The following is a 71,458-nucleotide window of genomic DNA, read 5'->3' as shown; positions in this document are numbered from 1 at the left end:
CAAGGCTGATGACCAGGGGGATGGTTGCCCTTCCAGAAAGTTTGGGGTGAGGCACCCACTCCATCCCAGCCCGTGAGCCACCCAGACTCAGAAAAATCTCATACCTGCTTATATATTTGAATGCTTACTAAGTCATGATATCAAAAGCTTCCTTCAACCTGATTGATTTTTTTTTCTGAAATAGGTCTTTTCAATGAGGGGTTGTCTCACTGAGACTTTGGTGTTGAGAGGTGGGGCAGAGAAAAGGGTGGCCGGCTTATTCAAGGGAAGTCATTTGAATGTGGGGCTGCGTCCCACACTCTGCAAGGTTTAAGAAAGACAATGAAAGAGTCAGAAGACTCTGTGAACTCGGAAGGAGCCATCACTACAGTTCTGAGCTCCTACCTTGCTCTCGATCCCCTCTTATTCCTCAGCTATCAAGCTGTAATTTTTTTTTCCTTACGGGCTTTTATGAGCAGAGTTTCAATTAATCCCCCCCCCCCTTTGAGGTTCCTCTGGGCAGTACGTGCTGACCCAGCCGCCCTCCGCCTCTGTGTCTCTGGAACAAAATGGCCAAATCTCTTGTTCAAAAACCAACATTGAGTGCAAGAGCGTGGAGTGGTACCAGCAGAAACCTGGCAAGGCTCCAGTCCTCATCATATACCGAGACAACAGGAGCCCCGATGAGATCTCCAACTGATCCCCTGGCACCAACTCTGGCAACACGGGCAGGCTAAGCATTGCCATATCCCGAGCAGGAGACGATGGAGATTATTACTGCCAGGTGCGGGACTGCAGCTCAGATCAGCTCTCAGTGATACAAGCGGAGGGGAAACAGGGCCAAAACTCTCCTGCTAGAAAAGCGGTGCAGAAAGGCACGCTGGTTGCCTGCTCCCACTGTCTTCCCAGCCCTGCTGAGATACATTTAAATCTTCTGGCCATGGGTGGAAATCCCTCTTCTTCCTCCTGACTGAGGCTGTGATCATTGACAAAGCAGGTGGGGAATAAGGTTCCTGAAACCTGACCGACTCTTCACCATCCCCGGAGCTTTGGGGCCCCTCTGCAGAGCTCAAGAGCGCCACTCGAAGGAGGGAGAGGGGAATTGCTAGGGAGTTCTTTGTGCTGAGAAAACTCCGGGAACGAACTAAACTGCAGTGGTCCCCAACCTTGGGCCACCAGATGTTCTTGCACTTCCGCTCCCAGAAATCCTGGCCAGCAGAGGTGCTGGTGAAGGCTTCTGGGAGTTGTAGTCCAAGAACATCTGGTGGCCCAAGGTTGGGGACCACTAAACTAAAGGACCTATCATTCCATTGGGCTTGATGCACCTGGGGCTATGCACCAGATCTGGGGGGAATGGCAAAATGCTAATCAAATCAGGGCTCTTTCTGCCAACTCCTGGCTTCCACAGAGAGGAGCAAAGGGAGAAGGGAAAAGGGGAGTGTGACGGACAGCTCTCAGATCCCTCCTGTCAGTCAGGTCGGAGCTCTGGTGTGGGAGCCTATGGCATGACAGGAGGGGCGGAACCAAGAGAATAAAAGGAGACAAAAATGACAGTTAATGACAGTTTTTAGGCAGTTAGGGCCCTTGATGTGTTAGAGAGAAGATAGTCATAGATATACAGAGGGACTGAAAGAGTTAATAATAGGACAAAATCTTGGGGAGTTGGTTTGGTTAAGAATTGAATGAATTAATAGTGATAAAAATAAAAGGCACTGTTTGAATATGGTAACACTGTGATTAAAGTAAATCTAAACAAGTAAACATCTCAAGTCATAAGAACTATTAATGAATGAATAAAATAAGACCATCCTTGATTTGCATATGTGATTGAACTATTATGAATAAATATTGTCACACTTTACAACAGAGAGTTATTATTCCTATTCGATACATACAGGGGTGGCAGCGTATAAAAGGTGAAAATTGTAAGTAGCACCGAAAGGCAAATCTGGGAGTGAAGGAAAACAAACAGAGGAGCTGGAGGGTTGCTATAGGATGATGCCAGTAATGGTCAAAGGGTGGGAGGTGACAAATCCCCAACACAAAGAAACCTTCTTGCAAAAGCCTATGGCTGTGCCAAAGGGGGGGGGTGTTTCTGAGCGAGGCCATTGCTGTTGTGGGTCAGGCAGCCATCACCAGCCGGCATCATCCTTGTCATCTTGTTTATCAAAGGTTGCAGGAATCTGGGTAACGTGACATGGAAGAGAAGGCAAAAGTTCAACTTCCAAGCTGTCTCTCAACTGGAGCACAAACTTAAGAGAAACCTTCAAATACCTATCATCACAACTGGGAAAATGGCCCCAGTTTCCTGGGAAACACATTTCCTTCTCACCACTATGTTCCTGCGGTTTTGGTTTCAACTTATATTCTACCCTGTAGGGCTAAAGCACCCTCTAGGCAGCTTGCAACATAATTAGGGAAGAAATGCTTCCCCCTCCCCCAGGAGGGGCCAAAGGATAATTCTTTTACTAATCTTAGAAAGGTGGAAGATGGGACAACCTTAAGCCACTGGGGTGGTGTAAGGAGTGTAGAGGAATGGTAAATGGCACCATCTTCCTGCTATTCAAAACGTCCCAGGGCTTTGACTCTCTGGGAACTTGGACTCCACGACACGGCTCCGAACCCTTGGCAAGTGCTCCTCCAATGCATGTCCGTGGCCGAAAGACAGGAAACACAGCAGGAGTAGCTGATGAAAGAGATCATTCTCGGGGCAAAGGTTTTACAGCCAGGGTTGACATCCTGGGTGGGCCACTGGTAATAGTATTTCCCAAACTGCTCTTTCTCACTTTGGTGGGTCCCAGGCATTCCATGTAAAACTGTGGAATCGAAGGAATCATCCTTGCTTAAACGGAAAGAGCACCCTTGATTAAGAGGTTTCTTCCCCTCCACTCAAACTGTTCCCTCTTCACCCTTGCTATTGCTGCTTTGACTTCTGAACTCCATAAATGTTGTTCCACCAAGAAAGGACACCTCCATCGGGTTCTCGGTGAAGAGAGGAAGCTCTGGGAAGGAGCTCTCGGGAGGCAATCAGTTGGGTCTCTCTTTCCAGCAGCGTCCCTTAGGAGACAGACTTTCAGCCAGGGACCCTGAGACTCTGAGTTTGTGTAGGAATGGATGCTCATCTCTCCTTCGAATGTGCTTTCAATGGGAGCCCTTTCCTTCCAAGCTTAGAGTGGGAGCCCCAAAAGGGGCCATGGAGGGAACCTGTGACTCGGCTGTGGGAAGAAGGTTCCCCAGGTCAGAAGTGGAAGCCATCTGAGCCCCACAGGATGAACCTGGGGCTCCAGCCACTGGTAGCCCCATTCCCTGATCCTCCCCCCCTGTCCCCGCCCTTGACCTGGCTCTTAGCTTGACCGGAGACTCTCGGGGTTGCCTGTCGGGCACATGGGCTAAACCAGGGCACCCCTTCCCATCCCATCGCATGCAGGAGAGTACCTTTCTGCATTGCTTTGCATCACCAGAGTCCAATTGCTCAGGAAGCTCCGAGGCTCAAGAAGGTTGGCATCATGGGAATCCTAGAAATAAAAGAGTAGTATGAACGTTCAGACCCTCCCACAGAAGCCCGCTTCCCTCTGGAGTTGGGGAGGTCCCCCCTTGTCCTCTTCCCTCAGGAGTCACCTTTCCCAGGTGAAAGCCACCCACCGCCCTTTCCTTCTTACCTTCTATGCATGTCATTGCGGTGAGGAAAGGGCTGCTGGCTGGCTCTTCTGTCTGGTCTGTTTGGTCTGGCTGGCTGGTCTGGTCTGGCTGGCTGGGTGGTTTTATAGGTCTGGCTGGCTGGCTAGTGGGTCTGGCTGGCTAGTCTGTGTGTCTGGTCTGGATGGCTGGGCTGGCTGGCTGGCTTCCATAAAGGGCTGCATGCTCCTTTGGCGGGGGCCACCCCCGTGCCCAAAACCGAGCCACCGAGAGAGGATCCCCAGGAGAGACCTCCCTTGGTGACCCTGCTTTGAGCACCACTGACCGGTTGCCCCGGGCCGGCTTGGAACCCTGTCGCCAAGGCAACCCCATAATCAGCCCCAGCTATGGAACCCAGCAATAAACCTCCATATTTGGCTGGTCCGGCTGGCTGGTCTAGCTGGTCTGGCTGGCTTTCTGGCCAGCTAGGCTATCTGGGCTGTCTGGATGTCTGGGCTGTTTTGCTTGCTGGCCGGGTGGGCTGTCTGGACCGGGTCTCTGGGCTGTGTGTGTGGACTGTCCAGCTCGCTGGCTGCTTGGTTGGCTCGCAGGCTCGTTGCCAGTCCTGGCTGGCTTGTACCAGAGGCAGAGATGTTCTGGCTCCTGAAGGTTCTCGGGCATGATTGATGGGGCACTTTTAATTCCCCTGAAATGAGCACATCATGGCTTCACCAGGGTTGCACAGAGTAACTTGCACAACAGGATTCCAGCTGGTCTGTTTCTGTTTGTGAGAGAAAGAGAGAGAGAGAGAGAGAGAGAGAGAGAGAGAGAGAGAGAGAGAGAGAGAGAGATTGTTTCACAGAAGAAAAAGCATGTGAGCCCTTGACCTGAGCCCTTGGTCAAAATTCAGCCCCACTTTTCAGTATTACCCTCCCTTTCCTTTCTTTGTAACTCTTTCTAAATGCCCCTATTGTGATTATTTCTCCAATCAGTCAGTCATTCATATGTCGACTAGCAGAGAGGAGAGGCAACAGACCAACCACCAAGGGGGAATGGGAGTGTGTTTTCCACAAACACCTTATTCATTCAGGTCAGCTAGCAAAAAAACCCAAAACAACAACAACAAACAAAAAAAAAAAAACAGGTGGGCCACACTGTCAGATTTCTACTTACTTATTTTAACCTTCATTTTTCCCATTCTTGCATTTATTGGCATGATATTCGCACCAATGGAGTGAAGTACAGCCTCACCGTCTGCACCAGCTACATTTGACAAGTGCCAAGGGTTTAGCCTGAATCACTCACCCAAAGGGACAAAGGGCTTGTGTAGATGTGCTTGTCAAGAAGGTGTTGGTGTCGTCAGGCGCCATCAAGTTGAAAATGACTGACAGAGACCCTAACAGGTCCTAGGAATAATTTTACCAGTTTCACTCCCCCCGGTGAGCTTCCATGGTTGATTGAGGGTCTCCCTGAGAGTTAGAGATCCACCTGGAGTCTCCCCAGAAGAGTCTCTCTCAGGCTTTCTGCTTGGCACTTTGCCGTCCTTGGTGGGCAGCTTAGACTGAACTGCCAACTCCAGCAAAACCTCTTTCTTGCTCTTACCTGGTTTTTCTTTCTTCTCCCTTCAATTCTCTGTATTTTCGGCAATGTCCTGTGTCTCCTGTGTGAAAACATAATATCAGGATATTAGGAGGCCACGGGCAAAGAAACACAGACTCAGGTGTCAAGGAAAGTACTTTTAAAACACACCTTGTCTTGTACAGAAGGGGCCCCTTCTGATGGGTGGGTGGGCAAGGGCTGTGGCCCCTCGAACCCCCAACATGCCCTGAACCCTCTTTCCCTCCCTTTCCTCGACTGGCAGCACTTGCTGCTTTGCTCTTGATCTGGTTCATTGGATGATCATTACCTGGAGCAGTTGATCTAACGTCTCCATCACGAAATCCTCCTCGCTGCTCAAGTTGTTCTCCGAGGACACCAATGAAAAAGAAGGATTTGTGAAAGGAGAACCAGGACTCAAGCCAAAGATTGTTTCATACTCCTAGATTAACGAGCCGTTGTGTGTAGCAGGAGGAGAGAGGCAGCTGGCCCCGTCCACGCAGGGCTTTCCGGTGGGGAAAGGCCTGCTGTAAATCTACAAACTACAATAAAATACACTATAAAAATAAAAAATGCCCCCTCCCCCCTTTTGAGGACAGAGATTCCAACCTCATTTAAGTCCCGAATTTACCAAGATTCCAGAGAGCATTGAAAAAAAAACATATAAATCATGTTGCATTGATCTGTCCCTGGGCCCAAACATATATCAAGTTCCAGCTTTGTGTTTGCATCGTCCCTTGGTTGTTCTCGTCGTGCTTCTGAGAATGTGTCTAGTTCTGCGATATCCATCAGCTTCTTCAGGGACTCTTCCCTTGTAGGTGTATCTTCGCTTTTCCTTTTTTGGGTCCAGAGTAACCTAGCCAGACCGGTGGGCAGGTGTGGCTGGTCTTGTTGGTCTGGATGGCAGGTCTGGTGGGCTGGTCTAGCTAGTCTTGGTGGTCTGGCTGGCTGGTCTGGCTGGCAGGTCTGGGTGGCTGGACTGACCGGTTGGACTGGTCAGCTGGTCTGGCTGGCAGGTCTGGCTGGCAGGTCTGGCTGGCAGGTCTGGGTGGCTGGACTGGCTGTTTGGACTGACTCACTGGTCTTGCTGGTTTGGCTGGCTAGTCCGGCTGGCAAGTTTGGCTGATCCGGCTGCCTGTCTCGCTGTCTGGTCCGGTTGGCAGGTCTGGCTGGTCTCGTTGGTCTGTCCTGGACTTTTTCACCAGTTCCTTCTCTGGTGACACTGGCTTTTTAACAATCCCTAACATCCAGGCTGGAGATGAGGCTGATTATTACTGTTGTGACGACTCTCATGGCAGTAGCGTGTTTCACAATGGGACCCTCTGATGAGGAACGGAGACAAAAACCTTCTCCGGAGACAAGACAGTTTAAAACATGAAGTTGAAAACATCGGCTCTTAATGTGATGCTTCTATTTCTAACAAAAGGCAACGTTCTCAAGCAGTTAAGACTTGCTGTTGGCCACAAATTGTTCCATGATATCGTGGCAAGATGGAGGCTTCCACTCATGGCGGAGATCTTTCTTCCTTCACAATTAGAAGCCAGTTTCCTTGGGAGTCTCGATGTGTTTCACTAGAAACAGGGCAGACTCTGCTTCTGTTCTGCTTGTGGGCTCCCTCAGAATTGCAACAGGTTGTCCACTGTGGCAACTGAGTACTGGACGGGATGACCCTTTGGACCACCCCAGCAGGCCCTTCATGCGTTCTCTTGCCCCAATAATTATGGGGGAAATGACCTCCCTCGTTCACCACACGTTCGGTGGTTCCCGGACCAGCCTCCTCTGAAAGGCGCCCTCTCAGAGGCAGTGCCCTGGCATCACATCACTTTTAAAATCCTCTCTCCCTATTTTTTAATACAGTAATCAGGCTCCCTATTACGCCAGAGGGAGGTGTGAGGTTGCTCACACACCCCGACACTAGACCAGAGGGCTGCTTTGCTCCTCTCTGCGGAAGCCCTTGTTCTTCAAGGCCGATTGAGCTCTTCAGACAGGGCGAGGCTTCAGACGGAGAACCTTCCCCTGAAAAGTAGAAGAGGCTGCTTTCCTCCACGTTTCATGCACATTCAACCCCAGGGGAAGAGCAGCAGTTTCAATAGAAAGCACATGTCTTTTCTAGCAGGAGGTTTTTGTCCCAGTTCCCCCTTTGTTTGTATCACTGTGAGCTGCGTTGCCATCCCCCACCTGGCAGTAATAAACTGCCTCGTCTCCTGCTTGGGCCCTGGCAATGCTTAGCCTAGCCGTGTTGCCAGAGTTGGTGCCAGAGAATCGGTCGGACATCCCATCGGGTCTGCTGTCGTCATAGTATATGATGAGGACTGGAGCCTTCCCCGGTTTCTGCTGGTACCAGTGCACATACGTACCCCCAATGCGGTTTCCTGAACAGGAGATTTGGGCATTTTGTCCCAGCGGCACAGAGGCGGAGGGCGGCTGGGTCAGCACGTACTGCCCAGAGGAACCTGGAAGGGAAAAGGAACGCCTTAGGATGACCTGACCTTGTGCTAAGGGAAGTGAGCAAGCAAAAAACCCCTTTCTACTTAATACCTGAGGAATAGGTGAGGAGTGTGAGGAAGATGGAAGCCCAGAGCATGATGGGAAGTGAGGCGATCTCCCTTTCCTTCTTTGCAAAGGTTTCCGATACGGGACCTTCGAGGTCCTTCTTAAGCCTCGCAGAGGGTGTGACGTGGCCTCTCATTCAAATGATTTCCCCTCACAAACTGCCTGCCTTCTTCCTCGCCCCACCTAGATATACTTGATGGAGAAGGTCCAATATGCTGCTTTTACTCCTTCTCTCAGCTTCTGACCCACAAGCACAGATGGCACAGATGCTGGACTTTTTCATCCTTCTCCAAACAGGAGGGAGATCCAGAAATGGAAGGAGCCGGGCAGGTTCTCCAGTCACAAGGGAGAACTTGTTGGAGCAGGAATGAGACGCGGGTCTACGATACTCCAAGCTTCTAAACCAGTAGATCTGCCCCCACCTTGGTTAAAGCCAGGGCTCAGTCCCAAGGAAAGGGAACCCCCCCCACGGGCTAATCCCTAATCTATGCTAATGGTGGGATTCCTTAAGAGTGCAGGAACCCAAGGCTCCAGACTCTGGGTCAGTCCCTTGGTAGCTTGGCTAAGCAACTAGGACTGGAGTTAGCTGCTATCACGTTCCTTATCCCTTAAGACCAACACTGGTCTATAAAATATATTACCTTTCTTAAAATTAAAGTTTTGATTACATAAAATACAAAGAAGGCAACAGATATAGATAAAAAGCAAATACAGTGGTGCCTCGCTTGACAACATTAATCCGTTCCAGTGAAATCGCTGTAGAATGAAATCGTCCTGAAGTGAAAGTAAAAAGCCCATTAGAATGCATTAGAAACTGATTAATGCGTTCTAATGGGCAAAATACCTCATCGTAAAGCGAAGATCCTCCACAGGGTGGCCATTTTCTGCTCCCTGTAGAGCGAAGAATCCGTCCCTAACACAGCAAGGAGCCATTTTGCACAGCAGACGACCATTTTGGAAACCCGGTGATCAGCTGTTTTGATTGTCGTAAAGCAAAAAATCAGTTCCCAAAACAGGGAACTGATCATTGTAAAACAGTTTTTTGCTATCTAAACATCATTTTGCAATCGCAAAAGCGATTGCAAAAACCTAATCATTAAGTGGATTCGTCGTGGGGCGGGGTAATCGTTAAGCGGGGCACCATTGTACAATAATTTTTAAAAAAACTTATGAGAGACAAAACGTAAAAGCAACACCACTCAAAAATATCTCCAGCTTCTTACTCAAAGTAACCCCATCTCTCCCCTTGTCCTTGGGACTCAAATGGGAACATCAACAGCAGCCCACCGTCTGCCTGCAAGCCAATGGACAATCCCTGAATAAAAAGCCGCCCCCTTCTTATTATCCAGGAGGAGATTATGATCCAATTCAAATTGTGGAGCGAAGGAACGTTCGGGAAAGCTATCTCACCCTCCGGCTTCTTACAATCCCTTACTCCCAACCCCTCCCAACTGGAGAAGACCAGCTGTGCCAGAGGGCCATTCCATGCCCTTGAAGCTCTTCTGCCTTGTTTAGCCATTGCAGGCAAGGTAACGTAGGAGCTTTCCCAACTTCCACGCGGCTTCTGACCCTTGAATAGCACGGGTGTAGTTCAGTCAAGTTCGTCAGAGGCTGGGAGGTGACGGGTGGGTGAGACAAACACCTAGCGCAGCCGAACACCAAAGAAATACGGATGCCACCAGGAAGCAGAAGCTTCGGACTGTCATATCACATTGGTGTGTGTGTGTGTGTGTGTGGACAGACAGAGGCACCCACTCTGGATTTCAGACCAGACCTCAGAAGATGTGTCCAGGGGAAACTGTATGGGAAACTGCTCCTCCTCCGAGCTTCACTCCAAGTCAGAGATGATCCGCTACTGCAGAGCTGGTGGCCATTTGTCAGAGTGGCTGGAAGCATGAAGCCCAATCCACCAGCCGACTATCCCCCTTTCTATAACTTAAATTAAAATCTCTGCTCCGTGATGGCTTCCAATCAGCATATAGGCCTTTGTCTGCAACTCTACGCCCAAATTGTGACTTCCCAGAGCTCCCGTCACTTCTTCCCAGTTTGGTCTGCTGGTACACCATTAGCAAGGAATATCAGTCCTGAGAGATGGCTCTTCTTCACAGGGACAGATAGATCTAAGGGAAGACAAAACACCTGCAAATCCTTGGAAACAAGCACAGCAAACCCATACCCTTTGATTAGCATTCCTGGCCTAAGAAGCCCCTTCCCCCTTCATGATTCTAGGATTCTGGGACACCTCCAGGGTTCTCTGCTCTGCCCACTCAACTGCTGGTGCAGAATTCAGAATTAGCTCTTATACTATTCAGCAAAATCATGGAGAATTCTTTCCTGGTCCTTCCTAGTCCTTCCTCTGGAATACATCTGCCACTTTGTCAATAAATATGCCCTCCAGAGAGCTCTCACTCTAAGGCCAGTCTACAGTTTCTTTTCAAGATCTGGAAACATTTGTGAATTCACAAATCTAGAAAATAGGAAGTCACGTCCTCCATTCTGGCAAACTTTCTTTTTTTAAGAGGAAACGTGTTACTTGTTTTCTCATCTAGAATAAAGCCTGGATCGGTTAGGGTTAGAGATGGGGATGAATCACCATTTGGGCCAGTCGTTGTGCTTTGTGATCTGTCAAAGCTGACGAAGCACAAAGCAGAAATCTCCTCTCCATGAACCAATGAAGCACAAATTTATTCGTTAGTATGTGTGTGTTTGACAGCCAGAAGCTGTCTTTAAAAAATGTTGACCCCTCCACCCCTAGAGCCTGCCCCCCCACTTCTACCCCCACTACCCTCAGCACCTCCCTACCTTGGGTGCCACAGTCTGTGCCGCCTCCACCGTCATCCACGGCGTCCTGTGCCACGGCAGCCTCCGCAGCCACTATCCAGCATCACTTTCTGCGATGGCCTTTGCCACCATGGCCTGCATTAAGGGAATCCAGGCTGCCCTTTGCAAAGATGGCAGCTGCAACTTCCCTGCCCGAAAAGAAGCTGGCACCAAAAACTTTGCAAAGGGCAGCCAGTGTCCCTTACGGCAGACTGAGGCTGCGGAGTCCACTGAAGAGGGTGATGATGGATGACGTTGGCAGTGGGCAGCAGTAGATGATGGCAGCGCTGGGCGGTGGTGGATGGCGTCATTGGCTCAGGTAGGCAAGGTAATGGGGCAAAGGATAGGCTGTGGGGCTGGCTGGCTGCATATCAGCCCCCTGATCAGTTGGCCTAGAATCATAATGGGAAAGCCATATGGGAGAGGAATAAAAATGGGGGAAATAGTCATCCTTTCATATTCTTCGGGGTCTCTGGAACTGACGAATAAGAACAGACAAATATTTAACAGATCGGCCATTTTTCACGAATATCGCAATCTGTTTTTTAATTTGTCCTCATGTCTACTTAGGACCTAGCAAATGGAAATGTTTCTCTTACTGTCTCGCTTTCATTTTAGAGATACCCCAATGATTCTCCCCAAACTGAACTCATGTTTGGCATTAACACACTTTTCTGTACCTCCTTCATTTTCTCTGTACGAAGTTCTCCCCGTTGTGAAGACTCTTACAAGGATCGAGGAAATTTCTTCTCTGTTGTCATCCCCAGGGAGGAGAGCAATATTGCTGCCCTCACTCCTGCCTGGAAGGGTGCCACAGAACAACCATTTACATCCTATATTTGTTCCCCTTGTGGGTCCCTGTTCTTCTACCCTTGGCCTTCAGGGAGAGCTTCTGGCCTACAGTTGGAGCCACGTTCTGGCTCTTCCGCTCGACATCCTGGGAACCCTGTCGATGAAAGAGAGTCATGGAAGACATTCGGACCCTCCCCCATAATCCCACCGGCCTCTCAGGTCCCGAAGGGGTTCCCTCGAGAGCCCTATGTCCAGTGCGTGGCTCTTATCTCTTCTCGATGACGAGACAGTGTCTCATCCATACTGAGGCAACGGGGACAGGCTCCAATTGAGTCTGTTCCTCTTCCTCCTCTTCCCCCTCCTCCTCCAGGTGACTGCCTTCGCTGACTGGGCTGTGGGAAGAAGGTTCCCCAGGTCAGAAGTGGAAGCCATCTGAGCCCCACAGGATGAACCTGGGGCTCCAGCCACTGGTAGCCCCTTTCCCTGATCCTCCCCCCCTGTCCCTGCCCTTGACCTGGCTCTCAGCTTGACCGGAGACTCTCAGGGTTGCCTGTCGGGCCCGTGGGCCAAACCAGGGCACCCCTTCCCATCCGATCGCATGCAGGAGAGGACCTTTCTGCACTGCTTTGCATCACCAGAGTCCAATTGCTCAGGAAGCCCCGAGGCTCGAGAAGGTCCATATCATGGGAATCCTAGAAATAAAAAGAGTAGTATTGGACGTTCAGACTGTCCCACAGAAGCCCGCTTCCCTCTGGAGTTGGGGAGGTCCCCCCTTGTCCTCTTCCCTCAGGAGCCACCTTTCCCAGGTGAAAGCCACCCACCGCCCTTTCCTTCTTACCTTCTCTGCATGTCATTGCGGTGAGGAAAGGGCTGCTGGCTGGCTCTTCTGTCTGTCTGGTCTGTCTGGCTTTTCTGGCTGGCTGGGCTGGCTGGCTGATCTCTCTGGTCTGGCTGGTCACTCTGTTTGTTCTGGCTGGGTGGTCTGGCTGGGTGGTTTGATAGGTCTGGCTGGCTGGCTAGTGGGTCTGGCTGGCTGGTCTGGTGGGTCTGGTTGGCTAGTCTGTGTGTCTGGTCTGGATGGCTGGTCTGGCTGGCTGGTTTCCATAAAGGGCTGCATGCTCCTTTGGCGGGGGCCACCCCCCGTGCCGAAAAGCGAGCCACCGAGACAGGATCCCCAGGAGAGACCTCCCTTGGTGACCCTGCTTTGAGCATCACTGACCATTTGCCCCGGGCTGGCTCAGAACCCTATCGCCAAGGCAACCCCATAATCAGCCCCGGCTATGGAACCCAGCAAAGAACCTCCATATTTGGCTGGTCCGGCTGGCTGGTCTAGCTGGTCTGGCCGGCTTTCTGGCCAGCTGAGCTATCTGGGCTGTCTGGATGTCTGGGCTGTTTTGCTTGCTGGCCGGGTGGGCTGTCTGGACCGGGTCTCTGGGCTGTGTGCATGGACTGTCCAGCTCGCTGGCTGCTTGGTTGGCTCGCAGGCTCGCTGGCAGTCCTGGCTGGCTTGTACCAGAGGCAGAGATGTTCTGGCTCCTGAAGGTTCTCGGGCATGATTGATGGGGCACTTTTAATTCCCCTGAAATGAGCACATCATGGCTTCACCAGGGTTGCACAGAGTAACTTGCACAGCAGGATTCCAGCTGGTCTGTTCCTGTTTGTGAGAGAAAGAGAGAGAGAGAGAGAGAGATTGTTTCACAGAAGAAAAAGCATGTGAGCCCTTGGTCAAAATTCACCCCCCCTTTTCAGTATTACCCTCCCTTTCCTTTCTTTGTAACTCTTTCTAAATGCCCCTATTGTGATTATTTCTCCAATCGGCCAGTCATTCATATATCGACTAGCAGAGAGGAGAGGCAACAGACCAACCACCAAGGGGGGAATGGGAGTGTTTTCCACAAACACCTTATTCATTCAGGTCAGCTAGCAAAAAAACCCCCAAAACAACAACAACAACAAAACAGGTGGGCCACACTGTCAGATTTCTACTTACTTATTTTAACCTTCATTTTTCCCATTCTTGCATTTATTGGCATGATATTCGCACCAATGGAGTGAAGTGCAGCTTCACTGTCTGCACCAGCTAGATTTGACAAGTGCCAAGGGTTTTGCCTGAATCACTCACCCCAAGGCACAAAGGGCTTGTGTAGATGTGCTTGTCAAGAAGGTGTTGGTGTCGTCAGGCGCCATCAAGTTGAAAATGACTGACAGAGACTCTTAACAGGTCGTAGGAATAATTTTGCCAGTTTCCCTCCCCCAGTGAGTTTCCATGGTTGATTGAGCGTCTCCCTGGAGTCTCCCCAGAAGAGTCTCTCTCAGGCTTTCTGCTTCTCACTTTGCTGTCCTTGGTGGGCAGCTTAGACTGAACTGCCAACTCTAGCAAAACCTCTTTCTTGTTCTTACTTGGTTTTTCTTTCTCCTCCCCTTCAATTTTCTGGATTTTCGGCGATGTCCTGTGTCTCCTGTGTGAAAACACAATATAAGGATATTAGGAGGCCACGGGCAAAGAAACACAGACTCAGGTGTCAAGGAAAGTACTTTTAGAATACATCTCTTCTTGTACAGAAAGGCCCCCTTCTGATGGGTGGGTGGGCAAGGGCTGCGGCCCCTCGAACCTCTGATACGGCCGGCACAGCTCCTGAACCTCTTTCCCTCCCTCTCCTCGGCTGGCAGCACTTGCTGCTTTGCTCTTGATCTGGTTCATTGGATGATCATTACCTGGAGCAGTTGATCCAACGTCTCCATCACGAAATCCTCCTCGCTGCTCAAGTTGTTCTCCGAGGACACCTATGAAAAAGAAGGATTTGTGAAAGGAGAACCAGGACTCAAGCCAAAGATTGTTTCATACTCCTAGATTAACGAGCCTTTGTGTGTAGCAGGAGGAGAGAGGCAGCTGGCCCCGTCCACGCAGGGCTTTCTGGTGGGGAAAGGCCTGCTGTAAATCTACAAACTACAATAAAATACACTATAAAAATAAAAAAATGCCCCCTCCCCCCTTTTGAGGACAGAGATTCCAACCTCATTTAAGTCCCGAATTTACCAAGATTCCAGAGAGCATTGAAAAAAAAAAACACATAAATCATGTTGCATTGATCTGTCCCTGGGCCCAAACATATATGAAGTTCCAGCTTTGTGTTTGCATCGTCCCTTGGTTGTTCTCGTCGTGCTTCTGAGAATGTGTCTAGTTCTGCGATATCCATCAGCTTCTTCAGGGACTCCTCCCTTGTAGGTGTATCTTCGCTTTTCCTTTTTTGGGTCCAGAGTAACCTAGCCAGACCGGTGGGCAGGTGTGGCTGGTCTTGTTGGTCTGGATGGCAGGTCTGGTGGGCTGGTCTAGCTAGTCTTGGTGGTCTGGCTGGCTGGTCTGGCTGGCAGGTCTGGGTGGCTGGACTGACCGGTTGGACTGTTCAGCTGGTCTGGCTGGCAGGTCTGGCTGGCAGGTCTGGGTGGCTGGACTGGCTGTTTGGACTGACTCACTGGTCTTGCTGGTTTGGCTGGCTAGTCCGGCTGGCAAGTTTGGCTGATCCGGCTGCCTGTCTCGCTGTCTGGTCCGGTTGGCAGGTCTGGCTGGTCTCGTTGGTCTGTCCTGGACTTTTTCACCAGTTCCTTCTCTGGTGACACTGGCTTTTTAACAATCCCTAACATCCAGGCTGGAGATGAGGCTGATTATTACTGTTGTGACGACTCTCATGGCAGTAGTGTGTTTCACAATGGGACCCTCTGATGAGGAACAGAGACAAAAACCTTCTCTGGAGACAAGACAGTTTAAAACATGAAGTTGAAAACATCGGCTCTTAATGTGATGCTTCTATTTCTAACAAAAGGCAAAGTTCTCAAGCAGTTAAGACTTGATGTTGGCCACAAATTGTTCCATGATATCATGGCAAGATGGAGGCTTCCACTCATGGCGGAGATCTTTCTTCCTTCACAATTAGAAGCCAGTTTCCTTGGGAGTCTCGATGTGTTTCACTAGAAACAGGGCGGACTCTGCTTCTGTTCTGCTTGTGGGCTTCCTCAGAAGGGCAACAGGTTGTCCACTGTGGCAACTGAGTACTGGATGGGATGACCCTTTGGACCACCCCAGCAAGCCCTTCATGCATTGTCTTGCCCCAATAATTATGGGGGAAATGACCTCCCTCGTTTACCACACGTTCGGTGGTTCCCGGACCAGCCTCCTCTGAAAGGCGCCCACTCAGAGGCAGTGCCCTGGCGTTACATCACTTCTAAAATCCTCTCTCCCTATTTTTTTAATACAGTAATCAGGCTCCCTATTACCCCAGAGGGAGGTGTGAGGTTGCTCACACACCCTGACACTAGACCAGAGCGCTGCTTTGCTCCTCTCTGCGGAAGCCCTTGTTCTTTAAGGCCGATTGAGCTCTTCAGACAGAGCGAGGCTTCAGACGGAGAACCTTCCCCTGAAAAGTAGAAGAGGCTGCTTTCCTCCACGTTTCATGCACATTCAACCCCACGGGAAGAGCAGCAGTTTCAATAGAAAGCACCCTTCTTTTCTAGCAGGAGGTTTTTGTCCCAGTTCCCCCTTTGTTTGTATCACTGTGAGCTGCGTTGCCATCCCCCACCTGGCAGTAATAAACTGCCTCATCTCCTGCTTGGGCCCTGGCAATGCTTAGCCTGGCCGTGTTGCCAGAGTTGGTGCCAGAGAATCGGTCGGACATCCCATCGGGTCTGCTGTCGTCATAGTATATGATGAGGACTGGAGCCTTCCCTGGTTTCTGCTGGTACCAGTGCACATACGTACCCCCAATGTTGTTTCCTGAACAGGAGATTTGGGCATTTTGTCCCAGCGACACAGAGGCGGAGGGCGGCTGGGTCAGCACGTACTGCCCAGAGGAACCTGGAAGGGAAAAGGAACGCCTTAGGATGACCTGACCTTGTGCTCAGGGAAGTGAGCAAGCAAAAAAACCCTTTCTACTTAATACCTGAGGAATAGGTGAGGAGTGTCAGGAAGATGGAAGCCCAGAGCATGGTGGGAAGTGAGGCGATCTTCCTTTCCTTCTTTGCAAAGGTTTCCGATACGGGACCTTTGAGGTCCTTCTTAACCCTCGCAGAGGGTGTGACGCAGCCTCTCATTCAAATGATTTCCCCTCAGAAGCTGCCTGCCTTCTTCCTCGCCCCACCTAGAAATACCTGATGGAGAAGGTCCAATATGCTGCTCTTACGCCTTCTCTCAGCTTCTGACCCACAAACACAGATGGCACAGATGCTGGACTTTTTCATCCTTCAGGAGGGAGATCCAGAAATGGAAGGAGCCGGGCAGGTTCTCCAGCTGTGAGGGAAACATGTTGGAGCAGGAATGAGATGTGGGTCTGCGATACTCCAAACTTCTAAACCAGTAGATCTGCTGCCACCTTGGTTAAAGCCAGGGCTCAGTCCTGAAATGGAGCCCCCCCCCCCAAGGCTAATCCCTAATCTATGCTAATGCTGGGCTTTCTTGAGACTGCAGGAACCCAAGGCTCCAGACTCTGGGTCAGTCCCTTGGTAGCTTGGCTAAGCATCTAGGACTGGAGTTAGCTACTATGACGTTTCTTATCCTTTGAGACCAGCACTGGTCTATAAAATATATTAGTAAAATGTTCGCCTTGACAATTTGTCCAGTCGTGTCCGACTCTAGATGGCGGTGCTCATCTCCATTTCTAACCCATAAAGCCAGCGTTTGTCCGGAGACAATCCTCTGTGGTCACGTGGCTAGCGTGACTAGACACAGAATGCCATTTACCTTCCTACTGAGGTGATACCTATTTATCTACTCACATTTTACATGCTTTCGAACCGCTAGGTTTGCAGGAGCTGGGACAAGCGACGGGAGCTCACTCCGTCGTGTGGATTCGATCTTATGACTGTAGGTTTTCTGACTTTGCAGCACAGAGGCTTCAACGGTTTATCTCGCACCGCCACCATGTCCCACTATAAAATGTATTTTCTTTCTTAAAATTAAAGTTTTTATTACATAAAATACAGAGAAGGCAACAGGTATAGATAAAAAGCAAATGCAACAATTAAAAAAAACTTATGAGGGACAGGATGTAAAAGCAACACCGCTCAAAAATATCTCCAGCTTCCTACTCGAAGTAACCCCATCTCTCCTCTTGTCCTTGGGACTCAAATTGGAACATCAACAGCAGTCCACCGTCTACCTGCAATCCGATGGACAGTCCCTGAATAAAAAGCTGCCCTCTTCTTATTATCCAGGAGGAGATTATGATCCAATCCAAATGCTGGAGCGAAGGAATGTTCGGGAAAGCTATCTCACCCTCCGGCTTCTTACAATCCCTTATTCTCAACCCCTCCCAACTGGAGAAGACCAGCTGTGCCAGAGTGCCATTCCATGCCCTTGAAGCTCTTCTGCCTTGTTTAGCCATTGCAGGCAAGATAACGTAGGAGCTTTTCCAACTTCCACGCGGGTTCTGGCCCTTGAATAGCACGGGTGTAGTTCAGTCAAGTTCGTCAGAGGCTGAGAGGTGACGGGTGGGTGAGACAAACACCTAGCACAGCCGAAGACCAAAGAAATACGGATGCCACCAGGAAGCAGAAGCTTCGGACTGTCATGTCACATTGGGGTGTGTGTACAGTGGGGTCTTGACTTGAGAACTTAATCCGTATTGGAAGGCGGTTCTCAAGTCAAAAAGTTCTCAGGTCAAATCTGCATTTCCCATAGGAATGCATTGAAAACCATTTGATCTGTATCTGCTCTTTTCCGTCCATAGAAACTAATTGGAAGCTGCTATTCTGCCTTCGACCACTAGAGGGGGATATTTTGTTTCTTAGGTCAAGAAAGGTTCAGGGAAGGCAGGGAAAAGACAGTCCAGGCAGTCCAGTACCAGGCAGTCCGAAGACTGTCTCCCAATCCACTCTCTAAACGCTGGGAGGAGTGAGGAAGCAGACAGGCACCCTTTTCACTGGCCAACAGTTAACTGAAAGTTCAAATTTTGCACTTTCCCTGCCTCCCACGTGGTTTTTTTTTCAGTTCTTAACTCAAATCTAAGTATGTAAGTCAAGTCAATATTTTCCTATGAGAGCGGTTCTTAAGTCAAAATGTTCTTAACTCGAGCCGTTCTTAAGTCAAGACCCCACTGTATGTGTGGACGGACAGAGGCACCCACTCTGGATTTCAGACCAGACCTTAGAAGATGTGTCCAGGGGAAACTGTATGGGAAACTGCTCCTCCTCCGAGCTTCACTCCAAGTCAGAGATGATCCGCTACTGCAGAGCTGGTGGCCATTTGTCAGAGTGGCTGAAAGCATGAAGCCCAATCCACCAGCCGACTATCCCCCTTTCTATAACTTAAATTAAAATCTCTGCTCCGTGATGGTTTCCAATCAGCATATAGGCCTTTGTCTGCAACTCTACGCCCAAATTGCGACTTCCCACAGCTCCCGTCGCTTCTTCCCAGTCTGGTCTGCTGGTACACCATTAGCAAGGAATATCAGTCCTGAGAGATGGCTCTTCTTCACAGGGACAGATAGATCTAAGGGAAGACAAAACACCTGCAAATCCTTGGAAACAAGCACAGCAAACCCATACCCTTTGATTAGCATTCCTGGCCTAAGAAGCCCCTTCCCCCTTCATGATTCTAGGATTCTGGGACACCTCTAGGGTTCTCTGCTCTGCCCACTCAACTGCTTGTGCAGAATTCAGAATTAGCTCTTATACTATTCAGCAAAATCATGGAGAATTCTTTCCTGGTCCTTCCTAGTCCTTGCTCTGGAATACATCTGTCACTTTGTCAATAAATATGCCCCCCAGAGAGCTCTCACTCTAAGGCCAGTCTACAGTTTCTTTTCAAGATCTGGAAACATTTGTGAATTCACAAATCTAGAGAACAGGAAGTCACGTCCTCCTTTCTGGCAAACTTTCTTTTTTTAAGAGGAAACGTGTTACAGTGGGGTCTTGACTTGAGAACTTAATCCGTATTGGAAGGTGGTTCTCAAGTCAAAAAGTTCTCAGGTCAAATCTGCATTTCCCATAGGAATGCATTGAAAACCATTTGATCCGTATCTGCTCTTTTCCTTCCATAGAAACTAATTGGAAGCTGCTATTCTGCCTTCGACCACTAGAGGGGGATATTTTGTTTCTTAGGTCAAGAAAGGTTCAGGGAAGGCAGGGAAAATACAGTCCAGGCAGTACCAGGCAGTCTGAAGACTGTCTCCCAATCCACTCTCTAAACGCTGGGAGGAGTGAGGAAGCAGACAGGCACCCTTTTCACTGGCCAACAGTTAACTGAAAGTTCACATTTTGCACTTTCCCTGCCTCCTACGTGGTTTTTTTTCAGTTCTTAACTCAAATCTAAGTACTTAAGTCAAGTCAATATTTTCCTATGAGAGTGGTTCTTAAGTCAAAATGTTCTTAACTCGAGCCGTTCTTAAGTCAAGACCCCACTGTACTTGTTTTCTCATCTAGAATAAAGCCTGGATCGGTTAGGGTTAGAGATGGGGATGAATCACAATTTTGGCCAGTCGTTGTGCTTTGTGATCTGTCAAAGCTGACGAAGCACAAAGCAGAAATCTCCTCTCCATGAACCAACGAAGCACACATTTATTTGTTGGTGTGTGTGTGTGTGGGGGGGGGTTTGACAGCCAGAAGCTGTCTTTAAAAAAAGCCACTATCCAGCATCACTTTCTGCGACGGCCTTTGCCACCATGGCCTGCATTAAGAGAATCCGGGCTGCCCATTGCAAACATGGCAGCTGCAACTTCCCTGCCCGAAAAGAAGCTGGCACCACCATCTTTGCAAAGGGCAGCCAGTGTCCCTTACGGCAGACTGAGGCTGCGGAGTCCACCGAAGAGGGTGATGATGGATGACGTTGGCAGTGGGCAGCAGTAGATGATGGCAGCGCTGGGCGGTGGTGGGTGGCGTCAGTGGCTCAGGTAGGCAAGTTATTGGGGCAAAGGATAGGCTGTGGCGCTGGCTGGCTGCATATCAGCCCCCCGATCAGCTGATCAGTTGGCCTAGAATCATAATGGGAAAGCCATATGGGAGAGGAATAAAAATGGGGGAAACAGTCATCCTTTCATATTCTTCGGGGTCTCTGGAACTGACAAATAAGAACAGACAAATATTTAACAGATCGGCCATTTTTCACGAATATCGCAATCCGTTTTTTAATTTGTCCCCATGTCTAGTTAGGACCTAGCAAATGGAAATGTTTCTCTTACTGTCTCACTTTCATTTTAGAGATACCCCAATGATTAGAGATACCCCAAACTGAACTCATGTTTGGCATTAACACACTTTTCTGTACCTCCTTCATTTTCTCTGTGTGAAGTTCTCCCTGTTGTGAAGACTCTTATAAAGATCGAGGAAATTTCTTCTCTGTTCTCATCCCCAAGGAGGAAAGAAATATTGCTGCCCTCATTTGTGTCTGGAAGGATGCCACAAAACAGCCATTTACATCCTATATTTGTTCCCCTTGTGGGTCCCTGTTCTTCTACCCTTGGCCTTCAGGGGGAGCTTCTGGCCTACATTTCTGACAACTCAAAGATTTAAAATGATTGTTCAGATGGTTGAAAGATTGGCACCTGCCACTTGGAAGGAGGCAGGAAGTGTAGCTTTTTCTTAGTCCTTTCTGATCATTCATGCAAGCATGAAACGTTCACAAGACAACTTGGCCTGGCCTAGCCTCAGCTCTGCAGGCCCTGTTTGAAACGCAATGTTGGTCACTCAAGTTATTCCTTGACTCAGATTCTCTCCCACTCTTCTCCCCATAGAGGGACACAAGGGGGCTTCCAGATGCTTTCAAAGCTCAGATTGGCAGCTGACGTCCCTCCTCCTGATAATCAGCAAACCTACTTGCTAGGTTATCAACGAGACACTCACTTTGCACGCAAGCGTCGGGCGGTGGTCTTCCCAAGGAGATGAGAGAGTTCCACTGCTCCTGCTGCATTTTTATACTTCAGAGGCTCTTTCTCACAAAGCCGTGAAAGAACCAATCAACCAAACTAAAATTAAAAACCAGAAGAAAGAGTCTCTATTGTTGCTCTTTTTTAAAACATTGCTGTTAACTTGGAAGTCCCCAGTCTAGGCATTACACTGTTCACTTGCAGAGTCTACCAACTCACCTTCCACGATGTGGGGGCCCGGGAGCCAGAGGAGATGTGGGGACTGCAACCTTGGTTTGGAAGGTGCCCCTTTCCCCAACTCATCCTGAGCCTCCAAAACCAGCTGGTAGATTAGTCTGGAACAACGAAAAGCGGCCCTTATAGCCTGGACACACGTGTGCCTTGCTTCCCATCAAGAGTGGCTCAGGAACAACAGAGGGAGAAAGATAACTTTGTCACATCCTGGGTCTGGGCTGCCCAGATCTGTTTGGTGGGGCACTGTGGGAAGAGAGTGCTGGTTCCTCACCCACATCTTCTTGGTCTTTCAGATGTGCACTGTCAGAGGATTTGCATGAAGGAGGCCCCCTTATTCTGCTTGGTGTGACTTAAAGAAGGAGGGGAACGAGGGGTCACCCCATCCAGGCCTGTCTCTGCTTCGGAGAGAGGAAGACTCCTTTCTAGAGCTCGCCATGGCCTGGGCTCTGGGGTTCTTGGCACTTCTCCATTCCTGTGCTGGTAAAGATGTGAAAAATTAACATTACTTTATCCCACGGGCCACCCACAAACAGTGCATTATGTGTGAACTCCTTAGAAGATTGCCCACTGTAACAAAGGCGTCAATTCACAGCCAGCGCTGACTCGGCCAATATCGGTCTCTGTCTCCCCGGGACAAAAAGTCAAACTGTCCTGCTCCAGAAGCAGCGAGGGCTGGCACGACTGTTTTGTCTGGATCTGACAGAAACCTGGGCAGGCCCCTCGGTCTGTGCCCTGTGATACCCGCAGCAACAGGGAAGAAGGGATCCCAGAACAGTTTGTTTGTTTGTTTGTTTGTTTATACCCCGCCCATCTGGTCTTCCGACCACCGGTTCACGGCTTCCAAATCTGGGGACACAGGATTTTTAACAATCAGTAATGCCCAGGTGGAAGATGAGGCTGGTTATTACTGTGCTGTCTATTACCGAACTGCTAGTGTGTTTCACAGGGATACCTTCTGAGGGGGAACTGAGACAAGAAGCTTCCCTCGTCCTCTCCACGCTGAGGAAATGAGCAGCATCCCTGCGAAGGGCGTCCTGCCACCTGGCCACCACCGAGGGGTCTCTCAAGATCACTTGCCATGAACTCCGATTCCTATCTTCTCACAAGTCTCTGCTTGGACACCCTGAGAACGCAACGTGGGAGTCGGTCCAGCTCTTGGGAGCATTTCAGTAGGGGAAAAATGCACCCCAACGCTTTCCATCCCATGAATGCTTTTGGAAAATGAGCAGGGCTCTATATGTACATCTGAAAATACCCTTCAGTCTAGCGGGAAGAATGTACAGATATCGGCTGAAGGGGGGGAATTAATAAAACTTATGCCTCAGGCTATCACACGTTTGCTGTCTCTGAGCTCGATAGGAAAAACCTCCTTCTTCATAACAAGGAGCTATGGATCTGGATCTGCTGCTTCATGGACATCTGTAGAAGCCAGAACAGACTTTTCATTATTTTCCAATGCAATGTCTGCAGTCTGACCAGCAGGGAAAAGAGAGATACAAGAGGACTAGATCCAAAGGTATAATATTGGAAAAACAAGGAAAAGATGGAAAGGAAAAAACGGAGGAAGCAGAGGAAAACAGAAATAAAACAGATGACTGTCTCCAGATGAGATTCCGTGAAAGGTTTCAAAATATTAAAAATGCATCCGTAACAAGATGGCACCTCTACACCATACAAGGAGCAGGGCTTGGACTCGATGGCTTTATAGGCCCCTTCCAACTTTATGAGGCTATGATTCACATGTTAATAGTGTCATGAGGTGTCCAATTCACTGGATTACAAGTGGAGGACATCCCTCTCTGGAATGTTACAAAACATGTACTATAGTTTTCTGTGTACAGGATGATAATTTGGTCTAAAATCTTTAGATTAAAAATTAAGAGTCATCTTATACATGGAAGTAAAGGGGGGAGGGATCAAATCGCTTTGATTCCTGCTTTCCCCCTGTCACATGCCCCCAGCTCTTCTGTATATTCTCCCTAACAAACAGATTTGCCTTCGGACATGACAGTTTCTCTTGTCTCCACTTCTACTGCCACCAGAGGAAATCCTTCCTCAATTATCAATTAGGACCACAGAATCAGTTGTGTCAAATATAACATTATTTATTAATAGATTAACATATTTAAGAATCAAGGGAATCATAGATGGAATTGTATTTCGTATTCATTAAACTTCATTTAGCTTGAAAATATGCTGGTTACTTTGTATTTAGGTTCAATCACTTTATAACAGTTGCATTCAGTTCTCTTATACATTTCTTTCCAAGTGTTTCTTTCCAAAACAAATTCTTCCAACTACCTAACTCTTTCCCTAACTCCTGACTGTCCTATCTCATCACTAACCAGAGCCCCTAACTCCTGTCTATATTCTTCAAGTTACATTTTAATACAGTTCTTTCGTTGTTCTTTCTTCAATCTTCTGTTCTTCTGGATAATGCATCTACGACTGCATTTTGAGTCCCTTTGATGCTCTTAATTTCAAAATCAAAGGCTTGCAATAACAGCGCCCACCGCATCAGTTTATTGTTATTCGCTTTAATAGTCTGTAGCCATAACAATGGAGAATGATCAGTACAAAGAATAAAATGTCTCCCCCATATGTATGGTTTAAGTTTCTGCAACGTCCAAACTATTGCTAAGCACTCACGCTCTGTGGTAGATAGGTGGCATTCTCCTGCTTGTAGCTTCTTGCTCAGGAACATTATGGGATGAAGGTATCTGTTGTCTTCTTCCTGGCTTAATACCCCTCTGTTCCTGATATTGGAAGCATCTGTGTAGATGCTGAAGACTCATTGGAAGTCTGGTGCTCTCAAAACAGGCCCGGTCATCAGCGCTGTTTTCAAACTCTCGAAGGCCCTCTCACATTCACTTCACCATAAGAACTTATCTGGTTTTTTTCTTATGGGTTCAGCCCGACAAAGTGGCTGCTATTTCACTGAAGTTTTGAATAAATCTTCTGTAATAGCCAACCAACCCCAAGAACAATCTAAATTTTTTCTTTGATGTAGGTCTAGGCCAATTGTTGATTACTTTGATCTAAGCGGTTTTATTATACCTCCTCCTACAATATGGCCTAAGTACTTTATCTCTGAATTTCCTATCTGGCATTTACTAGCCTTTACAGTTAAACCGGCTTTACTTAATCTTTGTAACACTATCTCTATATGGTGTAGGTGATCTGTCCATGTATGACTGTAGATCCCTATGTCATCTATATAGGCTACTGTGAAGCTTCTAAGCCCTTGTAACATCTAGTCCATCGATCTTTGAAATGTCGCTGGCAAATTTCTCAATCCAAATGGCAAGACTTGAAATTCAAATAATCCGAAAGGACTACAAAAAGCAGTCTTTTCTTGGTCTTTGGGGTCTAATTATACTTGCCAAAACCCTTTCGTTAAGTCTTGATATGAATTGACATCTACCAATTGTCTCTATTAAATCATCTAATCTAGGCATCGGGTGTGATGAGATGGGTTTTTGAGTTAAAATCTTTTAAAGGCATATGGGTTTTGTAATTAAGAAATAAGCCAGAGAGGTTCCATTTTGTTTCTTTGTATAAAGTATCTTTGCTATGCTGACCAGTGTTTTCCAGACGAGCCGACAGAATGTTATTCTGAAAGCCTGAGAAAGGACTCTGTGTGATTAGATAGATGGGAATTGTTGTGACTCTTTGATAAACCACGGTAAACCCAAATAACATCTGCTGTGTATGAGAAAGAATTCATGTGATGTAACAGGACTGTTTGCCTAGTAACGGACTCTGATTGGATGACATCGTGGGAAGGTGCATTAAGCCCTTGCCAGTTACTCTTGAAAAAGGAACTTTTTCTCTATGGACTTTGTCTTTCCAAGACCGACCTTTCAGTGATTCGTGACCTACTCTTCAGCCATTTGGGACTTACCCTGATGTCTTTAGAGAGAGTTTGGTGGCCTACCTACATGGACTGGTTTCTATGCTTTGCTGGATTACTTTTGGACTTATGGGATTTTCCTAAGGACTGTACATGGACTATTTCCTATGGACTGTTACCTATGGAATATTCTTTATGGACTCTTTTTCTTGGAATACTCCATATGGACTATGCTCTTGTAATTTTGTAAGGACTATGGTATATTTACTGGATTTTTCTTTTCTAAGGACTATGGGACATATAATGGATTTTTACTTTTGTTTAGGGGTTTTTATTCTATAGGATCACTGAGGACTATAGCCTTTTTATAACCAACTTGGATTATTTTGGTTTTTACTAATGATTTCTTGTACTGGAACTGTTTTGATTCTTTTTAATGTCTTTTTGTATTTTTAATAAGGTTTTGGAACTCTTTTATATTTTTCATGTTTTCTTTACCTCACTACATCTTTGTAACTAAACAGCACAATGCTAGTTTATTTGTTTTGGTTTAATTTGGCTTTGATATTTAGTAACATGCTTTTTCTTTAATAAAATAAAGATTATAAAACTCATTTGGTTTCCTGAACAGTACACTTGCCATAGGGTCATCTGAGAGTGCTGCCTCGGCCTAGCTTACTTAGAGTCCTGTCAGTGGTGCAAGTTAAGTCTAAGGACTACAAAGCCCACTTGACCTTTTCACAATAATAACTGAGAGTACCAGGGTGTTCTTATGTGGGCAGACCTGCGAGAAGGAGTGTTGTATCATGGCTAGCTGAATTTGGACTCTTCAGCCTATTTTAGCATGTGCAAACTCCTGATTGCTCTCTGTCCAAGCTTACACGCGTGTTTTCGAACCCGTGTTTGCTTACATCGGGTATGCATCAGGTTTAGTAACATGATTTAATTTCCAATAGTCTACGCAAAATCTTATAGTGCCATCTGGTTTATCTACCAATACTGTCGGAGCAGACCACGGGCTAGATGATGGGACAATAATTTTCTCCTTTAACATTCCCTGCAAACTTTTTCTACATATGGTCCTGTCACTCTATATGTGGTTACTGCTTGAGGAGCTGCATTCCCAGTATCAATTTTATGCATCACTCCTCTTGCTACTCCTGGTTTATTGGAGATAACGTGTTTATATTTACTAAGCAAGGCTTTTACTTTTTCTTTTCGCTCTGGTGATAGCTTTTCACAGATTTTTACTTCTTCTGGATTATATTGGGTCTCTCCCCGTCCTTCCCAATATGGCATTTCCTGTTTTTCTTTGTCGCTTTCCTTCATGGCATATAGTACTATTCTTTCTTTCCTATAATATGGTTTTATCATATTAACATGAACTATTCTCCTACCCTCTTCTCTCTCTTCTTGAATTATATAATTTATCTCATTCAGTTTTTCTATAATTTTAAAAGGTCCTGCCCAATTTAACTGTAACTTTTCCTTTTATTGGCCTCAACATTAGGACTTCTTCTCCAGGATTGAATGATCTTTCCCTAGTTTTTTTTTGTCATACCAAACTTTTTGCTTATTCTGTTGGTGTTGTAAGTTTTCTTTCTTTCAGAGACTTTTGCAATATAAAACATTGAATGGTAGTATTGAACAGATACAAGTTTTCACCAAAACCATAAGTACAATATCTGTTAAATACCAGCGAAGTATTTATGCTGTTCCTATTATTGCTGTTTTTTGTTGCTCTGATGGTCTGATTTCTGAGATCTGCAACTGCTTATAGTACTGTGTGAAATTTCTTGTGTCATCAAATGTGACATGAGAACTGGCCCTAACCGTAGCCTTGCCCAATCTGATCCAACCTCACCTAACCTTCTTCTGCTCTGTTAACCAACGATTAACAGTTGTATGTTGCTGTCAATGAACATTATGCAAAGAACGAATATTGCAGAAAATCTGTCCTTCGTCCACGTTTCATGCAAATTAAGCTCCACAGGAAGAGCAGCAGTTTCAATAGAAAGCACATGTCTTTTCTAGCAGGAGATTTTGTTTGTATCACCGTGAGCTGTGTTGCCGTCCCTCACCTGGCAGTAATAAACTGCCTCGTCTCCTGCTTGGGCCCTGGCAATGCTTAGCCTGGCCGTGTTGCCAGAGTTGGTGCCAGAGAATCGGTCCGAGATCCCATCGGGTCTGCTGCTGTCCTTATATATGATGAGGACTGGAGCCTTCCCCTCTTTCTGCTGGTACCAGTGCACATACTTGCCCCCAATGTTGTTTCCTGAACAGGAGATTTGGGCATTTCCTCCCAGCGACACAGAGGCGGAGGGCGGCTGGGTCAGCACATATTGCCCAAAGGAACCTGGAAGGGAAAAGGAACGCCTTAGGATGAAGCAAAGTTCCACCTGTGAAAGGGATCAAGCAAGAGCACATTCCTACATGATACCTGAGGGATAAGAGAGGAAGGTGAGCAGGATGAGAGCCCAGAGCATGATGGGAACGGAGGTGACCCTTCTTTCCCAATTGCAGAGATTCTTCTGACGCAGACCTTCCTGGCCCTTCTTAAACCTGGCACAGGGTGTGAGGCAGCCCCACATGCAAATGATGTCCCCTCCTCTATAGACTCCCCGCCCTCTTCTTTGAACCACCGAGATATAAAGAAGACTTTTTGAGAAGACCTAATGTACAACTCTGACTCCTTCTCTGAGCTTCTGATCCACACTTTCAAGCAGAGGATTTACTCCTCTGATTTACAGAGGAGTAAAAGGCAGAAAGGTAAGGAGTTCAGCAGATTATCCAGCCACGGGGGAAGGAGAAGCTGGAGCAGGAATGAAACATGTCTGTTAGTTGCTGCTGTACAGGATAACAAATAGTGAGGGATGATAGGCATTGTAGTCCATCAGGAACCCGAGGGACACACACACACTTTGTCACTATGCTAGTTACAAGATCCCCGTTTTTGTTTGTAATAACATTACAATCAAGTCCTGCATCTCATAAGTAGATCCTTTCCTCCTTGGCCCTCTGTAGACAATCTCCAAATTCAGAGAACAAGTTGGACTAAGCTCATGCAGGATGTGTGTGCGTGCGTGTGCGTGCATACATGTGCGTGTGCGTGTGTGCACTCCCAGGTGGTAGAATATCCCAAGGCTCACTCTGGGTTTGCTGGGATAGTGAATCCATCCTGCATTTTGGCCTAATCTTGACAGGAAGCAAACAGGTGATTGAACCTTCTCCCCCAAATAGCTTCCCATCGCTTAGGCTGAAACCTGGAGGGATTTCACCACTCCTGCATGCTCTGTGTGGTGCATCCCCATTGCAAGAGCTGCAGCAGTGTGTTTGTGTGTGTGTGTGTGTGTATGTGTGTATATGTGTCTTAGGTGCAGACAGGTCTACTGCAGGAGAAGGCTTTGTCTGTTCGCTTCTCTGTCTGACTTCCCTGTGAAGCTGTTCCTCTCCCAAGAATCAAGTCTGGAAGAGGCCGGGAGACAACCAGGAGCTGAGACGAACATGTAGCTCAGCCCAGCACCAAACAAATATGGATGCCACCAGGCAGCGGAAGCTGGTGACCGTGATGTCACCGGGGTGGGTGGGATTTCAGTCCAGACCTTGAAAAGAGCTGTCCAAGAGACTTACCCTCTTTGGGGCAGAAGGGACTCTGCTTGAAATTGACAAGAGGCATCCACGGTACTGAACCTTATCCCCCAAGTAAGTCCAACCCTTGGCGCAGTCCTGGCTGGCACCTGGAGCAAAATCCACCCTACCCACAAACCCAGAGTGACCCTCCATCTCTTCAGCCCACTCTGTGTGGTCTCTGCTTTGATACGAAGGTTGGAGACTAGGCAGATCTGACACAGGGTGGATTTGTCTGAAGTTCTGGCAATTGGACCAGCCACGCCCTGTTGAGCTATCGGCTTGCAAAGAAAGATTCAATCTGGGTCGTCACCTCTCTGCCACCTGCCACTGTTCCATGAACAAGAGTCATTTAGAGTCATGTTGAAGGTCCACTTTAGCACGGCACTGCAAACATACTGACTGCAAGGCGAGAACATTGAACAGACCTGAGTCCGTTTTGGTTTTGCAGATGAACAAGGTGCAAGATGAGGTGCATCTCAGAGAGGCACTCAAAAAGCCAGAGAATAAAGGAGTTAGAAGAGGCCTAGAAGACCACTCGGTCCAACCCACACCTTAATGCTGGAACCCAAATCGATGACAGATAGTTGACTAATTTTCTGTTGAATGTCTGCAGTGTTGGTGTCCTCAACGTGGCTCAAGGGAATTGGTTCTTCTTACAGTATCTCACCAGGTCAGCTCAGATTTCCAGTGGCCCACGATTTCCCATGCTGGGCAACCAGTCTGCCTCTTCCTCATGCCAAACACAGAGTGACCTCTCTAAGTCAGAGGAACTCTTCTGTCTCACAGCCACCTCTGTAAAACCACTCCTCAAAATTTCCCCAAGCCAGTTGTTAAAGAGGACTTTCTTGGTGGGATCTGTTTTGTGGGTTTATAACCTCTACAGCCCAAATCCAAACTTCATTAATCCTGGAGAGGGTGTAGAGTCATCTGAAGACTCTTTATGAGTCTGGCATCTCTACGTGGCTCAGGGACTATTCTACAGTGCCCTGAACTCCTGGACTGAAAGAATCATGAACCAGTTCATTTTTTAAAAAAAATATCATCAAAACGCATGGTTCATGAACCGCAATGAGCCATAAACTTACACAAATTGGCATTTTCCTAGTTGGTGCCCATCTGCTCCTTGACTGAACAGTTGGCAGTAGATTCTAACTTAACAAATATTTTTTATTTTTAATTTCACCTTCATTATATTAATCCACCTGCTGTCAATGGGACAAGCAAGTTCATCCTCGTGGCTAATATTTCACAAACAAAAATGTGAAACAAGCTCAAGGTTTATAACGGTTTGTCGTGCAGAAAATATATCATTGTCTAGCGAGGCCCCACTGTACTTACAGGTCTTCCAATCCCCCACTGGGCTAGACCAGCAATGGTCACCATTGAAACCCTCCGCTGGACCACTGCACCAGCAGAGGGGAGTGCCGAAATCTGGGATCGGAGGACGGGTAAGTATTTCTCTATGGTGACTTATGACTTGTGTGCCCACAGAGAGGGCTCTGTGTGCCAGCTGTGGCACGTGTGCCATAGGTTTGCCATCCCTGCCCTAGGGCCTGTTTGTGTGTCAATGTGGTCCAAGCGAACCCTTTTGGATATTAGTACGGCTGCTTCCCCAGTAGACTTGGAGAAGCTCTTTGGATGGGAATGGCTGTTGAATCCACATAGCTTTGAATTGATGTTTCACTTCTCGGAGGTGAGTCTCTTGCAACACAATCACAACTGGAAGTGCTAGATTCTGTAATGTCCATTTTCATGACATTATTGAGTCCTCTAACATTCAGACTCACCACATTTAAGTCCATGGCCATTTTAATCACTCTATGGGTCTAGAAGAGCAACTTCTTAATCATGCCCCCCAGGCATTTTCTTGAGCCTTAGTGGAGACGCAGAGTGTGGCCTTTCCCCATTCATTTTAAGAGATCTGGATTTCCTCCTGACCAGTCCAGATCACTTGGTCCCTTGCTGCTTTTCCTCTTGGATTTCTACTCTCTGTGTTGGCTGCATCCACGAGACAGACTCCTGCCAGAAACATACTGAGTAAGAGAAGCAGCAAGTATTTGAAAGAGCCCACAATTGGATCTCAAAGCGTTCCTGGTGCAGAGAGACATGAGGCTGTCTTTCTTTCTGGAATTACAGAATTTGATCCTTTCCTTCATTCCTGAAGGCCAAACATCCATGAAATCAAAGGATTTACACTGACAGAAGCTCTTGCTGTGACACGGAGATGTTCCCATTGGTAAAGAATTTCTCTCTTTTAGTCACTGGCTACTCATCAGATCTGTTTTCATCCTTTAAAAAATGAAGAAGAAAGTCTTGTGGCAGTTTTTAGAAAACTGGAATGTCACTCTCCTTGCCTCCCTTGATTTCCTGCATCCAAACCATGTGGTCATTTCTCATGAATGAAGCTGGGGATCTGGAAGAAGAGCCCCAGAGGACGTGCACCCTTAGAGGGACACTCTTCTAGCTAGGTTTAATCTCCCCATGCATGAGCAGAAATGATGATGGAGAAGGACACGCCTGTACCGAACCATATCCTGCTGCACTTCAAGCCACAGGCCCACGGCTCCTGGGACCTTCTGGTGCATTCAGTGGCTTGGATTGTCAACCAACAGCGATCCCTACAGGCCAAAGGGATAAGAGTTGCCATCCCACATTTTTGACAACAAAACGTTCCATACAATATTTTACACATTTTAGGAAGCTTTTGTGTAAGAGCCAGGCTCAGAAATCTTTAGGGCTTGAGAGAAACCGAGACAAGTATTGTGGCATAAACATGGGCCACACTTTATTAAATAATCATTGTTGCCAGGTTCATAAATCTTTAGCCACCGAGTGACACCCGTTTGTGGCCCTTGATATCTGGCTGATTCTGGGGTTTGCAGTCCAAAAGCAAAATATTTTTCTAAGCATGGCTAGAGCCATGCAGAAAAATGAACGACAGCTGTCTGAGAACAGCGGCCTGGAGAGAAAATGTCCACCCACTCGGTTCCTGACATCCTCTGATCACTTTACTTCAGTCTAAAAATACCTGGTTTGTTTTGGCCTGAATTTACAGCATTATCTCAGTAATTCACTCAGTGACTACACAAAAACCTTCAACTGTGTGGACCACAACAAACTATGGCAAGTTCTTTAAAAAATGGGAGTCCCTGACCACCTTATCTGTCTCCTGAGAAATCTATATGTGGGACAGGAAGCAACAGTTAGAAGTGGATATGGAACAACTGATAGGTTAAAAATTGGGAAAGGAGTACGACAAGGCTGTATATTGTCTCCCTGCTTTTTCAACTTATATGCAGAATACATCATGCGAAAGGCTGGCCTGGAGGAATCTCAAGCCGGAATTAAGATTGCCGGAAGAAATATCAACAACCTCCGATAAGCAGATGATACCACTCTGATGGAAGAAAGTGAGGAGGAACTAAAGAATCTTGTAATGAGGGTGAAAGAGGAGAGTGCCAAAAATGGTCTGAAGCTCAACATCAAAAAAACTAAGATCATGGCCACTGGTCCCATCACCTCCTGGCAAATAGAAGGGAAGAGATGGAGGCAGTGACAGACTTCACTTTCTTGGGCTCCATGATCGCTGCAGATGGTGACAGCAACCACGAAATTAAAAGACGCCTGCTTCTTGGGAGGAAAGTGATGACAGCATCTTAAGAAGCAGAGACATCACCTTGCCGACAAATGTCCGCATAGTCAAAGCTATGGTTTTTCCAGCAGCGATGTATGGAAGCGAGCCCTGGACCATAAAGAAGGCTGACCGCTGAAGAAGTGATGCTTTTGAATTGTGATGGTGGAGGAGACTCTTGAGAGTCCCCTGGACTGCAAAGAGAACAAGCCTATCCATTTTGAAGGAAATCAACCCTGAGTGCTCACTGGAAGGACAGATCCTGAAGCTGAGGCTCCAATAATTTGGCCATCTCATGAGAAGAGAAGACTCCCTGGAAAAGACCCTGATGTTGGGAAAGTGTGAGAGCAGGAGGAGAAGGGGATGACAGAGGATGAGATAGTTGGACAGTGTCACCGAAGCTACCAATATGAATTTGACCCAACTCTGGGAGGCAGTGGAAGACAGGAGGCCCTGACATGCTCTGGTCCATGGGGTCACGAAGAGTCAGACACGACTTAATGTCTAAACAACAACAAAAATTCACTCAGAGACTCTGGTAATGAGAAAGAAGAAAACATTTCTATTTACTTACAGTTCTTCTTATATAAAAACTAACATCACATTGTGTAAAAGTGCTAACTTGTTACATCACTGAGCTTAACTGGTTACTTAGCTTTATTCCTGACTCACATACCAGTTATACTGCTGACACAATACTTCATTCTAACTGTGTCCTTCGGACAGACTCCATTTCTGGCACTGACTCCAACTGATAGAACCCTGACTGGGGGGAGGGGGGAGAATTGCCTTAAAGGGCATCCCATGCAGGTTGCGGTATATCTTAAGTACATGCAGCCTGTCATGTCTGTTCTTCACTAGCCCATTTGGTTGTTCTACCTCATCTTTTGATTGGTACCTTGGCCAGAGCGAGGGACATGCCCAGGGCTTTTACCTGTTCTATCATGACGAACGTCTCTCATGTTCATTGCCACAGCCCTAGCAAAGCTAGTGAGATACATACATTTGTGCCAGGCCAGTGAGCAGAGAATGGATTTGCATGAAGGGGCTGTTCTGTGGTCTCAGAGCATTTAAGGAAGGAGGTGAGGCCCCTGCCTGGTCACCTCCCTGAAGAGAAGCCAGACACCCTCAGAGAGCTCACCATGGCCTGGGTCCTGCTCCACCTTGGCCTTCTCAGCTGTTTCTCAGGTAAGTCTGTGCAGAATGAATATTCCACCACACTGCTGCACACATGTTTATCCTTCTGCATTTTCCACCAGTGCCCTGCACTTCTGTGGTACAGTGGTGCCCCGCATAGCGACGATAATCTGTTCCAGATAAATCGACTCTATCCGGAATCGTCACTATATGGGGCAAAAAACCCCATAGGAACGCATTGAAACCCCTTCAAGGCGTTCTTATGGGGGATAAACTATGCGGAAATCCTCCATACGGCCGCCATTTTCGCCGCCAATCAGCTATTGGGGAAACATTGCAATGCAAAAATTGGTAAGCAAAACGCAATGGACAATGATGTGGAAAGAAAGCAATAAGATTTTGAAACCAGCAAATTTAAGAGAAAATGTACTCAAAATGTTCTACCGATGGCACTATACACCCATAAGATTAGCAAAAATGTCAGAGGGTAACAGTAACATATGCTGGAAATGTAGTAAAAAGGTTGGAACTTACTACCATATGTGGTGGACATGTGAAAAGGTCAAAATCTATTGGACACAGGTATGGGACTTAGTAAAAGAAATTATACAGCAGAGATTAGAGCTGAAACCTGAAATGGCATTACTGAATGTCATTTCAGGTGTAAATGACAATAAATTGAAGCATTGTCTTATGTATATACTCACAGCAGCTAGATTACTCTGGGCCCAGAAATGGAAAACAGAAGAGGTTCCGACGATGGAAGAGCTGTTAAAGAAACTATGGGACATGGCAGAGTTGGACACTCTATCAGAAGCATTGCGGGAATAGCCAAGAGATTATGTAAAACAAAGCTGGGGACTAATATATCTCTGGGCCCAGAAGAAGACTGGAGTTTAGGGTGAAATTTAGGATACATGTAGAAACTTATTAGTATATGCTGTAAACAGATATAGGGAGAATAGAGGACTAATGAGGCTGGAATCTTTGACTCCGGGGGGGGGGGCACTTCAGATAGAGGGGTTAATTTAGGTTTGTTTTTTTTCTCTTTGCTATATGATTTTCTTTTTTTTCCCCTCTTTTCTTTTTGTCTCTTCGTTTTGGTTTTCTGTTTCTTTTTTTGGTATCTTGTGGTCTTCTGTATGTTAAAAAACTCAATAAAATTTATTATTGGGAAAAAAACATCGCAATGCGATCGCTTTTGCGATCGCAAAATCCGCATCGCTATGCGGATTCGTTGTTAAATGGGGAGCTCGTTATGTGAGGCACCACTGTATATCAGAGCCCAGCAAATGTGTTGGACTTACTATTTTTCTTTTTCTATCTTCACAAGGTATCCATTCACAGCCAACAGTGACTCAGCCTGCCTCAGCCTCTGTGTCTCTGGGAGAAACTGTGAAACTCTCTTGCACCAGAAGCAGTGGTGGGAGCTGGGATCCCTTTTCTTGGTATCAACAGAAACCAGGACAGGCCCCTCGCTTTGTGCTCTACAGTTCCAGCACCCGGGGAGAAGGGATCCCGGATCGATTCACTGGCTCAGCCTCTGGGAAAACTGGCTATCTAACCATCACGAATGCCCAGGCTGAGGATGAGGGGCATTATTACTGTGCTGCCTTGAATTATGCTACTCGTGCTCAGTATCACGGTGGTTTATTCTGATGGGGAACTGACACCCTTCCACTCCAGAGCAAAGAACAGAATTGTAACAGATGCTACGGCATCACTGACTCCTGCCCCAGAAACCTCCTTTACAAGAAATTAACAAGATGTTGCATTGACATGAACTCACATGTACACCTTAAAGACCGTTACTCACTTTTCACAGATAAAAATATTATTACTGATTCTTTCATCCCTTATTAATGTGTTGCTGCTTTTTTAATGCATATCCATGATCCCATTGCCCATCTTTTTTTCATTCCTCAGGCATTGGCTGTGGCAATTGCTAAAATGCCCCTTTTCTGCCCCTGAACACAAGATGTGGGGCCACCATTCACATACTTCTGTCATAGATGCCATCATTGCTCCTCACCTTTGGTCCTGCAGAATGACACGAAGGAGGAGATGGTCCAGTTGAATTCTGGGGAATCCTTTTGTGGTCCTTCCTGCTCATTCATATGGAGACCTCAAACCAGATGTTGTGCACAGATGTCTAACATGCACATGAGGGAGCTCTCCCTTGAACCTCACTCTAAGCCTTCTTTTTGACATATTTGCCATTTCCCACGTGTGTGGAAGAAAAAGTCAACTCTCCTTCCATGGAAACCCCTGCCTTTAAGGGGCAGACGTGTGTGTTTGTGTGCATTACTTATTTTTTATTTTTTCAATTCAAGCTTGTATTCTTTACGATCACTCTTGCCAAACTGAAGGCATGTTCAGCATTAATATATATTAAGAAAAGAAGGAAAATAGAAAAGAAAGAAGACGCAAACATTCTGGCACCTTAAAAACCAACTGCTAGATTTTAATGCGAGCTTTCGTGGACAAGTCCACTTCCGCAGAAAGCACACACACTTTCTCTGCCTCTGGAGCCACTCCTGATGTGTTGGACTAAACTCTGTTTATGCTCTGCCCTTTGTGTGTGAGAAATGTGGCACATGGTGTCTCCTCTCTTCTCTTTGGCCTCTAGGAGGAGATATTGCTCCACTCATTTCCCTCTATCTAATCATCATCATTCTGTGCTGTTCTCAGAGTTTTCTAGGGAGAGGGCTAGTCAGAAGTGGTTTCCGATTCCCTTTTTCTAAGAGCATCCTGGCGCTGAGCTGCTTGCCCAAGGCCACGCAGGCTGGCTTTTCTCAAAGAAGACACAGTGGGGAATCAAACTCCCAACCTCTGGCTCTGCAGATAGAGATCTAAGCCCCTGAGCTATCCAGCCAGCTGAACCCTCCTTTCGATCCACCTCAGATGGAAAGAGCTGCACCTGCGCTGTGCAGTGAAGCTGGACGTTCTTGTGGGGAGATGCCTCCTCCTGGCCCTTTCTGCTCACACAGGCGCAGAGATCAAGATGGATCACCCCCAATGAGTGTGAACCAGAGGGAGCCTGACTCCACTGGTGTGTCCCCACTCCTTTTTTTTCCAGTTCTCCCTTGTAGAGTAAAACGTGGGAGGATAAAGCCCCCCCAACCCTGATTTCCAACTCACTTGGGCTGCCTTTGACAGAAGGGAGAGAGGCTGGGCAGAAGCCAACGGCTTCAGATGGCTGCCATGGAGATCTTTGGAGATCATTGCTCTCTCCATCACTTCTGTACAGTTTATTTTTTATAAATTACTGTAATGATCAGTAAATGGTTACCCTTATCATGGATTAGCCAAGGAAGCCCAGAACGGCTGGACACAATTTTCTGCTTTGCATGTCTTCTGCATGGTTGAAGTTGGGGAATCCAACTAGACGTTTAGCCTCAACAAGAAGAAGAGAGCAATGTTGTACGTGAAGGCACTTGCATGGCACACCTTGAGTTATCAACTCCCGGGAAGGGTTCTGTCCAGAGAGCACACGCTCTCAAAAGCAGCCAAAGTGGTACAGATCCACATACGCAGCCCTTTAACATGAACATTTCTCCTCCGACTTGGGGACGGCTGACCCTACCACTACCTCCACCAGCAGAGCATAAGGGGCATGGGACTCCTTAATACGAGTGTGAATGTCCCAGCCAATGAGCAGGGATCTGGTTTCCACCAAGGGTCTTTTCTGGGACCTTTTGGAGAGAGACCAGAAGAGCAACTACCCAGATCCAAAGATCATGGGGTGGCCTTTCCATCTGGTTATGTTACTGATATGGAGTCCAGGTGGAAAAATGTGCTATCTTATTTCTCTGCATCACCTACATGCTTTATTTTAATGTAATTCCTACCTGAACTGTTTATTCAATTTTACTAAAAAAATCAAATAAGCTCCACTTCATCTCTCCTGCCCCATCAGATACCTTTGTTCAAGTCACCTTTACTTAACCATAACCAGCACCCGCCTTTCTGGGAGACCCAGTTTTTCCCTCTTGCACAATCACTGGAGCATTCGGCTGGCTTCAGCGACAAGAAGGAAGGAGTCCGGGATCCCCGTTCTGGAACAAAATAGAAGTGAAAGACACACAGTTTGGACCCGAGGTCTCCAGTTGTTTCTCCCCTTTTGTAAATGCTAGCAAAAAAAGTTACCTTCTTGACCACTGCCAACATCTGGGCTGAGGATGAGGACACTTCCTACGGCTTGGAACACTACAGCCATGGCAGGAGCTCTGAATTTCCTACAGTGAGAAAATCCCAAGGGGAGCTGGGACAAAAATCTCTCCCTTGGTTGGAAGAAGGAAGACTTTGTGTAGCCCTGGGTGACTTGGATGCTCCCCAGAAGAAGAGAAGGTTAAACCACTTCTGAGTACCCTCTATCTAGCAAACCCTGACAAGGGGGTTGCCTTATGTCAGAATTGACTTGACACCACACAATTAGTATCGGGTTTTATTTTTTCTTATTAGAAAAAGGTCAAAAGGAAGAGGAGTCTATGTAATTATTGCTAATTCTCCATATAGAAGATCTTTTGGAATACAACCATCAGTCATTCTTATCACATGCCCAAGCCAACGTAGATGTCACTGTTTCAGTAATGTCTTGAGCCCCGTCGCTTTGTTTTCCTCCTTTTGAGCAGCCGGTCGTTTCGCTTTCTTCCTTCCAAGCTGCCTTTCTCCCTAACCGACTCAGGGTGCAGGGGCGCGCTGGAGTGAGCTCGGGGGTGCTTTGAGCCCCGTCGTTGCTCTTTGAGTCAAACTGCCGGCGCTGTGAGTTGGGGCTCAAATCGGGGCTGTTTCGGAGCGGACTGTGGAGCATGAGTGGTGAGGGTGAACGGAGCTGGAGCTTGGAACGCGGGGGGCAGCTGGAAGGCTGCTCTGCAGAGCTCGGAGGCTCCCTGCTTGAGCTGGGAGACATCTTGGCAAAAGAGTCTGAGATCGAGGTCTGGAGTTTGGTGAGGTCTTTCCAACGGAGTGGGTCCAGACGGGGCGCCACTGCGGAGATTGCTGGGAAGGCGCTGGGTCTGCTGCGCCTGGCCGAGACTGCTTGCGAGGTTCCAGGAGCGTCGGGACGCCGGGCCATGTTGGATGTCCGGAGGAGAGTCCCTTCCCCAGATCTTTCTTCTGCCTTATGCTCTGGCTGTTTTAATAACTATGCTTCCCTAGCCTGCTCCCAAGGGTGGAATATGGCAGGGTCTGTGTTTCCCCCACCCCGGATTCTGGCGTTACTGATGCTGCTTATACATCTTATTGAGAACTCTGTGACCACTACCGAGAGCTGTGAGTCCTGCCCCTTTAGTAAGTTTCACACACTAGCACCACTATTAACACCATCAAGCCTATTAAAATCAAAAAGGACAAGAACACGTGGCAGAGAAGGGCAGCTCAGATGTGGGATATAATTATTGTGGATTTAAATAGTTTTTTAAAAAATTTTGCTTTGTTACAACTTAGTGTTTGTTTCTATATTATTTTTGAGTTATGTATGTTTATTTTATTTACATTATCTATATATTTTTATTACTGTAGTTTGTTAAATTATTGTTATTTTGTTTATAATTTCATTCTTTTCTTTTTCCCTTTATTCTTTCCCTTCCCCTTCCCCATATGGAATGGAAGGCCTGCCCACCCAGTGAGGGGCCCTTGAATATCTCTGTGACCACAGGTAGAGGGAGATATGGCATTGGCACAGTCCCTACTCGTGCCAGAAGAACAATGAACAGATGCTTGAAGGCTGTTCATTGTTCTGAGACTGTGATCAACCCCCAGTATCGAGGTAGCCAGACCAGCCACCCCTCCACTCTACGCCTGGTGCTGTTGAATGCCAGGTCTGTATCTAATAAGACTCAGGTAATTTACGATCCTATCCTGGAGGAGGATGCAGACCTGGCATGCATAACCAAAACTTGGATTGGCGGAGAGGGGGTCCCCCCCAGCACTCATCTGTCCGCCCGGTTATGCCGTCCAACACCAGGGTAGACTGGAGGGGCAGGGGGGAGTAGCCATTGTTTACAAATCCATCTTGGAGGTCACTAGGCACTCCTCGGTGGTCAAGCTGGGTCTAGAGGCTCTCCAAGTGTCAATTGGGGCCAGGGATGATATTGGGATCTTGCTGGGTTACCGTGCTGCCTGTGACCCAGCCATTTCCAAAGCTGGTGGACTTTGTCTCTGTGGCACTGTTGGGATGGTGGCTGACCAGCTTCAGGCAGTTTTGGATGAAACAGATGCCCTGGATCCATTTCAGTCGAGCTTCAGGCCGCGCCACGGTACAGAAACGACATTGGTCGCCCTGTACGATGACCTGTTGAGAGAGGCAGACAGAGGTAAAATATCTCTGTTGGTCCTTCTCGACATCTCGGCAGCCTTTGATACTGTCGACCACAGTGTCCTCCTGGGGAGGCTCTCTGAGTTGGGAATTGGCGGTTTGGCGCTTGCCTGGCTCCGTTCCTTCTTGGAGGACCAATCCCAGAGAGTGCAGCTTGGGGAGAGTGTATCGGCCCCGTGGAGTCTCAAATGTGGGGTCCCACAGGGGTCGATCATATCCCAAATGCTGTTTAATATCTATATGAGGCGGCTGGGCGGGATCATCAGGGGGTGGGGGGCATCGTGTCATCAGTATGCTGATGATGCACAGCTCTACAACTCCTTTTCACCAATTGCAGGTGATGCAGTTCTGTCCCTTCAGCACTGCCTGGGGGCTGTTCTGCAATGGATGCATGAAAATGGCCTGAGGCTGAACCCGGGCAAGACGGACGTTCTGAGGGTGGGTGCTCCCACTATTGGTGGCTTGGGAGACTCCCTCTCATTGGGGGGGGGAGTGACCCTGGCTGCAGAGAGTGGGGTATCCAGCCTGGGGATCTGAATCATTTAATTAATTAATTGTTATAAATTTCTCTTAAACTTGTTATGTTTTTATGTTGTAAGCTGCCTAGAGTGGTTGAAATGACTAGATAGGTGGGGTATAAATACAATAAATAAAAGAAATAATAATGCATACATGCTCATTCGAGGTCATTCCAGGACTACTCTATTTGAAATTGTGTCCTGCCAGGTGTTACCAATAATGCTTTGAAGACAAGGCATATGGAATGTGTTCAACTTCCTCTCCTGCCCTGCACAAAGGGTCCAGGACTCACTGCAGTACAGAGTGTGCTCAGGACACAGGCTCTATGGACCTGGATCTTGATATATGTTGTCAGCTTCTTATTGAGCCATACTCTCTTTGTGAGTCTAGAGAACATGGTAGCTGCTTTCCCAATGCGTTTATCCAGTAAAACATGTAGAGAGACTGTGTCAGAGAGCATTAAGCCAAGGTGTTACATACAGCACTGATGTTACCTGTCTGTCATGGGTTTGGAGGGGAAGTTCCATCCTATGGGGAGTGGAAGGCGGGACATCAGGAGGAGGGGCTGTACTGTATATATATGTGAAGCGTGTGTGGAGAAGTGGGAGACGCTGGGATGTGACGAAGCAGCAGCTGGGAAGAAGAAGCTGGTGTGGGAGTCTGTGTGTCAGACAGGGTACTACTGTGTGTCAGAGTACCAACCTGATAGGTTCAGGTGTCTGTTGGTTAGCCAGAACTGATAGGTTCAGGGTCTGTGCTTCAAGTTAAGGGTTCTGTGTGAACCAACCTGTGTGTATGTATGAGTGAAACTAAGCCACGTTACTATATCTTATTCACCTGATCATTTTATTTTGCCTGTGTGTGATTTAAATAAACCTTGTTCTTTTATTTGTTTAAAAATCCATCCCTGGTCTGTGTGACTTCTTATAGGGAATGGTTGGTGGCAGCTTAGTTAACGTGTGGCATATCCCAGTAGGTCTGGGTTTGTCACATTGATTGGTGTCCAGCGTGTGGGATACGACTGGTCCAGTTGTCCAGTGGTCCAGCAAAGCCTTGGCAAGTGTGCCCAGAGCAAGGGGGGTCTAGTCAGGGACAATCTGAGGCGCGTAGGTAATCTTCTAGGTGTACCTCAGGGGGAGGTGCGCTAGTGGAAGAACGTGCCAACTGGGGAGACTAGATTAAGGTGCTCTGAGGCAGCCTGGTTTTGGCGGGAAAAAAGCTGAGGCAAAACTGTGAAATAGAAGTGAGCTAGCTTGCCAGCTGAGAGGCCCAGCAGAGGGGGGTAGGCTCTGGCTCGCAACTGTTGCAAGTTTATTGCTGAAGGAACAGCAGCAAGCTCTAGAAGGCTGGTTCTGAGGCAAGAAGAAAAAAAAAAGGTGGTCGTTTTATTTTGAGGCTTGACTTTTTAAAGCAGCTTGTTCTGAGGGGGGATTATGCCCTTGACTCGAAGCCAAGTGGCAGAAATGGGTGAAGTGAAAGACCCCCAGGTTGACCAAGGTTCTGAGGATGAATTTGGCTCAGTGCAAGGTGACAGCACAGGAGAGCAGAACCCAGAACTCAGAAGATTGCTCATAGCCCAACAGCATGAACTGAGGATGAGGCAATTTGAAGTGGAGGAAAGGGAAAGGGAAAGGCAAAGACAATTTGAACTAGAGAGAGAGAGAGAGAAAATTGCTCTGGAAAAAGAAAGGATGGCGTTTGAATTAAGAAAACTGGAACTGATGAACCAGAACAATAATAACAATAGGGATTCTGAGGGAGGCCAGTTGTCTAAAGCTGACCTGAAGAAATTCCCTGTGTACCACAAGGGAGATTGTCCTGAGGTGTTCTTTTCCTTAGTGGAAAGAGCGTTTGTGGACTTCTCAGTGAGGGAAACTGAGAAGATGACCATCATGCGATCTTTAATCAGTGGTAGCCTGGCTGAGGTCTATGCCGAGATGCCTGAGGAACTGATGAAAGATTTTGCAGAGTTTAAAAAACTGGTGTTTGCAAGACATGGGATAAATGCGGAACAGTTGAGACAAAGATTTAGGTCAATCACCAAAAAGCCAGAGCAGACTTTTACCCAAGTGGGGGCCCAATTGGTGAGGCTGCTTGAGAAATGGCTATCTCAGGAGGGGACAGAGACCTACGAGCAGCTTAAAGATTTGATAGCACTGGAACAGTTCTATTCAGTCCTGCATGGGGAATTGAAATTCCAGGTGAGGGAAAGGAAACCAAAATCTGTGGTAGAAGCAGCCGAGATCGCAGATTTTATTTCGCAAATAAGAAAGCCCTTGGGTGAGGGGAAATCTGTAGGTAAACCCAAAGAAACCTACAGCAAGTACTCTCAGGGACCAGGGAAAAGCCAGCAAGGGGGAGGGGCCCATGGTGAAGGGAAGCCCTCAGACATGAAACCAAGACCTCAGATTTTGGAGGGAAAACCAAAACAAGATGAGAGAGAATCAAAATACACCAGAAAATGTTATTTCTGTCAGGGAAAGGGCCATCTAATCTCAGAGTGTGAGAAATTAAAGCAGCTAAAAGGAATTGTGCCTCAGGATTCTAGTGGAACCAAGCCAAAAGCTGTGTTCTGTGTCCAGAGAGAGCAAGGCTCATTGTCACTGAGGGAGCCTGTTGCCATGGCTGCTCAGTCTGGAACGGCTGCATCTGCTGATCAGGCTGAGGAAGGTGGTCCTCTTGTGGAGGTCAAGCGATGCTTGCTCGTGAGAACAGATTCTCAGTTGTTTGAGACAGCAGGGGTGGACGTAGGAATACTTGGCCGTCAGTATCGGGGGCTGCGGGACACTTGTTCTCAGGTGACCCTGTGCCATCCAGATATTATTCCTAGGGAATATATAATCCCGAATGAGAGCATAAAGGTAGCAGGGATTGAGGGGCAGATAATCTCACTGCCAGTCGCGGAGGTACCTGTCAACTTTCAAGGCTGGAGGGGAGTTTGGCGGCTAGCGATTTCATCTACTCTGCCAGCAGCCGTGCTCGTGGGAAATGACCTGGCTGAACATGTGAAGAGGGTGCTAGTGATTACACGTTCACAAGCCACCACGGGGACAGTTCAGGGGGGTAATGATGAGCCAGAGACGGAAGCAAGGGGGAGTTCAGAAGCTGTGGTGGAAACCTTAACCACAGACAGCAGATTTGGACAAGAGCAAAAGGCAGACGCCACTCTCCAAAAGTGTTTTGAACAGGTGACTGACGCCCAGCTAACACCTGAAACCCCAGTGAGATTTCTGGAGAAAAAGGGGATTTTATATAGAGAGACCCTGAGGAATATCTCAAAAGGGGGAGATGGGATCAGAAGTCAGCTGGTGGTACCTGAAAAGTATCGCCCCATGATCTTACAAAGGGGGCACTCTGACATGTTTGCTGCACACTTAGGGGTGAACAAAACACAGCAGAGAATCACACAGAATTTTTACTGGCCTGACATAGGGAAGCAGATCAGGGAGTTCTGTAAACAATGTGATGTGTGTCAAAGGCAGGGGAATAGCCGCGACAAGACCAAAGCAAAGTTGTGCCCTTTGCCTGTGATTGACACTCCATTCAAATGCATAGGGGTGGATATTGTGGGACCTTTGCCCAAGGCCACAAAGAGGGGGAACAGGTTCATTCTCACAATTGTGGACCATGCCACGAGGTACCCTGAAGCCATACCCTTGACTAACATTGAAACTAACACAGTGGCAGATGCCTTGGTGGGGTATATGTCCAGGATGGGATTTGCCTCGAAATAATCACAGATTTGGGCGCATCGTTCACATCAAAGCTCATGAAACGCTTGTGGCAAATCTGTGGAATTAAACACAAGGAAACCACTGCCTATCATCCGGAAAGTAATGGGTTAACTGAGAAGTTCAATGGGACTCTAATGCGCATGATTAGGGCTTACTTGGCAGAGAATCCAAACAATTGGGACCAGAAGCTGCAATCCCTTTTGTTTGCTTATCGATCAGTGCCACAAGCCAGTACCGGGTTCAGTCCATTTGAACTTTTATTTGGGAGAAGGGTGAAAGGGCCCCTTGATTTGATCAAACAAAATTGGGAGCAGATCACCCAGGATGACCCACAAGACGTTGTGACATATATAGATTCTTTAAGGAAGGACCTAAAGAGAAACCTAGAGCTAGCAGCAGAGACCCTGCAAGCTCAAAAGGTCAGAAAGAAAGTTTGGGATGACCAGAAAGCCGGGGAGAGGCACTTTAACCCAGGGGAGGAAGTGCTTTGGCCTAGGCTCTGCAAAGAGAACAAACTGCAGCTGGGTATCCCAGAAACAAAATATTTGGGTCACATGGTAGGGGGAGGAGTGATAAAACCCCTGGAGGCCAAAATAGAAGCTGTTCGTGATTGGCCCAGACCCAACACCAAGAAAAAAGTCAAATCATTTCTTGGGTTGGTGGGCTACTACAGAAAGTTCATCCCGAGGTTTAGCGAGATTGCGGCTCCGCTGACCGATCTGACGAGGAAGAAGGCTGATGACCGCATCCCGTGGACCAGCGACTGTGAGGAGGCGTTCCAGAGGTTGAAGGAGGCGTTAATCAACTATCCTGTGCTGCGGGCTCCAGACTTCGACCGGGAGTTCATCATCTACACCGATGCGTCTAACAGCGGGGTAGGAGCAGTTCTGTGCCAGGAGGATGAGAATGGTGACCAGCATCCAGTGTCCTACCTGAGTAGGAAACTTCAAAAAGGTGAGAGACATTTGGCAACCGTGGAGAAGGAGTGTTTGGCCATAGTCTACGCGATCCAGAAGGCCAAGCCTTACATCTGGGGAAGACATTTTGTTCTGTGCACTGACCATTCACCACTGCAATGGTTAAAGACAATGAAAACCCACAATAGCAAACTTATGAGGTGGGCTTTAAACCTACAGGACTATGACTTTGAAGTGAAGGTGGTCAGAGGGTCAGTGAACTGTGTTGCTGACGCCTTGTCAAGAAGACCTGAAGATTGAAGACGGCGAAAGAACATGGACTATGTATATATATTGATGACGAAAAGTTAAATGTACCTGGTTTTCTTGAATTTGGTTTGTATGAATAAAGGTAAATTGATGTAATGTATATGGTAAATGTTTAAATGCCTAATTGCTATGGTTAACTTAGAATGTAAGTATAAGTAAGTATGATAGGGTATGTATAACTGTTGTTGTGTGTTTTATCCAGGTTGTTTTTTGGGAAAAAGCACCTTAGCTTTCCCCCTACAAAACAACTTATAAAGAGGGGAGGTGTTACATACAGCACTGATGTTACCTGTCTGTCATGGGTTTGGAGGGAAAGTTCCATCCTATGGGGAGTGGAAGGCGGGACATCAGGAGGAGGGGCTGTACTGTATATATATGTGAAGCGTGTGTGGAGAAGTGGGAGACGCTGGGATGTGACGAAGCAGCAGCTGGGAAGAAGAAGCTGGTGTGGGAGTCTGTGTGTCAGACAGGGTACTACTGTGTGTCAGAGTACCAACCTGATAGGTTCAGGTGTCTGTTGGTTAGCCAGAACTGATAGGTTCAGGGTCTGTGCTTCAAGTTAAGGGTTCTGTGTGAACCAACCTGTGTGTATGTATGAGTGAAACTAAGCCACGTTACTATATCTTATTCACCTGATCATTTTATTTTGCCTGTGTGTGATTTAAATAAACCTTGTTCTTTTATTTGTTTAAAAATCCATCCCTGGTCTGTGTGACTTCTTATAGGGAATGGTTGGTGGCAGCTTAGTTAACGTGTGGCATATCCCAGACTGTGTCAGAGAGCATTAAGCCAAGGTACACAAAATCATGAAGAACCTCCAATTCTTGTGTACAGGTGGTAATAGAACCTCCAATTCTTGTGTACAGGTGGTAATAGAGGGAGGTGAGTCTACACCCGTTCCCATGACTTGTGTTTTTTTAATACAAAATCTTGGCAGGATTTACTGGTTAAAATAACACGAAGCAAAACCAACTGAAAGGTTATTAAAACATACAGAGATATTAAAATAGGGTGAGCTCCCCATATAATATCCATATTCAAACACCAAAAGCCAGCAGAAAAAAAATAATACAGTGGTGCCCTGCATAGTGGCGTTAATCTGTTTTTAAAAAAAGTCGCTATCTGGATTTGTTGCTATGCGGGGCAAAAAAACCCCATAGGAATGCATTAAAACGGGTTTAATGTGTTCCTATGGGGGAAAAACAGTTATGCAGAAATCCTCCATCCGGCGAAACGCTTACTGATCATCGCAATGCGATTTTCACCAATTTAGAACATCGCAATGAGATCACTTTTGCGTTCACAAAATCCGCATCGCTATGCGGATTCGTCGTTAAACGGGATGCTCGCTATGCGGGGCACCACTGTATTTGTGCGTGCAGATGGAAGGATAGCTGCCTAACTGTTCACTTCTTTGCTAGTTTCTTAGGCTGCCGTTTCCCTACTGAGATTTATCAGTCAGTCCGTTGAAATGCCACAAGCCTGCAGAAAAGGGAATATCTTTGTGTGGTAGTGGAAGGATAGCAAGAAGAGGGGCAACCTCACCCCACAAGAAAGGACCCTGCATGGTTTGGAAACAGCCACAGAAGAAACCCTCACTGTAAGAGGGTTCAGGGTTAAGCTTAGGCAATTCATCTTCAGGCGACACAAATGATGATTCAGGGTTAACAATAAAAGAATCTTTATTAACAAAACTGGTTGCTTCTCCTTTGTTACACTCAACAGAACTTTGAACAGTCAACTGGGGAGGGGAACTCTCCCAAAACCATAACAACGACTTCTCATTATTTAAGTCTTTCAATAATAAGTTTTTGCTTTTTTTCTCTTCCTCGGTTGGCTCTCTCATAAAGTGGTTGCGGACCGCACACAAAGTCCCGCAACACGGGTGACGGGCCCACTCTCCCTCTCTCAACGCTTCTTTCTCTATCATCAGGTCTACATGACGTACCAACCGGGCAGGACCTTGATTCCTGGGATAAACCAGCAACGTCCATTATTCTGGACTGGGGCCAGGAATGATGGGTCATAGTTTACTCGAAGTCAGGCTCTCTGACTCTACTTTAGCACTGTCGGTTAATGGTCTCTTTACTGGCACAGCGAATACCTGAGCACCTCTGTTAGCTCTATCCGTCGCTGCCTCTCTGAACACTCTTTGGATGATGTTCCTTCCTCGGTGGTCAGGAACACATCCACCTTTTCCCTTTCGTGGTTCTCCTCTCTCCTCTCCCTTGCCCCAGTCCCAATTAACTGCCTTAACTGTCGTTCTTCCATTTCGAGCCCTCACTGCTTCCAGCGCGTGACCTTCTTCTTTCTCCTCTGATGGTGTTCCTGTCTCTGCTATCCCCCGCGTCTGCATATCTATGCTAGCCCTTTGAGGGGACGGCACACTCTTTCATGTTTCCTCAGTCTCTTCCTCACACTCACTCTTTTCCACACCAGGTGAACTTGTGAAGATGGTAGGACGGAGAGATTGACCTCCCCTGGTTGTCTTAATACTTGTAGATCTTCTTTGAGGAAAGGTGGTCTTTCAGATCTCCTGGACCAAAATTGTAGAAGGCTTCAACAATCAAAACTAGCACAATGGATTGTGCCTCGACATGAACAGGACGGCGGTGTTGTATGTTGTCCTGGGATGCCTCTCCACTGAGGAGACTGGCTGTGGCATTTTTCACTAACCAAAGTTTCCAACTGGTCCTCAATGACAACCCCACATAAAGTGCATTTTGTTGTTTCTTTGTTTATTCGTGTCCGAATCTGCATCCTCTTATAAACCGCAGATAAGTTAGCAGTGTTGTCATAAAGACTGACCCTTACATTGTGAAAAGTTTAGCCTAAAAACTTCACATAAGTAATGCAACACCTGATTTGCCATTTCCTCACCAGTATGGCCTTTCATTTCCAAAAAAGTTAAAAAGCATTCAATAGGCTGTTCATCTTTTAAGTACCAAAATACATTAGTTGAATGAATTCCTCACAGGTGCTTTTGGACAGGTGAGAAGGATTTCCTTTGCCTGCATTTCCATATTTCAAAATGTGGCCTGTAAAAATGAATCAAACTGGCTTATGAGTTCAAGCAGCCCTAAATAATTCCCATTTTGCAATGATCCAAACCTTTCTTCTCTTCCTCGAAAAGCCAAGCCACGTTTAGCTAACGTACGAATATTGCTCCCAGTAATCACACTCTTCCTGAATTTGTTTCCCCAACTGTTGCCCCAACCTTGTCTGCGAGTTAAGTATGTTAGCATAGAGTTGGGATGTGACGAAGCAGCAGCTGGGAAGAAGAAGCTGTTGTGGGAGTCTGTGTGTCAGACAGGGTACTTCTGTGGGTCAGAGTACCAACCTGATAGGTTCAGGTGTCTGTTGGTTAGCCAGAACTGATAGGTTCAGGGTCTGTGCTTTAAGTTAAGGGTTCTGGGTGAACCAAACTGTATGCTTGTATGAGTGAGAATAAGCCACGTTACTTTATCTTAGTTACCTGATTGTTTATTTTTCCCTGTGTGTATTTAAAATAAACCTTATTCTTTTTATTGTTTAAAAATCCATCCCTGGTCTGTGTGACTTCTTACAGGGAATGGTTGGTGGCAGCTTAGTGTAACTGTGTGGCAGATCCCAGTAGGTCTGGGTTTGTCACATTGATTGGTGGCAGCGGTGGGATACGACTGGTCCAGTTGTCCAGTGGTCCAGCAAAGCCTTGGCAAGTGTGCCCAGAGCAAGGGGGGTCTAGTCAGGGACAGTCTGAGGCGCGTAGGTAATCTTCTAGGTGTACCTCACGGGGAGGTGCGCTAGTAGAAGAACGTGCCAACTGGGGAGACTTAGATTAAGGTGCTCTGAGGCAGCCTAGTTTTGGCGGGAAAAAGCTGAGGCAAAACTGCGTAGCAACAGCGAGCTAGCTTGCCAGCTGAGAGGCCCAGCAGAGGGGGGTAGGCTCTGACTTGATACTGTTGCAAGTTTAGTGCTGAAGAACAGCAGCAATCTCTAGGGAGAGCTGGTTCTGAGGCAAGAAGGAAAAAAGTGGTCGTTTTATTTTGAGGCTTGACTTTTAAAGCAGCCTGTTCTGAGGGGGGATTATGCCCTTGACTCGAAGCCAGATGGCCGAAATGAGTGAAGTGAAAGACCCCCAGATTGACCAAGGTTCTGAGGATGAATTTGGCTCAGTGCAGGGTGACAGCACAGGAGAGCAGAACCCAGAACTCAGAAAATTGCTCATAGCCCAACAGCATGAACTGAGGATGAGGCAATTTGAAGTGGAGGAAAGGTTAGAGAGAGAAAAAATGGAGGAAAGGGAAAGAGAGAAACAGCGGCAATTTGAAATACAGAGAATTGAATTGGAATTGCAGAGAGAGAAAATGGCGTTTGAATTAAAAAAATTGGAACTGATGAATCAGAACAATAATAATAATAGGGATTCTGAGGGAGGCCAACTGTCTAAAGCTGACCTGAAGAAATTCCCTGTGTACCACAAGGGAGATTGTCCTGAGGTGTTCTTTTCCCTAGTGGAAAGAGCGTTTGTGGACTTCTCAGTGAGGGAAACTGAGAAGATGACCATCATGCGGTCTTTAATCAGTGGTAGCCTGGCTGAGGTTTATGCCGAGATGCCTGAGGAACTGATGAAAGATTTTGCAGAGTTTAAAAAACTGGTCTTTGCCAGACATGGGATAAATGCAGAGCAGCTGAGACAAAGATTCAGGTCCCTCACCAAAAAGCCAGAACAGACTTTTACCCAAGTGGGGGCCCAATTGGTGAGGCTGCTTGAGAAATGGCTATCGCAGGAAGGGACAGAGACCTATGAGCAGCTTAAAGATTTGATAGCACTGGAACAGTTCTATTCAGTCCTGCAGGGGGAATTGAAATTCCAGGTGAGGGAAAGGAAACCGAAATCTGTGGCAGCAGCCGCAGAGATCGCAGATTTTATTTCCCAAATAAGAAAGCCCTTGGGTGAGGGGAAATCTGTAGGTAAACCCAAAGAAACCTACAGCAAGTACTCTCAGGGACCAGGGAAAAGCCAGCAAGGGGGAGGGGCCCATGGTGAAGGGAAGCCCTCAGACATGAAACTAAGACCTCAGATTTTGGAGGGAAAACCAAAACAAGATGAGAGAGAATCAAAATACACCAGAAAATGTTATTTCTGTCAGGGAAAGGGTCATCTAATCTCAGAGTGTGAGACATTAAAGCAGCTAAAAGGAATGGTGCCTCAGAATGCTAGTGGGACCAAGCCAAAAGCTGTGTTCTGTGTCCAGAAAGAGCAAGGCTCAGTGTCACTGAGGGAGCCTGTTGCCATGGCTACTCAGTCTGGAACAGCTACCTCTGCTGATCAGGCTGAGGAAAATGGTCCTCTTATAGAGGTAAAGCGCTGCTTGCTGGTAAAAACAAATTCTCAGTTGTTTGAGACAGCCGGGGTGGATGTAGGAATACTTGACCGTCAGTATAGGGGGCTGCGGGACACTTGTTCCCAGGTAACCTTGTGCCATCCAGATATTATTCCTAGGGAGTTTATAATCCCAAATGAGAGCATAAAGGTGGCAGGGATTGAGGGGCAGGTAATCTCTCTGCCAGTAGCAGAGGTACCTGTCAACTTTCAAGGCTGGAGGGGAGTTTGGAGGCTAGCGATTTCATCGACTCTGCCAGCAGCCGTCCTCGTGGGAAATGACCTGGCTGAACATGTGAAACGGGTGCTAGTGATTACACGCTCACAAGCCACCACAGGGACAGTTCAGGGGGGTAATGATGAGCCAGAGACGGAAGCAGAGGGGAGTTCAGAAGCTGTGGTGGAAACCTTAACCACAGACAGCAGATTTGGACAGGAGCAAAAGGCAGACGCCACTCTCCAAAAGTGTTTTGAACAGGTGACTGACGCCCAGCTAACACCTGAAACCCCAGTGAGATTTCTGGAGAAAAAGGGGATTTTATATAGAGAGACCCTGAGGAATATCTCAAAAGGGGGAGATGGGATCAGAAGTCAGCTGGTGGTACCTGAAAAGTATCGCCCCATGATCTTACAAAGGGGTCACTCTGACATGTTTGCTGCACACTTAGGGGTGAACAAAACACAGCAGAGAATCACACAGAATTTCTACTGGCCTGACATAGGGAAGCAGATCAGGGAGTTCTGTAAACAATGTGATGTGTGTCAAAGGCAGGGGAATAACCGCGACAGGACTAAAGCAAAGTTGTGCCCTTTGCCTGTGATTGACACTCCGTTCAAATGCATAGGGGTGGATATTGTGGGACCTTTGCCCAAGGCCACAAAGAGGGGGAACAGGTTCATTCTAACCATTGTGGACCATGCCACAAGGTATCCTGAAGCCATACCCTTGACTAACATTGAAACTAACACAGTGGCCGATGCTTTGGTGGGGTATATGTCCAGGATGGGATTTGCCTCGGAGATAATCACAGATTTGGGCGCATCGTTCACATCAAAGCTCATGAAACGCTTATGGCAAATCTGTGGAATAAAGCACAAGGAAACCACTGCCTATCATCCTGAAAGTAATGGATTAACTGAGAAGTTCAATGGGACTCTAATGCGCATGATTAGGGCTTACTTGGCAGAGAATCCAAACAATTGGGACCAGAAGCTGCAATCCCTTTTGTTTGCTTATCGATCAGTGCCACAAGCCAGTACCGGGTTCAGTCCATTTGAACTTTTATTTGGGAGAAGGGTGAAAGGGCCCCTTGATTTGATCAAACAAAATTGGGAGCAGATCACCCAGGATGACCCACAAGACGTTGTGACTTACATAGACACCTTGATGAATGACCTAAGGAGAAATCTAGAGCTGGCAGCAGAAAACCTGCAAGCTCAGAAGGTCAGACAGAAAACATGGTATGACCACAAAGCTAGAGAGAGACACTTTGACCCAGGGGAGGAAGTGCTTTGGCTTAGGCCTTGCAGAGAGAATAAACTGCAGCTCAAATGGGCAGGACCATATAGGGTCATTTCCAAGATGTCAGACCTGAACTACCTAATAGAGCAGGAGGAGAACCAAGCAAGGAGGGTGGTTCATGTGAATGCCCTAAAACCCTACTACAGAGGGGAACAGAGGGTTTTATTCGCGATAAAAGCAGCTGAGAGTGAGGAAGCTGAATTACCCTTCTGGGAGGGTAGAGGGGAAGTAAAATACAACCCAGAGGAGGTAAAGATCAGTCCTGCACTCACCCAAGACCAGCAGCAAGAACTAAAAATGCTGCTTAGTAAATATCAACAGGTGTTTTCCAACAAGCCGGGGATAGTGAAGGGAGTGATGCATCGGATCCACACAGGGGATGCACCCCCGCAGGCAGTATCCCCATACCGAGTAACGGGACCCTATAGGGACAAGGTGCGGAAGGAGCTGGACGAGATGCTGAGGGAGAACATAATCGTCCCCTCTTCTAGTCCTTGGTCCTCTCCGATAGTCCTTGTGGACAAGCCTGATGGGAGCATTAGGTTTTGTGTTGATTACAGGAAATTAAACCGTGTAACCACTCCTGATGCCTACCCAATGCCCAGGCTAGACAACCTGATTGAAACCATAGGGGGTTGTCGGTTCATCTCATCATTGGACCTGGTAAAGGGATATTGGCAATTAAGAATTGATCCCAGGGATCAAGAAAAGACTGCCTTTTGCAGCCCTTTTGGTCTCTATGAGTTTCGAGTCCTGAGCTTTGGTCTCAGAAATGCACCAGCCACATTCCAAAGGCTGATGGACCAGACCTTGGCAGGGCTCAGTGACTTTACAGTGGCCTACATTGACGACATAGGGATCTTCAGTAATACCTGGGAAGATCACCTGATACACCTGGAGTTAGTGCTGCAGAGGTTAAGTGCAGCAGGGCTAACAGTAAAGGCCAGCAAGTGTCAGCTGGGTAGCCCAGAAATAAAATACTTGGGTCACATGGTAGGGGGAGGAATGATAAAACCCCTGGAGGCCAAAATAGAAGCTGTTCGTGATTGGCCTAGACCCAACACCAAGAAAAAGGTCAAATCATTTCTTGGGTTGGTGGGCTACTACAGAAAGTTCATCCCGAGGTTTAGCGAGATTGCGGCTCCGCTGACCGATCTGACGAGGAAGAAGGCTGATGACCGCATCCCGTGGACCAGCGACTGTGAGGCGGCGTTCCAGAGGTTGAAGGAGGCGTTAATCAACTATCCTGTGCTGCGTGCTCCAGACTTCGACCGGGAGTTCATCATCTACACCGATGCGTCTAACAGCGGGGTAGGAGCAGTTCTGTGCCAGGAGGATGAGAATGGTGACCAGCATCCAGTGTCCTACCTGAGTAGGAAGCTTCAAAAAGGTGAGAGACATTTGGCAACCGTGGAGAAGGAGTGTTTGGCCATAGTCTACGCGATCCAGAAGGCCAAGCCTTACATCTGGGGAAGACATTTTGTTCTGTGCACTGACCATTCACCACTGCAATGGTTAAAGACAATGAAAACCCACAATAGCAAACTTATGAGGTGGGCTTTAAACCTACAGGACTATGACTTTGAAGTGAAGGTGGTCAGAGGGTCAGTGAACTGTGTTGCTGACGCCTTATCAAGAAGACCTGAAGAATGAAGACGGCGAAAGAAACATGGACTATGTGTATATAATGATGACAAAAAGTAAAATGTACCTGTTTTTGAATTGGTTTGTATGAATAAAGGTAAATTGATGTAATGTATATGGTAAATGTTTAAATGCTTATTTGCTATGGTTTGACTTAGAATGTAAGTAGAAGTAAGTATGATATGGTATTGAATGTATAAATGTTGTTGTGTATTTTATACAGGTTGTTTTTTGGTGAAAAGCACGTTAGCTTTCCCCCTACAAAACAACTTATAAAGAGGGGAGGTGTTACATACAGCACTGATGTTACCTGTCTGTCATGGGTTTGGAGGGAAAGTTCCATCCTATGGGGAGTGGAAGGCGGGACATCAGGAGGAGGGGCTGTACTGTATAAATATGAGATGCTGGGAGACACTAGGAGATGCTGGGATGTGACGAAGCAGCAGCTGGGAAGAAGAAGCTGTTGTGGGAGTCTGTGTGTCAGACAGGGTACTTCTGTGGGTCAGAGTACCAACCTGATAGGTTCAGGTGTCTGTTGGTTAGCCAGAACTGATAGGTTCAGGGTCTGTGCTTTAAGTTAAGGGTTCTGGGTGAACCAAACTGTATGCTTGTATGAGTGAGAATAAGCCACGTTACTTTATCTTAGTTACCTGATTGTTTATTTTTCCCTGTGTGTATTTAAAATAAACCTTATTCTTTTTATTGTTTAAAAATCCATCCCTGGTCTGTGTGACTTCTTACAGGGAATGGTTGGTGGCAGCTTAGTGTAACTGTGTGGCAGATCCCAGTAGGTCTGGGTTTGTCACAGTGCCTTTTTCATGATTATCAGTTACAATAGTATTCCAAACTCTTCTCTTATAAGAAAATGCGAGAGATTTTTAGGAGGAAACAGTTTGCAAACGAAACAATAAATCAGTCCTGTTGATGGTGAATACAGTAACCACGTTCTTTTGTATTTCTCAGCATTGGCTTTTGTCCCAACAAAGTACAAGATGTACCTTAAATGCATGCGTAGTCAAAAGCAACACCGTTTGGCCATTTTCATGAGTTTCACAACATTTCATAAGAACTCCCACAAAATTATGAAACAGTAATTACATTATTTGTTTTTTCAGTGTTATATTAAAAAAACAATCAGCTGACTTAAGAAGTGTCAGAGTCTGGAAGTTACCTAGGTGGCCTTTTGCCACCTGGCAAGGGCATCAGGGACCAATCCACCACTCAAGGAAACAGAGCTGGAACAGGAAGGCAAGGCTGCACACGCAGGCCAAAGCACAAGAGCAGAAGACGTTTGCGTTGCTGAGGCAAAGTCTGGGAGGGAGAACCACTCCTTCAATAGGCCTTCCTTCCAGGCTTCCAGGTGGGCCCTCATGGGTGGCCGAGTAGCTGCTGCTCAGGCCAGGGTCTGAGCCTTGAAACAACAGGCAATTCCCGAGTCAGGCTGGCCCTGATCCTGCACTGACCTTACCAGGGCCATGTAGGCCAGATCCTGACACAAAGTTACAATGTTAGCATGTGTGTTGTTGCCTTTTGGCATTTTGGATACTGAGTGACCCTTGCACAGTCTCAGGGGACAACTGAACGGGACGGCCTACATGAACAAGACTTAGAAGTTCGACAAGAATAATCATATGAGCCTCCGTGGAGCTTGGGGCAGTTAAACTTACCAGATTCTCATTTTGTTGCATTTCCAAAATTAGTGTACAGTGGTGCCCCACATAGCAACAATAATGTGTTCTGAAAAAATTGTTGCAGTACGGATTCGTCGCTATGCGGGGCAAAAAACCCCATAGGAATGCATTAAAACACGTTTAATGAATTCCTATGGGCAAAAAACTCACAGTTCTGCGAAAATCCTCCATGTGGCCGCCATTTTCGCTGCCCGGTAAGCGAGGAAAGGGTGCGAAAACACTGCGGGCGGCCATTTTTTTTACCCGGGGGCCGTTTTTGAACAGCGAAACGCTTACTGATCATCGCAAAGCGATGTTTTGCCATCACAATGCGATCGCTTTTGCGATCACAAAATCCGCATTGCTATGCGGATTCGTTGTTAAATGGGGCGCTCGCTATGCGGGGCACCACTGTATTTCATTAACCTCTATCATTGCTATCAATATTATTTTTACTTCCATCGAGGAGGTTATGTTTTTGTCGGAGTATGTGTGTCTTTGTTTCTTTTCTACCGAAGTTGTACAGATTGTATACAAATTCCACAGACTGCATACAAAGTTTCCCCTGCTTTCATTTATGTGGTGGGAGGATTTTCCCCCCTTTGATTTCATGACCCTTGGTGGAGGTCGACGCTCTCTGAGCGCTCTTGCTATTATTGTATATATCTGTATGTAATTTTTTTCATGGCTGCTCCGTTTGCAGTATTGCAGCATGTGGCCCATGGTAAATTCGGCTATGGAAAATTTCTGTGTGCTCCCTCTTCCCTTGATGCCCCCTAAGCATGTGCATATTGTGCTTAATGGTCAGTCCACCCCTGCCTGTTTGGTATTCAGTTCTTCTGAAACCTGGATCTGCAAGTGATGCAGCAAGAGGCCAAAAAAAAAAAAAAATTAAATTAAAGTTCTTGTGGCATTTTAAAAACCAAAAATAAGCAGCCACATGATTAAGGGAGACAAATCGATTAAATTTCCAAGCCCTTCTCCTGTGTTCGTTGGCACAGTGCTAAGAAAGACAGCTACGAAACTTTCCCAGGCCAGTGAGCAGAGGCCACATTTGCATGAAGGGGCTGTTCTCTGGTCCTGCAGCGTTTAAAAGAAGGAGGTGGAGATTCCGTCCAGGTATCTTCCTGAAGCAAAGTCAGACGCCTCCGGAGAGCTCACCATGGCCTGGGCTGTGCTTTTTCTCGCCCTCCTCAGCTTCCTCTCAGGTAAGTCTCTAGAGAAGGAACATCCCACCTCGCAGCTACACGCTGGCTTTCATCACGCGCTAGCCACAGATACTCAGCACATATACTTAACACTTTTGTGGTGTTTCAGAGAACAGAAAATGTATCAGGCTCATGGTTTTTGCTTCTTCACCTTCCCAAGGTATCCGTTCACAGCTGAGAGTGACTCCGCCTGCCTCGGCCTCTGTCTCTCAGGGAGGAACTGTGACAATGTCCTGCACCAGAAGAAGTGATGGGAGCTGGGATTCCGTCTCCTGGATTCAGCAGAGACCTGAGCACCCCCCTCGTTTTCTGCTCCACGGTTCCAGCACCCGAGGAGAAGGGATCCCGGATCGATTCAGTGGCTCAGCCTCTGGGAACACTGTCTATTTAACCATAACTAATGCCCAGCCTGAAGATGAGGCAGATTATTACTGTGCTGAATGGGATAATACTAGTCGAATGTTCATCTTCGGAAGTGGAATCCGATTCACCATCACTGGTAAGTCATGTATTTGTCACATTCTTCCCTTCCTTGTTGAAATATTTTACTTTTTTCACCCTTTCCCCCCTCTTTATTCTCTCATGACTTCATATTGCTCTTGACTTTTGAATTATTTCATTTAGGAGCAGCCATTAATACGTAGTAAGCTTTTCATCATCCCTGGAGCAAAGGATTTCAGGTCCCTTTTGACTTGCCCCTTCTTTCCTCTCTCCGTCTTTCTGCAATGAGCTGTGCAACTAGTAGACAAGTTAATGTGTTGCAAAGCAGCCAAGAGTCTGGAGGCACCTTAAAGGCTAGCAGGCTTCCTTTGGCATCATCTTCTCTGGATGTCAGACACTCAAAGGCATCTGAGAAAGGGGGTCGCTGTCCACAATCCTGATGCCAAGCACCGCAAACAGAGAAGGGGAACTTGAGCTTTGCCCCAGGATAACAGAATCTGAGAGCAGCAAACTCTTGAACCACATCTAGTGCTGTTAAGGATATATGTAGCAACACCTCCAGAACAGATCCAGTTTCCCTTTCTTCTTTGAAGTGCCCCCTTTCTTTTTTGAGAGGGCCAGCCTTTCTTCTCCTCCTCGTTCTTGAGGGGGGGGGGCCAACACTTGCACCCCAGGGTGGAATGGAGGGAACGTGGATCTTCTTGCCTCAGGTGCCCAAATGGTTAGATACGCCTTTCCTCATGGCAAGGTGGACCCATATCCCCTTGCTCCTTTTCTTACCCTGGGGAAATGGGACAAGGTTTTTGGAAGTGTCTTTTGTGGCTAAGCCCAGATTCCAAAGCAACTTTATCAGTCAATGCAAAATAGAGCAAGAAAATGGAATTTCAGCTGAAGGACCTTTAGCTCCAGAGAGGTCCATCTGACCTCCTTATCCTGCAAACTTTTAGAGTTTCCAGATAGAAGTCTTTTGTCTCTTCTAGGCAATCTTACGAGAGTCTCTTGCACAGGGTTGCAGCCATACGTGCTCATTAACAACACAGTGCAGAAGGAAGCTCTTCTCTTAGGAGGGGTTGCTTCCAAGTAAAGGCAAAGCGTAGACATTTTACTTCTTTGGAATGGAGCTCCAGAGACCTTTACCAGCCTTGCCACTGGGCACCCGTCCTTCCCAAGATTCCCTTGATATGTAATCTAAAAAAGGAATTTTTTCCGCACTGTCGTATCCTCAGCTAAAGGGTTACAAATGTGGCTCCGGGACACGTGGGTCAACAGAACCGTCTTCATCTGCTATGTGCTACTTCTTCCCCATTGAAAATTCTCAACTACTTTTAGAAAACATGGAATAATTCCAGTTGGGGATGGCTCATGTTGTATATGTGTCAGGTGGAGTTCCAAACTACGTCATAGACAAAACTCTAACTTAAAGGAGCCAGTTTTTCTCCACCTTAGAATCTTAGAAGCTCCTTGATCTCCTGAAGGACAGGTTTTCCACCATGGGATTAAAACTGCCTACATATTGTGCTGCCTTAGACTACATAATGGAAGTCACATGACCAATTGTTCCATCAATATGTCTATTGAATTTATCATGCTGGCTGGGGGATTCTGGGATTTGTAATTCAAAAGGATATTTTTTTTGCCAAGCTCCAGACATGTAGTTCCTCCATGAAGAGCGTGGGAATTCTTGCATATGTACGCATGTGATCTGAAAAGACACAAAGCAGTCTCAGCTCCCAAATTCATTATCCACTCATGTGCTGTTGAGAATCCCATTGTTCCCTTAAAAGCTAATGTTCTTGGCATTTGGGTCTAAAGAAGGTTGCTTAACCTTCCTTAAACAGCTAAACAAAAACCTTGCTCTAGTCAAATATGAATGCATGGCTCCCATGATTTATCTTGTCTATTAGATTTAGAATTTGTTTCTTGTAAGAAATTTAGAATTCAGTGTGTATGTGATGGGTAAAATCCCATTCCTCAATACAGGAATTGCCCTAGAATAAGCCCATTGAATCAATAAGGGACCTTTGAAGCTCTTCCTCCATACGCTCTGTTGATTCTATTCGTAGTTGTTACTGACTTGATACTCAAATGTCACCAGAGAAGGGGTCCACTTAAATCAAAAGAACGTACAGAGGAACTGACTCACTGTAGATTCAATGGGCCTACTCTAGTGCAATAAGTGTCAGGAACAAGATTCTGGCCACTGAAGTTCTGACTATGTCAAAATTCAGATAAATTAACCTCAAAACTTTGGATTACTTTTTAAGTTTTAATTAATTATGCCATTAGAATTTGTAAGGATAAATAAGCGAATTCTGAACATTCCCTTGTGACAAAGAGGCCTGCAATGGAAGGATATTATTTGTGACATTCTAAAATGGATCAACAGCAAAACTGGTTTTCACGTAGACTGACTCCTTTGTAAAGTCCTTGTAAAAGGGTGGAACTACTTGGGTAGCAGAGCCAAAGTTCTAGTTCTTCTCATAGGTTATGTTCTAGCAGGAATCCGGCACAGAACTCTGTATTTAGGATGATAAATCATACAAATCTGGCTTCAATGTACAGAGGCAGCTCCACAGGACTTGTCGGTGGACTGGGTCTAGAACTTCCAAATGATCGTAGAAGAAATTCCCATTCCAATGAACTTTCTATTGAGCCCTTTTATGGGATTAAACGTTGAAGGATGAGGATGTCTCACTTTTATTTAGCACTTCAGTCCCACAGTTCTGTAGACACACAGACCACAGGTGTCCACAAAAACTCTCAAAGTCATTTCATGCTTACTTAAAATCCTGTCTCACAATATTTTGCTAACTCAGAAGGCTTTCTGTCCACGAGCACCAAGTGCAATTTCATCAACTGTTTAATCTCTTGCACAACCAGCTAACAAACTTTCCCCATGTGTTGCAGGTCAGCCACCTGCACCGCCTAAAGTGCATCTCTTCCCTCCGTCTCAGGAACAGCTCAAGATCAAGGGCAAAGGCACCCTGGTCTGTCTCGTAAAGGGCTTTCGCCCAAAGACCGTCCAAGTCAACTGGCAGGCTGATGGGAAAGCCATCTCCTCGGGAGTGCAAACCAGCGAGCCCACCAAACAGGGTGACAAGTATATGGCCACCAGCTACCTGACCGTCACTCCCTCAGACTGGGAAAACCATCAGAGATACAGCTGCATAGTGACGCACGAGGGGAAGACCTTCGAGGAGGTGGTGAAGCCATCCACATATCCATAAATGTTGGAGAGCTCGGATTTGGCTCTCCCGTGCCTGGCTCTAGGGAGGAATCATGCCTCCTTCATGGGCCAAACCCTAATGTGGATAAATTCATAAAGGCACATTTTCCCTCCCATGTAGTTCCTTTCCCCCGTCTCCTCTTCTAATGTGTAGTTCCTTTTCCCTTTTCCTCTGTTCTCTCTTCAATTTTCTATCCATATTGGCTTCTAGCGTTAGCACATTAATAAAATGTTGATCCATTTCATTGGTGCTTTTTATTGGTCAAAAACAAGTCAACTGTAGGTCTATTGCCTTTCAATACGTTGTTCCTGAGACGTCATTTGATTACTACCCATCTCTTTCTTCTTGATTTCATTTCTGTTTTGCTTTAATAGCAGAGACAAAACCAAGGAACTCAGATGTACAGAACTTAATCCCATACCAGATGTTCTACTGTTCAATTCCTGGTTGACTTTCTTAATGCCCTTTAAAGAAGACTGGTTGCCACCCCAGAGCCACAGATATTTGAAGTGATTCCACATTCACACACAGACCAACGATAGTCCTATTATTCCCCTGAAAAATGGAAAGTGGATTTGGGATCAGGCTGAATCCATGGTGCTTTTCAATTGTTTCCTCATCAGTTTTAGGGTAGGGGTTGGGGGGGCAGATCCTAAATGATACTGATAATAATAAGACCAAAACATTACTCTTGGAACTGTTTTACTACCAAATCTAACATAGCAATTCCTGCCCAAACTGGCAAAAATAAGGCATTCAGTAGATCTCCATTCTAGATGCTTCATGAAGATTCCCTTGACTCCAAAGGCTTAAAGTAGAGCAATTTTTAAAGAAAGAGCAATCTAGAAGGACAAGATAATGCATTGCAAAGAGTGTCACACAAAGACTCGGGTTACATGGGTCCACATCTTCACTCATAAACTCATGGTGTGCCAGCAATGGTACACCACTCCTCCATCATCTTGCATACCTGGAAAACCATATTAGAGTCATCCTTCATGAGAACTAACGTGACCACCCAGAAGGCAAGAGAATACCACAAGAAATGGGGAAGAGTCTAAACTGCATCTTGACTCAGAACCTACCATTATAAACCTCACGTTCTCACATTCACAAATACAATTAACGTTGGTGAACAGAGCTTCTTACAGCCTCTCTGCTATAGTGTTTACTAATTTAGAAGTTGTAATTTGGGATATGGCCCCATTCACAGCTCCATTAAGTGGGCAGGAAGCCAGTCTTTGTTTTGATTTTTTATATGAATTCCCACTTCATTGGCAACCAGGGAAGCCACCATAAAACAAGTACAACTTGCCAAAGAATCAGGAGGGCTCTTGATCTCTTCTGCCAAACCTACCAAGGGGGCCTATTCAGAATTTCATTTAATGAAAGGCTCTAACTGCAACTTACTAAGCAAGGAAATCAACAGCTAGAGGAGACTGATTTGAATCCATGGAATGTACAGAGGAGTTGACTCAACAAATCCTCTTTGATTCCAGGGGCCAACTCTACTGGGATTTGCTATGGATTTGGGCCAAAGTCCTTCTCGAAACTGCATTATAACAAGTGTCCTGGCTTGCCCACTGACACACACACCCCAACCTTTACTTTCTGCCTGTCCCCAAATATAAGAGTCCTCTCAGATCAGAACAAACACCCCTCGCAACCAGCATCCTATTTCCTGCCCTATAGAGCTGCAAGACAAACATGGTTCCAAGGGGTTTCCAAGCACAGTATGAAAAGTCAGATCCTGGCGTTCTACCTTCTTTGTTCACAACAAACAGCCTTCCACCTTAAGCCAAGCCATGGAGTTGCAATGAATGGTATGATAGCCACCATGTGTTTAGGCCATGTGTTTTACCTGTGTCTCAAGGATAAATGCTTCCTACCTGTTCTGTTTGGTGAAAGGCCAAAGGAAGCCCAAAGTCCAGCAGTCAATAGGACTCCCTTCTCCAAGAGAGGAAGGGAATCTGCTAAGGACCACCCCCATCCCCCATTTTGGCCTTGAGATGCAGTCCAGGCCATTGCACCATTGGGGAGCCTGCAACTCTAGGAACTACAAAATCCATGATGCAAAGCAGTTAGGATCCAAAGAGCGATCTGCTCGTCCATCCAAGGGGTAGACAGGTTACGGGCAGGAAATGATGAATGCTAGAAGTAAACAGGGAGAAGACAGATCCACAGGAACAAAGCAGATCTTTCTTCTGCCCTTAAACTTCCATATACAGTGGTGCCTCGCATAGCGAGGTTAATCCGTGAAGCCATCCACGTGTCCATAAATGTTGGAGAGTTTGTATTTGGCTCTCCTGTGCCTGGCTCTAGGGAGGAACCATGCTTCCTTCATGGGCCAAACCCGAATGCGGGTTCATTCATAAAGGCACATTTCCATCCTATGTAGTTCCTTTTCCCTTCTCCTCTGTTCTCACTTCAACTTTCTTTCCATATTGGCTTCGATTGTTAGCACATTAATAAAATGTTGATCCATTTCATTGGGGCTGTTTATTGGTCAAGAACTAGTCAACTGTAGGTCTATTGCCTTTCAATAGTTCTTGAGGTTGTTCCTGAGATGTCATTTGATTACTACCCATCTCTTTCTTCTTGTTTTCATTTCTGTTTTGCTTTAATACGAGCAGTGACATGATCTAGGGACTCAGATGCACAGAACCTAATCCCATACCAGACGTTCTGCTGCTCAACTTTCTTATTGCTATTCGAAGAAGACTGGTTGCCTTCCAGAGCCAAGGGTATTTGAAGTGACCCCAAAGCCTGCACATACACTTCTACAGAGACGAGGAATGCCCTTCTTCTTTTTCAGAGTAGAGCCATCTGGTTTTGGAGATTATTACTCCATGTTTCTGACCATTCCCCTTAATAATGAGAAGATGGATTTGAGATCAGGATGCATGCAGGATTCCTTTCAATGGGTCCTTGAAATATTTCCCAGAATTTGATGGGGGGTGTCAGATCCTTTATGTTACTGGCCATAGCAAAGCATTCGGGTTGTGAATTATTTGGGAAGCTTCTCTGGGCTCCAAAGCGTTAAATTACAGCATTTCCTAAAAAGGAATGAGCAATGGGGGGGGGGGAGTCAGGATTGTTCATTGCTAAGGCTTCAGGTTACTTGAGTTCAATACTCAACTCAGCCTCAGAAGCATCCTAGGTATCACTAATGGTAAACCACTGCTTGAACATCTCATGAACATGGAAAACCATGTTAGAGTCAACATTAATCAGAAGTGACTTGGCACCCATAATGTAACAAAGCAGCACCAGAGATGGGATAGAGAGTAAGTTGTTCATTGACTGGGAACCTGTTGTAAAAATGCCTTTTTCACATGCACATATAGAGTTTCCTTGTTCTTTAAACAATATTTCTGAAACAGCAATAGCTACTGCAACGTACGTTTTGATATTGGGATCTCTGACACTGAGCAACAGGATTATGGTATATGTCTTTCTTGAAGCTCAGCATTTTTCATAAGTGACTCACATAATGCCCTGGTGTGCCCACCAACTGCCCCAAGTCTTCGGCTTCTGTCTCTCCCCAAATATAAGAGGCTTCTTAGATCAGAACAAATGCCCCTCTCATCTCGCTTCCTTTTTCCAAACAATACATACTTCCAAGACCAATACACATCCAAGAGGTTTACAAGCAGAAGATGAAGAGTAACATCTTGGAATTCTACCTTGCTGGTTGACAACAAGCAGCCCTACACCTTAATCCTACTTATGGAGTGGACTCTACAATTACTCTGCATAACTCTACAATTATGGCCATGCATTTTACCTGTGTGACAAGGATAAATACTTCCTGCTTGCTACATTTGGAGAAATGCTAATGGTAGCAATCAATTAATAGGACCCCCTTCTTAAATACAGGATGGGGATCTGATAAGGACTTCCCAATAAGGTTCCCTCTAAGCTACGTGCACGAACATGCACACAGTTGTCTTTCCCCTCCATGCAACGACAGAATCCTGCACACGGGACACGGGGGGGGGGTAGAGTCACACAAACACGCAGGGGCAAACTGGCCCTAGAGGGAGGCTGAACCCCGAGATGCAGTCCAGGCCATCGCACCATTTAGGAATCTAACAAGAGATAATTTCCATGATAGATTTACTAATTCATGCCAGTGGCCATCCCGGCTGGTATATTCTTGATGTTGTAATATAAATAACTCTTCCAATTTTTGTAATTCTGGGAGACTTACTCTGTTATATAGAATTTTTTTGTAGGAAGATGAAGAATAACATGATGGCCATCTTACAACCATACCGTGAAGAGCCATTGCCCATAGGTCACTTCCAGACAGGGATCCGTTCCGAATATCTCCAACCTGCAATGTATTTTCATCTCTTTGGTCTGAATCCAAAGGGCAAACAAAACTGGTCCTGAGCCACTACTTGAAATAATCCAATGGCATTCTTATGAGCAACCCAAATCCACCTGTCTTGAGAGACATCACCCTCTTTGTCCACTGGATGAATTAAAATAAAAGAGGAACCTGAACTCTCGTCACAACTTGGTTGTCTACATGTATCCACAGGGAATACAAAATCCAAGATGTAGTGTGATTGTGATCCAGGTCTTCCCGTCGTGTTGGTCCATCCATGTGGCGTCCAGGTTAAGGGCAGGATGTTCTTAGAGCAGAGGCCGCCAACCCCCAGTTTGCAGCCTTGATCTTCTGAATGCACCCCCGCATGCACTCCCCTGCACATGCCCATATGCACGCACAGACAGCCCGCCCACATGCACAGGTGCCCCACCAACCCATGTGTGCCCGTGAGCACCTCCCACGCACCCACGAGCATGCCCCGCCCATCCGCAGATGCACATGAGTATGCCCTGTGACCACGCCCCACCCACCCACGAGTGCCGGGAGTGCCCCACCCCCACGCATGGACACCACACCCCCAGCAGGTCCGCAGTTCGAAAAACGTTGGGGAGCACTGTCTTAGAGTAAAGAAATCAGCAAGAAAGACTGTGCAGATTTTGCTTCTATTGAGTCCAGTGAGATGGGTTTTCAACATACTTATATATTTTTATCACAGTTATTTTTCTCTCTCTGGATTCTTGCCTGTCATTTTTCTTCTCCAGAGTGGCAAGGTTCAGATTTTGTGCAGTATGTCCAGGACAGTTAAAATTATTTGAAATAGGTTTCTGCCATTCCTGATTGGCTAAGATGTGTCCATTATTTATTGTGTACAGGTATTATCCTCTTTGCCCTACAGAGAGTGCAGAAGGGTATTGTTCGCAAAAGATGGTGCAGCCAACATTGGCAGAGGAACAGGTTGTGTTTGATATTTTTAGATTCAGTAAACATATTTCAAGAATAAATGTGAAAGCAGAGCTGGCATCTGGGTTTATAACAGGGTTTTGTCCTTCTCTCTTTGTAGCCTTCTCATAAGTGTCAAGTTGGCCCCGGATCCAAATTTTGAACCATCACAGGCACCAGGCAAGCTGATACAGACACATCTATTAAGGGGAGGAAGAGCCCATTTTAATGATTTTAATGTTTATATACTCAATAAATAGAAACACTGTTCCACACTTATATCTGTGTGCATATCATAACCACCATCATATTTGAACTACAGAGATGGAAGGTACCCTGTGGATCATAAAGAAAAGAAGAAGAAAATTAGAGATTGATCTGCTTCCCATGGGGAAAAAAGAGCAGCTTAGAAAATATTCGGAAGAAGAGAGTTAATTGCACGAGGTGCTAAATTGCTATCCTGGTAACACTATAAGAAACCCTCAAGGGGAGAATCACAGCAGGGACAAACACCAGCTTTTGAGTTTGCTTCGAGGTCTATCAAGGTTGATGGAGCTCTTAGGAAGGTGTTCAACCATTCAACCTTTTGGGCTGACACCTCATATCAAAGGAACACCTGCAGAGAACCTCTGAGGGTTGATTCGTATCAGAGGTTGGCAAACGTAGTGAGTGTAAGGCCTGAAATAATGTGGTTTGCAGATTTGGGGCAAAAATATGGAGGGTCCTGATGTGATGTGTGGCCCAAAGAGTTGCAGAGCTTCTACTTTGAGCCCCATCTTCTTCTCTGGCCTTCTTTATGTGGTGCTGAGTTCTCCCTCCATGGCCATTCCCAGGCTAAACAGGGATGATGGATCCCAATAGTTCTTCAAGAAGCCTTTTCTGGATGATACTCAGGGCTGCCCCATTTCTTTTCGATGTGATGTCAAAAATTTCCGCAAGAGACTTGATGATCTATGGTGGCCAATGAGCGGAAGATCAATTTGCATAAAAAAGACTTTTTCCAGCTCTGTGTATTTTTAAGGAAGGAGCAAAACAAGATGCCAGGCAGAGTTTTCAGCTTCAGGAATTGAGACATTCTTTTGTCTCATCAGGATGGCCTGGCTTCTGCTTTTCTTAACATTTCTCAGTTCCTTTGCAGGTAACGAAGTGAAGAGATAACTTTATGAGAAATTAAAGGCCAAGAATGAAATTAACAAGAGTCTAACAGTTTGCAGATATTCACGCTCAAGATTATCAGGTGTAATTTCACCTCCTCTCTTTGTTTTTTGCCAAGGTGTCGATTCACAGCCAACACTGAATCAAACTGCCTCACAATTGGGCCTCCGAGACAAACGACTACCCTTAACTGCTTGAAAGGCAGTGGCAGCTGGAGTGGCACTGTTTACTGGCTTCAACAGAAACCCGGGCAGGCTCCTCGTTTTGTGCACTGCAATGGCTGCAGCAGCAGAGGAGCAGGGATCCCCAACCGCTTCACTGCCTCTGCTTCAGGGAACTCAGGCTCTCTCACCATCACTAATGTCGAGGCTGGAGACGAGGCCATTTATTACTGTGCTGTCTGGTCTAGCACTGCTAGCGTGTTCCACGGTGGTGCAGCCTGATGGGGAACTGAGACAAAAACCTTCAGACTTCCTGTTGCAAAAGAAGACAGTTTAAGACTTGAATCACTTCATTGCCTCTTAATGGGATGTTTCTATTTTTGACAAAAAGGCAAAATTCTCAAGCAGTTCAAACCTGCTTATGGCTGAAAAATGGTCCCCAATAGCATGGGCCCATTCCTTCATGGCAAAATGGAGGCTTCCATTCATGATGGAGATCTTTCTTCCCCCACAAACAGAAGCAGCTTTCCTTTGGTGACCAGTTGCAATCCACTAAAAGGAGGGTGATCTTAATATTGTGTTCTGTTCCTGGGCTTCCTGCAGGAGCAACTGGCTGACCACGGTGGCAACTGAAATACTGGACTGAGCAGGCCTTTGGCCTAATCCAGCAGGGCCTTCTCCTCTTCTCTTGTCCCAATAACTGGGTAGAATCTGGGGTTGGACTTACTTCCCTTCTTCAACACATGCAGTGGCTGAGACGAATCTTCAGCGCTCTCTTCCTTTTTCAAGAAGAGCCTGGCAGGATGGCACCAGCATAACCTTCTGCCAGGCAGCCTTTTCCATTTAATGGGAACATACCTGAGGATCGTTCAGCATTCCCTGATGTGCTGCCAGGCAGCCAGAAAAGAGCACCTAGACCCACTCCTGGAGGATTCAGCCCAGTCCAAAAACAACAGGACTCCATTCAGAGTGCCATAGATCCTGCTGAGGTAGAATTGCCCCCAATGACATGGTTTCTGTGTGAAAATGACCTTTTTGTGTTCCTCAGCAGAGTCTTGCCAGTGTGGGAGCTTTGCAGGAACTGAGTAAAATTCCCTGCCCCCCCCCCTTGTTGAGCAAGGATTGAAACTGGGCTTCTTCCATCCTCATCTGGAAAGAAAAGACATTTTATGATTGATACCCTATGCTAGTTGGAGCCTTTGATCTGTAAGATGAGCTGTGCCTGGCAGATTGAAGGGTTGGCCTCTGCCCCTGGAGGGGTCCAAGGAAGTGGGTGGGAACTTGTGCCTTGTGCTGAAGACAGCAGACCTTCCTCAACCACAAAGCAGAAACACTTTCTCTAAACCTGAAGCCCATCCCAATATGTTGGACTCCAGTTGCTTTAATGCTTTGCTATTATGGGGTGTGAAATATGGCCCAGGATGCCTGCTGGCTTCCCTCTGTGCCTGTAGGGGGAGATGTTGCTCCGTTCATTCCCCTGTTTCTGCTGAGATGGAAAGACCTGCACCTGTGCTGTGCAGCGAAGCCAGGGGCTCTTCAGCCCAGCCGGACACTTTTCTTCCGGCCCTTCCTGCTCATTCAGGCACAGAGATCAACCACGAGTCGGCCCAACCTGGGTGCACCAGAGGGAGCCAGACTCCACTGGTTCCTTCTCATTTGTGCATCACTTGAAGGGCTGAACCAAGGGTAGGCCTTGGCGGCTTGCCTCCCTTTCGAAGGATGGAGAGAGGCAGGGCTGGCCATTTGGCAGAGCAAGGCAACAGCCTCAGACCATGCTTATTATTGGGGATCTTTGTATATCACTCTAGAATGGTCTTTGTGTAGCCCTCTAGGATCCCTGTCCCCTTCTATTTCTTTAGCCAGGAATACAAAGCTCGGTTAATGACTTTCAATCAGATGGATTAGTTAGGAGTCAGGACAGTCCAGAGGAGCTCCAAGCAATGTTCTGTTGTGAGTAAAGTCTGCAGCAAGGAGGACCCAGCTAATGGAATAAGGCCAGCATCTGTGGTGCCTCGCATAACAAGTGTCCCGTTGAACAACGAATCTGCATAGCGATACGGATTTTGCTATCACAAAAGCGATCGCATTGCGATGTTTAAATAGGCAAAACATCGCATTGCGATGTTTTAAAACAGCTGATCGGCTGTTCCAAAATGGCCGCCAGATCAACAAAATGGCTGCCCGCAGCATTTTCGCACCGATTCCTTGCTTACCGAGGCGGTGAAAATGGTAGCCCTATGGAGGATTTCCGCTTAGCGGTGACTTTATCCCCCATAGGAATGCAATAAACAGAGTTTAATGTGTTCCTATGGGAGTTTTATTTCCGTATAACGACATTTCCGGATAGCGACGATTTATCCGGAACGGATTATCGTCGCTATGCAGGGCACCACTGTATATAAAGGGTTTTCAGAGCTTACCTTGCATCGCACACTCCTGGGAAGGGTTCCACGCGTAGATAGGGATGAATTGAACTATGGAGTCCAAACTCGGCTGTTTTGTGGTTTGGTCTGTTACTGAATTCGTTTATGCTGTTTTCCTAAAAAGAATTGAAAGGCCAAACTTTTTTGCACGTGGCACTTCATTTTGCTTCAGCAAAACGGATGCCTCCCCCTCCCCCTCCCTACTGCCCCCGTTGCCTCCCTTTCTGGTCCTGCTTGCTGCCTCCTCCTCCTCTACCACCGTCTTCCCATCTGGGAGCCAGATCTGCTCTCTCCGCACATGTGCAGGCCTCACCTGATTGACCAGCTCCTGTGCATTTACAGCAGGCCTGGATGTGAGGAAGGGAGCTGGACCGTTGTCTCTGAAGATGGTGGCAATGGAAGAGGGAAAAAAAGGAGGCAGCAGGGCCAGGTAGGGAGTTGATGGGGGGAGTAGGAAAGGGGGGTGGCAGAAGGGGTGGAGGCCTTGGTTTCCCCTCCACCAAGGTATAAACCAGAAAAACAAGACCTGAATCTGTTCATTTTTCGGGGGTTTGAGGGTTCTTTGTGGGTAGCAAACTGCACTGATTTGTTGTTTTTCCAATTTGTGCCCTGAAAGCAAACATACAATAAAATAGCAGTAATGGTTCAGATCCACTTCCATAACAATGAGCTATCTTCCTGCCCGGCCTCTTCCAACCTGAGAGAAAATCATCTTCTCTCTCTCTCTCTGCTCAGCCACACAGCCTGGGATGCAGCCTGAGCAGAGAGAGGGACGGTTCAAGGGGTGCAACCTTCCAAGGGAATGAAGGCTAACCTTCCAGGATTCAAAGGAAGGGACCTCCAAATGCCAGATGCAGGGGAGGGGAATCAGGAGACAGGCTTCTGATGTTCTCATGGGCTCCCAGAAGTATCTGGTGGGGCCATGGTGAGATACAGGGAGCTGGACTAGAGGGGCCCTTGGCCTGATCCAGCGGGGCTCTTCTTATGTCCTTATCTTCTGGTCAGTTCCCTCCCCGGAAGGGCAGGTGCTCAAAGCCAAGGAATTGCTGCTCTTCTGGTGCAGTCCAGCTGCGGGTCAGAAGTGCAAGAGCTGGAGGGGTGACACGACGTGCAAGATTGCAGCCTGCTCGCTTTCAGCTACACGCGTGGAACAGGCACATGGACGTCTAGCACTGCAGGGACTGTCCCTTCTTTGGAAAAGCCATATACAGAGAAATCCCGAGAGTCCAATTAATTTGTAAACTTACCACATGATTAGAAGTGGTGCTCCTTGAACTAGCAGTAGAATCTATTTGTTAGAGCATTTGCCTTTCCTTACCTTTGTATCTCCTGTTATTGTTATGAGCTGTCAAGACATTCCCGGCTTACGACTCTATGAACGGGTGACCTCCAATATGTTCTGTTCTTAACAGCTCTGCTCAGCTCCTGCAGACTGAAGCCTTTGGCATCCTTTAGGAAGCCAGCCCATCTCATCTTTGGTCTTCCTCTTTCCCCACCATTCTAGTGGGCTTTATTGCCTGAGTGGACATTGGAAAGTCAAAGGGAACTTCCTTGTCTCGATCCAATGGAAAACTGGGCAGGCCCCCCCGATTGTGCACTGTGATGTTGGCAGTAACGGGGAAGACGGGAATCCCGATCAGATCATGGCTTCCCAGTCTCAGACCCCAGGCTTTTAAATGAGCCTCGTGGCACAGTGGTTAAACCGCTGTCCTGCAGCCAAAACTGTGCTCACGACCTGGGGTTCAATCCCAGGTAGCCGGCTCAAGGTTGACTCAGCCTTCTATCCTTCCGAGGTCGGTAAAATGAGTACCCAGCTCGCTCGGGGGGGGGGGGCAATGCGTAGCCTGCATAATTAACTTGTAAACTGCCCAGAGG

General features: G+C 46.8%; 1 protein-coding gene across 1 annotated transcript; it reads left to right on the top strand.

Moving 5' to 3' along the window:
- Positions 1-33,664: 33,664 nt before the first annotated feature.
- Positions 33,665-60,805, top strand: LOC140702717 (immunoglobulin lambda-1 light chain-like). The gene is made up of 5 exons (XM_078381915.1): positions 33,665-33,742; positions 35,025-35,341; positions 56,787-56,898; positions 57,059-57,397; positions 60,247-60,805. The coding sequence occupies exons 1-5, from the start codon at positions 33,697-33,699 to the stop codon at positions 60,564-60,566; spliced, it is 1,134 nt and encodes a 377-aa protein (XP_078238041.1). The 5' UTR covers positions 33,665-33,696; the 3' UTR covers positions 60,567-60,805.
- Positions 60,806-71,458: the final 10,653 nt, after the last annotated feature.

The sequence above is a fragment of the Pogona vitticeps genome, chromosome 14 (assembly GCF_051106095.1).
Source record: "Pogona vitticeps strain Pit_001003342236 chromosome 14, PviZW2.1, whole genome shotgun sequence".
Taxonomy (NCBI): domain Eukaryota; kingdom Metazoa; phylum Chordata; class Lepidosauria; order Squamata; family Agamidae; genus Pogona; species Pogona vitticeps.
Note: the sequence above shows the minus strand (reverse complement) of the source record. Positions and strands in the feature narration are given on the sequence as shown.

What these genes read in the sequence shown, in the direction of transcription:
- LOC140702717 (XM_078381915.1), top strand. Translation starts at nt 33,697, where the DNA reads ATGGCCTGGGTCCTGCTCCACCTTGGCCTTCTCAGCTGTTTCTCAG. An exon ending in CCTTCTCAGCTGTTTCTCAG is followed by an intron (nt 33,743 to 35,024) that starts GTAAGTCTGTGC and finishes TATCTTCACAAG; the next exon opens with GTATCCATTCACAGCCAACA. An exon ending in AATCCGATTCACCATCACTG is followed by an intron (nt 57,398 to 60,246) that starts GTAAGTCATGTA and finishes CATGTGTTGCAG; the next exon opens with GTCAGCCACCTGCACCGCCT.